We start from the raw sequence: 72089 nt of genomic DNA on the forward strand, positions 1-72089 counted from the left end.
GTTCTGTGCTCCTCACTTTGATAGTACTTAATAAATAATGGCATGCCTGAGTTAGAGCTGCAGTGGGAACCAACACTGAATTTCTCAGCACCGGTGCAGCCACACAGATAATGCTGTCACTTCACACGGAACATGCCAATCCTATTTTATACAATCTTCAGTAGAACTTTACTAATTTTAAATGTACCTGCTGTTGCTTTCAGGAGCAGCATTGGAAAAATGTGCTCCACCCAAAAGAAACACCCAGGAAATGATATGACAGATATATTCTTCGGGCCTCCACAAGTCTCATATCTCAGTACGAGTGTTACACAGAAGGACTGTCAAACTGTTCTCTGTCTGCTCATTTTTCGCTATATGTAGCTGTCAGTTACCTATTTGTAATAAGTGAATGCTGGAACTCACTGTCACTTGTACATCCTCTCCTTGCTTGTTTTGCTGTATTTAACATGTCCTAGACATGACTAGGTATTATATCTTACCAGCACTGAGTGGTCAGACAGCGTCCCTTGACTGGAAGAGCAGTCAGTGGCAAGTGGCAGGCTCCTTCCAGGGGCAAGCTTGGAGCAAGAAACAACTGGCAGGGGCTCGCAACCATCTCCTCCAGCTCCAGAGGGACCCTATTACTCGCCTCCCCGATTGCCTCTTCAATACCAACCAACTAACCAATTCACTCTCATTCATCTGCCTGATCCCCTATTTCCAGTACTGGAGAGGATGAATGGATGCTCTAATGGCTAACCCAAGAGTGGGACCATCTTGCAGCTTTGTTTCATCATGTATTTTCCAGGGAACCCAACACAAGCCTTAGCCTGTCTCCTCCCAGCACCACAGATGGAACAATATTCCCTCCCAGGCCCCCGACATTACAGAGACACGCATTAAAGAGGCAGAGGTGTCCAAAGTCCATACTCATGGGGAACATAAAAGTATAAAGCACGTGAATCTTGGTTCATACATGTGATGCAGAAATTGCATCTGAGAGGCAGCAATGGTGAGAATGCCTCTTGTTGATGCGGAGGCTGATTCGACTTGGCTCAGCCTACAACAAAAGATGATCACTTTGTATTTGTGGGCTTACAGCACCCCAGCTCTGTTTAAGTCCCCAGGTAGGGCTTACAGATACAACTCTTAACAAAATACAGCAGCTTTACTAGACTGATTTTTTTTTTCTCTTTTCAAATTTCTTTCTTAAATTCTAATGTCGCCCAACTGCAATTTGCTATTGCATCAATATTTTCTACTTTCACTTTCCAAACATAAATCTCAAACCCTTTACCACAATAAACAATTCCTTTACCACAATAAACAATTCTGACCCAAACAAAGCATTACATTAGTCTATGTAGGTCTTCTTATGAGCAAAAATCATTAATGGAGTCTCACCTTAAATCTGTATCATCAAACTTCATATGAAAGGATCAGAGCCCTGCACAATGTGTATGAAATTATGTACCTAGGAACTATTAAAAAATATTGTCTTTTTTTTTATCCTGTGCCTGCACAGCCTCCCTCAGTTTCTCCTTCTTCAAGCATCTCAAAAGCTTCAAAGGCATCTGTGTTGCTTTAAACATTTCCCATGCAGCACTGATGTGTGGGCAATTCAGCTTTTAATTAAAAAGTTAAACTCTAAAGCAGCCTGGGACTGTTCAGTGCCAAAACAGGGTTAGGGCAGAACTATCGATTCTCTGCCTTTGATGGCTGACAGGAACCTACTGTGTTCCTCTCACCAGGACACAGGCAGGATTCCCTCACATTTCAGGAGAAAAATATTAGAAGGTGCCCACTTATCTTTAGAACAACCTACTCCTATTAAATCTGAAATCAGATGCACACAACCAACTCGGAAAGTGGTCTGTGTGCGAAACACTAATGAGGTGAAGGACCAGATCTGAACAGCACTAGAATTCACAAGAGCTGATACAGGAGAGACGTACAGGGAAGGGAAGGAAAAAGGAAAAAAAAAACCCAGACTTTTCTTTTGATTCAAATGATTACAAGAAAGGATGAAGAAACACAGTGGTGTCTATCTGACCATTGCTAATAGCAGATGCATGAGTGAAGACAGGTTGGACAGGAACCTCTCCATGTGGGGTTTCTGGATCCTAAACCAGACAAAGAAGTCCATGCCTTACTACACTGGTACTTCCTGAAGGAACAAAGTCACAGTGGACACCAGAAACATTCTCCACCCTTTGGAGTTGCACAGGGTACTGCAAGTTAAACATTGTGTGATGATTTTATTCAAATGTTCACTCACTATTGTAAGGTTACTTTCAGCAGTAGGTGTGGTGATGAATTCAACAGTAAAAGCTGCCATTTGCAATGATCTTGTCCTCGCTTGGTGCACCTTCAGAAAAGGCTGCATGACCTCAGGTATAGTCTGCCAAGCCACAGGTATTCATTCAAATCCTAAAAAGTTTTAGCGCTAAAAATCAAAGTTAAATACACTGTTCTTATCTATTGCTTACTTTTTAAGGTAATCAAGTACAAAAATCTCTCACCAACTCTGGTAACTGTTGCATGCATCAAGTGATTTGCTTTAAAAAAACCAATCTGTGAGAATTTTGAAAGTTTTAAAATCTTTGTATTTGTTTGGAAGATTTTGCAAACTCCATAGCTCTAGGGAGTCCTCCAGCAAACTTGCTGGAAGAAGACAAACAACAAAGCATATTTTAAACATCAAGGACAGCAGTGTAATATGGCTTCTAAGCTGTTAATTCTTTGATCAAAACATTGGTAGATCCCAGGAAGAGCTGAGTGTTCAGGACATTGCATTATACTGATGATGAGCTGAAGGCTCAGATTAAATTTTTTGAAGAAACCTCCCTCTGGTGGTTAAAGAAGGAATTCAAATTTTTTCTAAGCACCTGTAGACTCAGGCAGCCATATTATAACGGGCTGTTCCAAGTCTTAATAAATATTCTCTATAAAAGTCAGATGAGGTGGGGGGAGCCTGGTACTATTGTGTCCATTCTATACCAGCTACCTACAATCTGGAATATAAAAAAAATAAACAACCCAAAAGCCAAACCCAAAGCCTTAGACTTAAGCTCCCCCACACTGCTCACAACTGCTGAGTGCCAGCAAAGAGACAAATGCAGTATTTTTAAAAACCATATGACAGCCATAATCAATTAGAAACATAAGTCTGAAATTACACTGGAATTTTGTCTTGCTGTGCTAGTACTTTAGAAAGTGAATTTGCTTAGCTGGGTTTTAAAGTGTAAGTTATTTAACTCAAAGAAAGGATCATTAAGAATTCATTTTTAGAACAGTAATGCTGAAGATGCAAGTGTAGATTTTAGCAGAAGAGAGACCTTATTCCAACCAGTGAGGGTTTAGTGCCTTCAGACACTTGGCAAGTTTTGCAGAGAACGAGTGTGCACATTCAGAGGAAGATACAATCTTCCCTTTGCATTCTGTAATACATAAACCATGTAAATCATCAACTCTGCTAGGTAAGCGAGGGCTCGGGGTTCTGATTCATAGCAGTATTGGTGGGATATACAGCATTTAAGCTCTAAGTCAAAAGTTCACATGTATTGATGAAACACAAGTTTTTCAATGATTTGCTATTGCTAGCCCAGCTGTGACAAATCACCTCCACACAGCACAAGGCCAGCACACCGCAGTCAGCATCTTACCATAACTGTACGTGCAGTAAAGACGCAGAGCCAAAGGAGGGAGATGCTTCTGTATGCCACTGTTGCCTGCCACAGCACTAACAAATTCAGTTTTCCAGACCTACAAGAGAAAGGGAAAAAGCAAAGCAAACCTAAAAATATCCAAAACTTTAACAAATTCCAACAGCTCCCGTGATTTGCTTCTGAAGATAGTTATCCAGCTTCCCCAACACTCTCTCTGAAATCACTGCAAACAGGTGCTGGTTTAAGTATTAATAGGGACACTCTGGGTCCCACATCAAGCACCAACACTATTTCAATATGAAGTATGACAATTCAAAAAGATGCCAGTGGTGTCAGCATTAGCTCAGTTAGAACATGAATGCTGCACAGCCATGAAATATGCGCTTTCTACAGGCTCTTCTATTCATATGCTCCAAAAACTGTTCAGGAAGAGAAGTCTTAACACAGTTCCATTATCAACAGAAGTCTGCAAACCCATGACCAGAATTTTGCTTCTCAGGTCTGCCCCAGAAAGCCTATGGGAATTATCTGCTGGATTTTTGGACACCACCTATGTTCATCTTGTTATCAAAATCAAACCCAACTGTATTAGAGTCACTTGACTCTGGAATGGAATACAAGACCTTTTTAACCAAACATACAGCATACAGTAGGCAAACGTGTTCTTCCATCATTCATTGAAGAGTACTCACAGCTCCCAGCTACTCAAAGTATTAATACACTTGGCAGAATTTAGGATCCATGTACAATTCAAACAACGGCAATTTCCAGCGATCCAGGTTTGCCGTCCTTCAGAAACAGACAAGAAAACCTTCCATCTGTTGAATCAACAATTCCTCTTCATGACTGTGAAATTTTTACAGAGAGATACAAATCCGACCTGACCTTACTGATCTGGACTCTATTTGTAACAGGTTAAAACTGGCATTATTGTAAAGCTGATAGAGAAGGATGGTCAATTTAAGGCAATGGGTATGAAAAATAAACAAACTTAACAATACTAATACAGTGGGGGTTTTTTTAATTAAAAAAGTTCGTCAAATAAGATGAATATGTACAAAACATTGAGCCTTTCCACTGTTACCAAAACCCACTGAACACAGTACACATAAGACTTAAAGTAGAATATAATACAAATCTAAAATATAAGAAGATATCAATAAAATTCATGTGATTGACTTGATAAAAAACTACACCATTTTCCAAACAGGAAAGATAAAATATAAACCAGCACATCTTGAACTGAATATGCAGACTTCCAATAGACTCAATAGAGACAACTTCTGGGTAGCAAACTAAAAGTCTAGTAATTGATGCTAAATCAAACCCCTGGTGCTCACCTGTTAAATGTAAATTGTACATACAAAATTTACAGGTATTTTCAAAAGCTCATTCTCAGTCTTTGGGAAGATGTCATAATTAACTGAATACAATGATGCAATCTCTGCCTAGGAGCATTTCTGTATAAGTGCTTAACTTGTCTGCTGAAAAGACGAAAAGAATTTAAATTCTTCTGCTGGACAAAAACAATAGAAATTTTCAATAAGGCGGAACCCAAATTTTAAAAGGCTATTTTCTACCAGGCTACATATATTGAGTGTCCTTTCGTATCACAGACAGAAAGAAAGGAAAAATCCAGATGACTCAAACCAGGATTGGGAGTGGGATGTTGTAAACACTTCAGAAATTCATGTATTTGCTTGCAGAGTCTACTTGGTGCTTTCGGAGAAAGGCCACATATCCCTCATCTAGTGTCTGATATAAACACGTAAGAAAACTGGCATGCACAGAGTTACATAACTTCATTATGCAAAAGAAAACGAAGCAGAAACTTGGATGTGGTTCTCTTTCCTTTTATACAGCAGACCAGATTTCAGATCAGCTGATGTTTCACCTGGATCAGCACCAGAAAGAAGCTGTCACAACGAGGCCAGCAGAACCCTCCACTTCACTGTGTTACCGGCAATGCAACATTGACAGGCACTTGGCTGGGCTGCTGTGCTGGCGACCCATTATTGACAGGTTGTTGCTGAACAGCAGCTTGTTCCATTTTGCTGATGTGTGTTATGAAGCGTAACCGAAGTTTCAAAGCTGGTCTTAAATTACAAATTATTTTCTCAACCTGTTTAAAAAAAAAGAAATGCATTTGGTAAAACAGGAGTATTTTGACATATGCCACTTCTGTACACAAACACCACATTAGCACAACGAAAAAAGGAAAAACATACAGTAAATAATGCTATTTATGTTAATATTTTATTCACCATGTTAACTTTTGGATCTCTCCTGATAACTAACCTTAAAAAACACCCTCTCTGGTATAACAGTTTTATACCAAAGCTTTGCAAAACAATTCACACGTGACAATTTAAAAATGCATACTGCTATAAACCAAACAGACTGAACGATTTTTCACTGAACATGGATGCATTCTTGCTTTTGTCACATGTCAAATTATATCAATGAATCAGAATTAGACAAAAAATTAAAAGGTCTAGATTGAAATGAGGAAAAGTTACAAAACATCCAACAGCTTTATTTTCAGTGATTGCTTTCATAGTAGTACTTAAAGCACCCTCAAGCTATATCTTAAATTTCAGACTACTGAAATTAATTTTGAAATTTGAGGTACCCAGTCTACTGTATCTAAAGCTTTAGAATCTGTAGAGGTGAACCACCTTCCTAATTTGCATGTAGAGACTGGTCAGCTGTTAAGCATTTTGTTATACTGCTACCTCTAAAAACAACTCATAGAATGATTAACTTGCTATATAGGAAGAAAGATAATTAAAATGTAACTATCTGCTGTTTACTTACTTGGTCTTTCACACTGTCACCTGTAAACATATACTTCATATGATACAAGAAGTCACATATAGGATCCATGTAGTTCAGGTGTGAGCTGTACCGATCCGCATTCAGGAGCATTTCATAAAATGCCACTCCAATCTGTTTCCACAGACACAAAGACCACCCCAAATGAAAACAGTTTTTAAAATGCTTTAGAGTAGAAATAAATAGTGTAATAAATATAGATCTTGCTTTTTAAGTATCTGTGATTCCTGACTATCTACTTTCTTGCCAGGACAAATGGGCAGGTCTAACTCATCCATTATGCATAATTAAACGATGCCATTTTCGCAAGTTAACTTCCTCTAAGTGCAATAATGGTATTTTGGTACATGCTACATAATCAGTGCTTGAACGTCATTGACTGGAAGATGGTTTGAGTAAGTGTTTACAAAATTTGAAAAATTAGACCTTAGTAAAAAAACTAGGAAAGTTTAGCACAAGATTTGAGTCTTCTAGAAATAAGACATTACAGTTCACTGCATTCAGCTTCTATCTAGACTTCAGCAAGGTCTTCAAGAAATGCATGCATTTTGTATATACTGTAGGAAGTAGAGCAAGAGCTAGATGTTACCTCTATCATGCACCGTGTCCTCTCCTGCTGGAACCGTTGTAGGAAAGGCCCAACAAGGTGGTAAACGTAGAGTAACTGGAATTCCGTTTTCACTATGGGTATCAATAGTTCTGTGAGGAACCTGTTCAGGATTGAGATGAATATGTCATAGCACCTTCATTTTTGTCCAATATTTTAAGACTTAGTTAAGTGAAGTCTGTTAGTTCTCTCACTAGCATGGTACTGGGGAAAGTCTAATCAACCTCTTAACACAGTGGTACTTTTTACTTGCTTTAATGATTAAGTGGACCACTACCATATCCTTCAGTCAGCAAAGCATCTCAACTTGCAGCTGGAGTGTACTTGCTAGAATTAAGGACACACTTACAGATTACAGTGGATGCTTTAGGAATATGCTACAGCAGTCTTTTAAGAAAAAATTAAATTAATAAAAGCATAAAAGCTAATCAAGATTAAAAAAAAGTAATTAAAAGAAGTCACTCTCTTAGACAAAAGCCCTGAAGCTTACAGATAACAAGGATACAAGATAACAAGGTTGGTGGAAGAGGGAGCTGGATAAAAACCCTGTGATCTATCTGGCGAGTTTTGGAGCTCCCCTGGACATATTTGCAGGTATTAGTGCTACAGGTACAGCTTTGTTATCTACAATATGCTTGGAACTTAGAAGACAAATTAAATCATCAAATATCATTACACCTACTTAGGAATGAGAGAAAGCTGTCCAATGCTAGAATGATGCCAGACAGCATGTGCCAAAGCCAAAGTGTAGCTACAACTCATCTCGGAGTAAGACTGGTGACACGCTGTGAAGTCAAACAGCTGGAACGGGTAACCAACCCACTCTGTCTCTGACGTCAAGCTGGGACTGTTGATAACGCTCACAATGCGATCATGGAGAACAATCCAGTATGGCTCCTGGGGAAAAAGAAAGTCAGAATTGCTTCTGAAAGGACACCATCTAAGACAATGCTTCCTCAACTCTTTCTACGATTACTGCATTTCTAAAATGTTTTCAACTACATGGTAGTTTATTACCCTGTCTGACAAATATGAAAATTGAGAAGCACAATACAGAAAGCGTCCATGTTAGTGGATGTAGCACACTCAAGGCTGTGGTATCAAGACATACTTCATGAACTTATTTATTTAGCTAGCTAATATAAATGCCCCCAAAAGAAGCAGAGCAGAGGAAAAAGCCTTAATGGAAGAAGACTGAGAATTTTCTGATTTTTCTGAGTACAGCTACAAACAGACCAAAAATCCAAGAAGGAAATAGGAAACAAAAAAAAAAGTAGAGAAGTCAAAGAATATAGATGAAAATGCAAGGAGAGGGAACAGTAAGAGTAATAAGAAAGTATAAAAATAATAAGGATTAAATCCATGTTTGCTTTCTTACAGAATCATTGAGTCTTCCAAGGAAAGGAACCATTTTGTTGGGGAAGTTGTAAGGAAAGGGTAACTGTTGCACATATAAGCAACAGGTAAGGAAGACCAAAATTATTCAGGCAGTCCTGGTCAGGTACTAAGAGTCATTATGTTCAGAAGATCAAAGTTTCTACAGATACACAAACTCTAATACTGCATACATTTGCTTTTGCTGTTGTAGGCACATATCACTTACATGGTTTAACCCATACAGGATAACCAAGTGCAAACATTAATAGAAAATTAGCTTTGCATCAGAACCCCCTACGGATGATCTTATTTCATAGTTTCAGTTCTCAATTAATACACACGTGGCATTTAACTATGTTTTTAAATAGAAGTGATTTACTTCTTTTAACCCTAACCTCAAAGCATAATAGAAAACCAGAAAACCTGGTCAATTTTTCCATGCTGGAGTAGGTGTTTCTCAAACATGCAAGTAGCCTTCTGAATAGCTATCTGTGGAATCTACAAATGTTGGCTACCACATTGCAAACTGCAGAAATTTTTACAGCTTACTATAGAAAGATGATAATCCTTACAGGGAAGAAGAAATTTTTTTGTTTTAAAATACAACATATTGACTCACTGGTAAGGCTGTGATAATTAGTCCAATTGCATTCATCCAAGCTGTGATATTTTCTCTTGGCACCAGGGGCTGACTAGAGACAGAGAAAAAGAAAACTGAAGCTCAAAATTCACTATTGCAATTTGTGCTTCTCACAAACCTAAAGACAAGGTATACTTATGCAACCAATATTTCTCAAGCTGAGAGAACTATACACATAGAGGTATTTAGGAGAGCCAACAGACGGTATAAACACCAATGTGATGTTGCTTGCAAAACTTTGTTCAGGCATGATTTTGCGTTTCTAGCTTCAAAGCCTGTTATCACACTGTTCTTCCTACTGAAGAGGTTTTATTGATTCCCCAAATAGAGCTAAGAATAATAATAGAGTACTAAGCTGAATGAGGCTGAAAACAGATCATTTCAGTTTGTTATTGCTCAGAGATGGCACCTGAATCACAACAAGAATACTAGGCCCTTTCTTTTCCTTTAGTTCTTTCCACAGTGGCTGAGCAAGAAACAGATCTGTGGGTCAAACTTAATGCATCGAGACAAAAAGCCAGCCTTGGCACACCACTCTGTTTCAAAGCACTTCTGATTTTACATCAGAAGAACGCAGTGTCCTGCCAGTGACTCTGTCCCCTTTCTTTGTGTTCAAAGATGCTGTAATATTAACTGAAGAAATGTTCTCCTTCCAGCACAGCTGAAAAGAGAAAAAGCTTTTTCCAGCCTTTTTGCCACCAGACAAGTTCTTTGCATGTGTGAGGTCTTCTTCTGTCTTTAAAGGAGATCATGCCCAATCATCTGTTCTTGAGGCACACACAATCCATTACAGCACAGAAATCCAACACGATTTTTCTGCTTGATCCCTATAGCCTTGTTAGTCCTCCAAAAATACTTTACACATAAAACTGAAAGTATTTAACTAAAAACGTATAAAACCTAAAGTAAATTAGTATCACAGACTACCTTAGGAATCTCTAACAATGTATTATATATTGCAGAAAACAGCTTCAGAGAGCCAACATACCTCTTCAGCACAACATTCAGTAGCGCGTTGCCCACATCCTTCCCTGGAACAGCCAGAGCCATGAGCTCCACGCAGGTGACATGGAGAGCGTGGGCAGCGGGGTTGGGAAACTCATTGAACCTCCAGTCACAATTCGGAAATGGCCCAGGTGATTTGCCTGCCATAGGTGACAAGGATTAAGGAAAAAAAGCTGCCCCAACAAGGGCCAGTGTAAGCAGCAGGCTACTTAAAAATGTTTATGTGTATACTGCACATACTAAGTTGAACTGAAATGAAAAGTTACTGAGAACAATTAAAACAACTGCACTTCACAAAAATAGGGTATATGGACAAAAGTATGAATATATGGCAACGATACTCAGTCACTGAAGGATTGTGTGAATACATAGCTATGCATACACTACACACACAAGGTCATACAGAGGATAAATTTCCCTGACTAAGAGGTGGAAAAAACAACACCAACCATCTCATTCACCATCTGCTTATAAGGCAAGACAACAAAAATAACAGGAATTTTCTACTCTGCATAATCTGAAGCCACTACTTCTGCATAAGATATTCTAGCAGACTTTGGGGGTGACAGTTTATGCAAAATTAGCACCTGCTTAGTCTCTGAAAATATTCCACTTTCCAAATCAAGAGTAACTGATTTGAGCTACAGATAGAAAAGACCTTCAAACACACTGTTAACTTCTACATAAAAGCAGGGGGTTATGCAATTTTAGCTTTCTTTAGAGAGATATAATAAACTTCTTTCAAGTTACACATAAAAGAAAGGCAAGTTGGGGAAGAGGACTGAAGGACGACACAAAACATCCAGAAAATTTGTCAACTCCTGTAAATCTGACCCAGAAAGAAGACAACATCCAGGAAGGTTTCACCAGCGCTATTCTCTAGAACACAGCTGCAGGAGTTTACCAGCTGTTTCCACAGAAATTTAGATCAGCTGTAGTCACAACTGTAAAAGCTAATAAAAGACAGCAATTAAGAAAATGTAGGTTTGTGTTAAAACCATAGCTTCTGGTTTTACCCTCCTAAAAAACAGATTCTCCGCAGATGCTAACAGCACATATACTGATCTTCAATTACACACAGCCAGTTATACATTGTATTAAATGCGGCACTGCTTGCAAATAATCTCATTTTCTACATTTTTTAAAAATATTCATGCCTTGTATCAAGCTGATTTTATGCAGCAATCAGAATTCAATTTGGAATGTATAAACATCAGTATCTGTATTAAGTGATGCATTAAATAGTTAAATATTTATATAGCTGTACTGTATTTTCACCATATCTTTCAACATATTTTTACTAGTGTAGCTCAGTCCCTGTGGAGAACAGAAAAAAATGTACACTGAAGTAAACTAACATGATTTTAGACTGCTATTTGCGGCTAAATAAAGACTAAGCTTTATTTCATATTTGTATAAATGGAAATTGAACTTTATATTTTGATGAAACAAAGCTAAAAGACACAGGCAGAGTTTACTTAATACAAACTTTAAGAAGGATATTGTCTACTAGTCTTCCAATGAGCTTGCAATAGTAAATGTCATCAGGAATCCACGGATTCTCTTCTCGGGCATTCATAGCACATTTGAGGTAAGTATCACTCAGACACCAGCCTAGTGGGCGATTATCTTTGAGAGAGCCAATTATGGCATGGACAAGTTTTCTCTTGAGGTTTGGGCGCTCTCTGAGATGCAGCTCGTAATAGTGAAGAGTGTTGTACAGGTAAGTCACTGGACGGTCTGCCAAGAAGAAAAAACAACACCCAGAAGTAACTTCGAGCATTCACTTAAGCTTGTGGTGGCAAACATAAAAGCAAAATCAAGAGCTCTACAAGAGTAAAGTGTATATATTTTAAAATGGCACATATGGAATTGACTCTCATTCTCTATTTCACTATACAAAACTGATTTTCAATCAAAATAAACTTGTACATATACTTTAGTGTGTGTGCAGAAGAGCAGAAGTCAAGCAAAGAAAGTCAGTATTACTAACAGTTCGTATCTTAATGATAATACTAATATATTTTTAGGTAAATCATTTAAATCACCTGTTTGTATAAAATATACTAAATAGGAAGAATCCAGGTATGAAGACTCAGTAAAGAAAGAATATTCTAAAATGTCTGAGCATAACATAGCAATGTAATCTATACAAAAACATATGATAAAAGTCCAGTAATAAAAGTGTGAAAAGAAGAAACAGGTAAATTATTTGAATCTTAAACAAGGACAGATGGAGGAATTGCTTTTTAGCTGTTTTAGTCTTGGTAACAGAAAGTTTGTTGGGACATTGGTCCAAGTACTTACTACTAGAAGGCAATAAAAGGGAAAGGTGTGAAGGAAGCATGAATTAGCAAGAACTACCTGAATAAAAGCAAGTTCACTGTTAGTGGGTTAAAATTCACTGAACTTACCATGAAATTTGTATAAACCTCCCAGATGATCCAATAATGTTTCTAGTGATTTGGACACTGGAAGCAATTCCAGAAATCTATGGATTACAATATCAAACACTGGCAGAAAGCGCAGGCATACATTTCCAAAATAAATTGGTAGGTACTGGGGCTGGATCTGAACTGGGGGATTGACTTGCTCTGCCAAGCCTTCAAAATACAGCTTTTCGGGATATTTCTGGAGGGAAAGAAATCCAACAAAATTGAAAGCTATTTCCTTAAAAGCAGCTCATCAAACATTCAGCATCTACGTTGCTTTAAGTAGACGCTTCATATCCCTCCTTATCACACATAAATGCAGTGAGGTGATTTCACTGTAAAGCTTACTAAATAAAATTCAACTCTGAGGGAAACAAGTACTAGGTAACAACTTCTTCAGAAAAAAACAAAACAAAACAAAACAAAGTTTCACCACCGCTCGAAGTGGGCAAAGAGACCATTAAGCATACCAAGGCAAAGCTGAAAGCAGCCAGCACTTCTGTACTCCTTGTCAAGCATTTTAATAGAAAACCTAGGGAAAATCAGCACTATTGAATGCTTCTGCATCATATACTGAACCAGAACAGTAGAAATACTATAATATGCATGTAATAAGTCCATGGCAAAGAACTGGAGTGTACCCACACACCCAATGAGCATAGGCGAAGGCTGAGCTTGTAGTGTTTTACCTGTGACTGAAATTTCTACATGCCAGGTTGGCTCTAGTAACTGTCCAGCCACGTCAGAGCACTTCCCAGGCTAATACCATTTCCTTCCTTGCCACCCTCACACTTTTGGACACTGTTAAGACACTATAAGGCTAATACAGACCAAATAGCTTCTGGATCAGAACTAGATTGCATGTGTTCAGCTACACGAGAGTTTATTTGTATCTGTTTCATCTCAGTGTTGTTTTATCTTTTGACAGAAGCTTCCATTGGTACGTCTTTTTCTAGGCATCAGAAGCCATTGTATTTACAGCAGCATTAAAATCTCAGCAATCCCCTTCCCTAACATTTCACGATATCATGTTCTTGCCACATAGGAGATGGAAGAAGCTTTAACAATTAGGAGAAAATGCAGGTTTAACTATTGTTATAGTCATAAAACAACAGAAGGAAACACCTTCTCCCTCATGTACAAAAACTCTTCTAAATGAATTTCAGTAAACACAAGATTTTAAAATGATTGGATTTACATGAGCAAGAAAGAATGAATCTCCAACCAACTCTTTAGCTGCTTCCATCTTTGAATATCACTGCATTATAATTTTAGCGTTATTACACAAACATAGTGATTATTTGGTTTTAATACTATCCCAAATAAATTACTACTTACTAAGTAACTCCAAAAATTGACAGAGCTGTCCTGTCATTTACCAGACAAAGACTCTTTGCTTGATCTCATCTCCACAGAAAGTATTACAATAAAAGCATTTTATTAGCTTTGATACCTTGTGATAACTCATATGCTTAGTATGCCAGTCATTCTGCAGCCAGTGCTCCGGAGAATTCTCCTTCACAAAATCACTCACTCTGTTTCTGAAATCGTTGGGCTTCAATAAGAGTAACTGAATTATGAAGTAACAGACTTGAGCTTCATTTCCTTCATGACTACGCATAGCCTTAAACAAAATGGATCAGAAAACATGGAATTAGAGTTGGCGCTGCTGTTTGCTTTATAACACCTAAACACTAGCTAGAAAATTTGGCTGCATATTTGGTGTATCTGCAGACAAATTCACACTGAACATATAGACCCTCAACTGTATTTTTCAAGTGAAGAGACAGAACAGACGCAGGTTCCATCACCTTCTGAGAAAAGTACCCATCACATTTTTTATTCCATGGGCAGAAAGTCTTACAAACTCACCAGTGACAGCATGTTCTCCAAGAACTGTAGTTCTCTTTTGGCTGTCAGTTCTTTTATTGAAAACAACCAATTAATGAAGTTAAGATTGCTTCAAAGTTCTGGCCCTTCTGACATGTTTGGACTTCAGTTTGAAAACCAAACTAAAATTCAAACAGCCAGCTTTACATTAACATGAGATTTTAAAATGGAAGTAAAGGATAACTACTGAAAGAAAATTTCATTCTCTCCAAGTAAACTCTACTTCACTTTGTAGGATAACTTAGAAAGACAGAGAATGCCAAACACTATTTCTCTCCTACTTTTCTGACGAAACAGGCTGATTCTAAGCCAAGATTGTATACTCTAATGGGTACAAGATTTTGCATTTGCTTCTGAATCACGGAATGCCATACCCCTTCTACCTTTTCAAGCTGCAGAAATAACTGTATAGCCCTGAGGTCAGAAACCCAAAGCACTAATAACAACATTTAATAATATCAATTCAATGGTTACCATAAGATAACTGAGAAAAGAAAAATGTAAAATGTCAAGTTTTATGTTGCTTATAGAAGTAATCTATTATTTTACTTGATTATTGGGTTAGCAAATAGTGACTATTTAAAACTACTGCATGTTTAAAAAGATTGCTCCTACAAAAGTGACTCAAAAAACAGAATCTGCATGAAGAACCGGCATCTTATCTCCTAAGGCCATACCTACCAAGCACAGTATCAGCCTATCCAGTGTTACAATGTTGTATTTCCACACCATGTCATTGAGAATCTCAATACATTTATTGAGCTGCTGGCCTCCTGCAGAGGTAGAGAATTCATACACCAAGAAATCTGCAAATGTCCTGACATGTGCCACCAGAGCTCTGGCCCCAATTCTTTCTAACACTCTGGCAGGGAAGAAGGAAAAAAAAAAAGAAGGCAACAAGTAACTGTTACTGTTCTCAATACATTTTTGACGGGTGTATAAGAGTTAGTGGGTTTTAATACATTTATCTGAAAAAAAAAAAATTTAAAAAAGACAAAAAAAATCTCCTGTTATTAAATGAAGAAGGCCCCAAAGCAAAGCAAAAAAACCCCAAAAAAACAAACCCCACCTTTAAAGCAACAGAATTCCTAAGTCTGGATAATAATCAGAATAAATGTTGCAAGTCCACCAGTTCTTACGTATAGAATTCTGTCAAGAACCCATGCTTTAGTTACGCATTTTTATTTAGCACAATCTTCTGTAACTCAGCATCATTTTGCTGCAGTATGCATTCTAATATAACCATAGCATTAAAACACGGGCATTTCCTCATTGCACCAAAGAGTAACACATGCTATCATAAATATTAATTATTTCAACAGACCTAACAAGGCCTGAAAAGAATTTATTTTTCACAGCTAGAGCTGATGCTGTTACTACTGTGAACAAGTAAAAATGTAGGACTACTTCTGTATAAATTTTCATCTTAATCCAACATTTGGTTTTTTTATAAAAATATTTGGCCTTTATTGATGTATAAAGGCTAGGTAAATAAATGCTTTATATTTCTGTTTATTGTTTCAGATTGCCTAAAACACTCCCATTACAAATAAGCTGCTTAACCCAACACCTCCTCATATCCTTGTCCTTACCAGGAAGACTCTGTGTGGTATCAACAATCTTAAACACTGCACAATTATGATGATATGCTTGCTAATACCAAGCTCCACTCCTTTTTTCCATGCTGTGCATTCTTTGAATTAATAAAAAAAGTACTAATGAAGCAGTTAATGCACAAGGCCTATGTTCTCAGAACTGAGAATGTTGTTGCAGTAACTCTGAGCAAGCACATATTTTAAGCTCACCTGTAGCCAATTTGATTAATGTGATCAGTCTCTAACAACATCTTCCATAGGAGACAAAGGAAAAGTGGGGATGAACCTTGTGCAGAGAAGTGTGAGATTATTTCATTCTCGGTGTTCATAGACTTCCATTTGCGGTATTCTTCTTCCACATTCTTCTTCAAGTTAAACCGGCTTTCCTGAGGTACATTATTCTGTTTGAAGAATACCTGAAATCAAGTAGGCTTTGCTGTGACTGAGCCTAGAATAAAACACTGCAACAGGCAAACCTGTGCCTGACTTAGTATCTTATGAGTTCCTACTTCCTTGCGCAATACAAACCTACAAGGTAGGGCTGTTGCTCCACCGTGACACGACAGTGACTTTTTCGTCACTAACAAAGCTACATGACAAATTACCACAAGAAAAAAAGGCTTCTCTAACTTTTTTTTATTATTTTATTTTTTAATTTTTAAAAGATCATACTTCCGATGGAAGTATGTTGGGCCAAACCTGGCCTTAGAATACTCCAGGGTAAGCTAATGCGTTTCTGAATGAATAGCAATGTTACAATCACACTGCATTCTATAGGGACTTGAGATTACTGTAGTCTGGATAGGGAAAGAATCTCACCAACCAGCAAAAGGCAAAGGATCTTATTAGGAGAGTAAATTCTCCGTATTTGCAATTATAAAATCATCAGTTTGAAACTATTACCTGCAGAGGAGCTGGAAAACAGCTTAGTGTATGTGATGCCCAGTTATGTGGTGTAAAACTCATGATAGTCTGCAATATATCCTTGCACCAAGTTCCCTGAATTGAATCAGAGCCTGTGAAAAAGTCTGGAAAACAGATTGATGATATTAGTATTTCACACAAAAAAACATTTCCTATTGGTATTCCTATTGTAGTTACATGCATCAAGGCTTTGTTAGTTCAACAGGGTTTCCTTTTTGGCCAACTTCTCCCTTCCTTCCCCTTTCTTTGAATCTCCAGTACTTTATAGAATAAGCTGGATATTATCATTTTTATGCTATCAGCAATAACAAAATTCTTTTTGGGTTTTGAGTTAGAAATAAAGCAATCATAATTTTAAGATTTTCTATTTAATTTCCTGTAATGACAGTAAGACCAGCTTTTGCTGATTAACTGATCAGACTTTAAAAAAAAAATCTGAGCAAGATGATGATGAAATTGTCATTTTATACTGCTTTAAAAAGGCTGCTCAGCAGTACCTTTCCCAATTAAGCTATAGAAATAAAAAACCCTGATTCATGTCTCTGTACACTGTTAAAACACCAAAACACACAACAAAAGCTTCCCCAAGAAAGTAAACCAAAACCATGCACTACTTTTTCTTAAAGGTGAGCTGTCAAGGGAGTGGCTTCCACATGAGCAACATACTTGTTGTGAACATTTCATGGGTTTGTATCAGTAATCAATCCAAACATTTAAATTTACAATAATGAAATGGAAAATAAGAGAGTAGAAAACCTAGTCACACTGTACTTCTGTACAAAAATGAACTTTTAAACAATGGCTGATTTACTACCGTTTTAATACAGCTTTTTGGCTAAAAACATGTAGTTGGAAATTAAAACTCTACTTTTTTCAAAACCAAAATTGTATAGGCTATTTCCAGGATATTCTATTAAACAGTAGTTTAGAGAAATGGCTTGACTGCAGCTTTCACTTCGATGTTATCATCTCACAGTACTGCTATTACCTGTCACATGTGTTGCTCTTGCTAGAGTTAAGATCAAAGCCCTGTTGAGTTCTTCTGATTCTGCTGACAGAACTGTTTTGGGATCGCTGAGGAATCTTGTAAACTGTGGTTGGACTTCTGAGCTGCCCAAAGCTGTGATTAGCCTTAGAGCAGTACTCTCGACACTGAAAGAAGGAACAGTCCAGTTGGCAAATAATGCTTTCACTGCTAAGATTCCAAAAATACCTATTTTTCCTCCATTTTCTGCTTCAGATAACATGACAACATTTGTTTTGAAAGCGATGTTCTTAACCTTTTGGAAAATCTTGCTTTTTCCACTATTTAATAAACTCGTTAACAACAGTTAAGTACTTTATTTTCAAATAAAGTTCTCAAATATTATTTAGCGAAAATTCCAGGTGCACAGCCCTTGAAAAAGTCTGAAATCTCTCCAATTTAGAGACCCCTCTGCTTTTGTTATCTTTTGAACGTTTTTACTAAACATGCATATGTAGATAAATGTATACAAAAAAGGAATAAAAAGGCATAAATAGTGCATGGGGAAGTTTAAAACTGACTATCACCTTGAAGCAGACAGCAATAAATTGTCCTTATTAAAGAGATGGGGAAGCACTGCTTTTTAATCAAAAGCACTATTTTCCAGTGTTCTAGTGCTTTTCACACCAAGTAGTTTGAAGTAATTTAAGATAATTTTATAACATTGTGTCTTTGAAATGCCAAAGCCAGTTTATGCCATTCTAGCTGCATACAGTACTTACCAAAAGTGACTGATTAACATCCACATTTCACAGACTAAGACAACAAAACAAGAATTAAGTGAATAAAAAAACCAAGACCTTGAATTTAAGGAGAAACTTGTCTTCACTTGTTCTCTTTATTCTTGATAAAGCATATGCAACTGAGCAATTTGAATTTTGACTAAGAAATTACTGTGTAATTAGACTTCCTTGATATGAACTGATAATAACAAGTTTGTTCTCTCTCCGTCACATACTCACAACAAGTATTCTACTCTAGGAGTGAATGGACACTCTTTTCCCCAACTTTTCTGTAACAAATCCCATGTTCTAAATACAAACTCAATCTCATATATCCTTTAATTTTTTAACAGTAAGTTAAACTCAAAGCTGTTCCTTAGAATTACTTGCCTATCAGCTCTAGAGGTTCTTTAACCAGCTTTTCCATCTTTCTTGTATCCAAATTAGCCACTGTTTTATGCATATTTTACACTGGCACACACCATACAATGAAGTGGAACTTTTTCCTCCACTCAGGTTCACATACAGCCACCATAGCTTTGCATCAACTCCTTTACAGCTGCAGGATGAATCAGATTATTTTGCTGATCTGACTGAAAATTAACTTTGCTCAAGAATTACACTTCCTAACACAACGGTTCTGGTGCACTTTGCTGTGTTCTGGCCTGTAACACTGCTGCCATGCCTGTGCAAGCGGCTGCCTCAAGCAACTCTGCAGGGTACTACTGCTAACATCTTACTCTATTTCTGAAACGCGACCTGCTGAGATACCACAACACAACTTAGCCACAGAACTAAGACTGGGACATACTCATGTCCCTTTTAAAACACAGTTCTTGCACAGCTTTCAGCACATGATGAAGGAGGAATCTGAGATTATGGCTAAATACTCACCACAGATGAAGCTGGTTCTGATTAGTCTGTGGCACAGCGGCCAAGGAATGAAGATTGCTGAGCAGCTGGACTCTGTAATGAGGCTGAATGTGATGCATCCGATAGCTAAACATTTCTAGCAGAGTGTGCAGAATTCCCCATGCATGAGATTTGAACACTGTTGGCAGGAGCTGACCTTATGAAAGAGAGTTTGTAATGTAAGTTTTCCAAGTAGTTACACTTTAAAATACAACTACAGGCACCACTGCTGATAGATGTTTAGCTGCAAGTCAGATACTTGATTTCAAAATTGTATTACCTCTAAAAGAGCATGTGTGCAAGTGCTGTCTGAAGATACTGTAAATGTGTAGAGCTCAGTCTTTTGAATGAACATATATAGCAGACATGCAAACTATTTTAACGAATACCATTAAATATAATTTGCATCTAATTAACTAACTTTGCTTATGATTTTCCATTAAGCATATTTTTGCACCAAGCAGCATAACCAGGAAGGTTGTGACCACACACACGGTGGCACAGAGGGACAGCAGCACACTCATCTGAGATTTACAGCAGCATTAGGATAACTATTACAATTTCTTTTATATTAAAATAATTTATACATGTATTCAACATGCTGCATCATTAGATTTTCATTTTTACTATGGTCTTTGATTGCTGTTAAAAGCAAATGCTACTGAACAAAAGAAAGGGGGAAAAAATTGTTTTCTTACTGATAAAGCCTTTGATGCCCAAGGACTCTATTTCCATATAAACCAACAGGCGACTATAGGTTTCCACAAGAGCAGGAGCCAAGGCCACACTAGATTTTGCATGAGCCAACTTAATTACCCTTGTAGCTATGCTATGAATCAGACTGAGGAAAAAAAGAGAGAAAGTATTTTTCAATCAAAAACAAGGACTTGGGAGTTAAGAAATTTATGAAGTAAATCAACAGTTCTGTGCATTACATGTCCAGACACAGGAAAGCTTCCCTGATGATAATTATTTACACAGAGGTTTACAAGTTAAATAAAAAAGCTAGCTGCATACTGTACCTCATTTTGGCATGAACTGTGAGTGAGTCCAAGAGGTTCATTGGCAAAGGGGTAATAGACCCTGATGCCATGCAATTAGTGCCTGGAAGAGAGATCCCCATGTTGCCATTTCCATAAATAGTCTCTACTAGTACACCCATTGGCAAAGTGAAACACTCTGAATTGGTTGAATAAGCATTGCACAATAAGGCAATCTTGTAGTCATTCATCTGCAAGCTTTTGTTTCTTAAACTCTGTTGCAAAAACCTGCGTGACAAAGAAATTAAACATCAAGTAGAAGGAAACAAGCATTTCAAGATTACAGCCACAATAACCCCAGTCAAAAATCCATTGTAAAATAGTAGGAAAAAAAACCCCAAAACATCAGAAAATCAAAAAGACAACACAGTGAAACCATGGCATAACATGTAATAGTTTTCCTCTATCAGAGAAACACCCCAGAAGAATAATACACTTTAAAAGTCACCTTTCTGGACAAAACCCAATTTTACTGCTTATCCACACATTCCAAACCACAGCATGATTTTAAAAGTTAGTCAATTTGCCTTCAGATTCTCCATTGGTAAAAAAAGTTTGATTAATCTTAGATGTAATATATTATTTCTTAGCTGTATGATAACAGTATATTTTGACTGAGCTCGTTCTTACTCCTCCTTCATTACTGTGATAACCCTTATACTGCATCCCATCACACAATACATTCTGAATACAGACTTGGAGCTTCCCATTTCATTATGTCTAGAAACAAATCAAAACACAACAAAACCCCAAAAACTCACTCATGGTGAAGTTTAAGAGAATGAGGAATGGGAATCTGTAACTTGGAGTTGTCACTATGGGCCTTCCGATTCAGATGAATCCAAATACAGGTCATTGCAAAAGCATGAGTTGACTGGGGTTTGTTAATATCAGGTACAGGAATACACTAAGGAAAGAACACATGAATGTGACATGTTGCATGTATTAATGTATAGAAAACCAACTTAGCCAGCATTCTCAAGGTCAAGCTTTTATTTTTCTGACTTGCAGCACCATAAGCAACTTTTTTAAAGAACAGATTCTATCGTCATCTGTGAATGTAATTTTAAATCAAGAGGTCTGGAAGAAACCTGGACCTCAGAAAATACCCTGAGAAAAACTCAAAACAAATCCTCTTAAGACCTCAGCAAATTGAAGCTCATGTTCAGAATATACAAATTCAAGACTTATATAGTTACAAAGCATATACTTTTACTCTCAGCCTCACACACATTATTTAGAAATCAGTTATGGTACGTGCTTCCATAATAGTTCACAAAATTTTCTGAAAAACCTAACTTGTCTCTCATCACCACTATACTTACAGATTAATACACTTTCTACGAAAAGGAACAGATATGCTTCAAAATTCAGAAGGTTTTGGCTACAGGCTCAGATATACTATAGCTACTGGAAAAGGCACTTTGGCTCTCTCCTTTTGCCAACATCTGCATTTTTTCCCTTCGGTACAGTTACCACTGCACAGGTACCACCAATAGCACAAGTGAGACAGCAGCAACACAAAATCAAGGGCAGACAAAGACATTCTCTTTAGAGCAACAGCCATAGATAACTTTAAAACTGCTTGTGAAACTGAATCCTCAGAAATGCCGTAGTCCCACAAACACCTTCAAATGAGTGTAAGCCAGGCCCCATCACCAGAGATAAACAGTCCTGTGCCTCTTCCCATATTTTGTGCTGACAAAAGCAATTGCGAGCTTGTGAAAGAAACTGTACTGAAGAATTTCTGTGGATCAAAAATAACTTAAGAGGGGGGAAAATTGCTACATATCAGTTTGGTACAGCACACATTTGTGTTAACATATCTACTGACCCAAAATGGAAGGTAGTATGATAACAGCAATCAGTAAGGACTTCATGCTGACAACACTGTCATGATGGAAGCTTACGAACTTCCCCTAACTCCCCCTTCCTCAGGAACCTTCATTCTAGAGGAATGTACAAAGCATGACTAGGATTTGATTTACTACTGCCCAATGAATTTTAAGTAACCATTAACAAAAAACAAATTTAAAGTGCCTTGTTCAGTTCTTCGCACCCAAAAGCGTCTCTCAGTGTAAAATTCCACATTATTCCTTAATAGTATCCTCAGCGCTTTAACAAACTCCTCAAAACCTTAGTCAAATCAAAGTGAAGGAGGACATGGGTTAACATAAGTCTTTTTTGCCCCTAAAACCGTGGCACAAATGTGGTTACTAGAAAAACATATCTAGGAAATCCTGAAAAAAGAATCATTTAATTATGATACATCTCTCTCCAACTATGGAGCACGCTGCTGTAACAGTGACTTAAGACTGATACTAATATAGACATAGAAAGGTCTCAGGTTGAATTAAAAATAGAACTTTTAATTTCAGATAAAAGACTTACTTCTTTCTCAGGATATAGGAGATCAAAAAGCTTCATAACTGGGAGGAAGTCAGCCAGCGCATTCTTCTGGATGCTGCCAGAGATGAACTGGAGAAGCACCCACATCAGATGGTCTCTTCCTTTAATGAGACCACGGCCTGCCAACTGCAAAAACACTCAATAACAGACAAATACTGTATGCTGAAGAAAAATCACTGCAAAGATTCCTATAAAAGCAGAAGGGCAGACTAAAACAGTTCCAGCAGAGATTACTGGCAATTTTATCGCAGGGCTGAGGCAGAAATGTACATCATGTTCCATCTGAACAGGAGAAGCTTCCATACTTTGAGGGTGCCAGAGCACTGGAACAGGCTGCCCAGAGAGGCTGTGGAGTCTCCTTCTCTGGAGACATTCAAAACCTGCCTGGACACATTCCTGTGCGATCTGCTCTGGTGAACCTGCTTTAGAGGGTGGGTTGGACTAGATATCTCCAGAGGTCCCTTCCAACCCCAACCATTCTGTGATTCTGTCTTCAGAAAGATGGCAAATGGGTGCATTGGTTGTAACACAGACACAAACTCTGGGAGGGCCACAAAAGTTAATGGCAAAATTTAAAATGTACTTAGGTCTTGAGGATTACTGTTTTGAAAAATCAGCAACTCCTAAATATTGGACTTAAAACATCAGGTTGTAGCCCTGTAGTCAAATACAGTATTGCCATAGCAGGCCACAGGTTTTTTATATCAGCCCTACCTATAAAGTAAAATCTCTGAACCAGAACAACCTGCGCTTGAGTCATCTGGATGTGGTAGGGTATTTTTTTGCCTTTTAGCTTTATCTGTAACAGTTATTCCCTAGTAACCAGTACTCTACTCTTAACCCCTAGTCTTATGTAGCTTGCTTTAGTTTTAGATTAGATTTGTGCAATCGTGTTGTGTAGTGCTTATTGTCTCAATTGGTCATTAACAGTAATGAAAGGAATGCAGCCCTGGTAAAACTTATTTCAGGGCTATCAAAGAGATATCAAAGAGAACTAGAATCCATCACAAGTAAAACATAATATACATAGTATATTTTGATGAAACACAAAACTGTGGACAAACAAAGATGAAGTAATACATAGTGTATGTTAGAAACTGTAAATACTGGAAGAGGTGAATACTGGAAAGTGTACCGGTTCTAATGGAATTATTTTTAGCAATTAACAATAATTTCAGACTGTGATTGCCAATATCACTGTAATTGGACAAATGATCTTCTATTAGATTGCTTTGATTATATTGATTAGACAACCAAACTATAAGCTTTTGCATCCATTTACACGGATGTTTCTTTAGCTCACAAACTGAACAGGGAGTCTGCTCTATTTGAAGCTTAGTTGTAAACTGGACTCAACAGCAGAGTGCTCAGATCTTCTGAATCATGCCAGCTTATCTCCTTATTCTAGCACATATACTAGCACATTTTGAATCCAAATGTAACTGAATACACTGGAAACAGACCTAGATCACAGCGATGTAACTTGAGAATTTGACTTACTTTTACAGAGCAAATGATAAAAAATTTGTTACGCACAAGGTACTTCTTGCATGGATGAGTGACCTTTTTTTACAATCTCTTTTTTTTAAAATCTCTCTTACCAACTGTGTGTGATACAAACAATTTACCTTTTGATGGAGTGACAGGACCATATGAGGAAAACTTGCAAACTGAAAGAGCACAAAGAAAATGAGCTGGCTGGAGAGATGCTGCCACAGAAGCTGACTGGTTCCACCATCATCAAACTTCTCTTCAGTCTCAGACCGTTCCATGGCATACACCACAAGATCCACCAGTTGGTCCTCCAGCACAGGGCAGCGCTGCTTGTGCTGTAAGGCAGAGATCAGATACAGTATTCCAAAAGCCTTGCCATTAACTTCACAACTTGTACAGTTGCAGTTACAGTACAGTATTTTGACAGAAGGCTGGGAAGCATGAAATGAAGTCTGAACTTAAGTTAAGGATAAGCCAGGGTATTAAAGCTGCACTATGTTACAGGTCTCAATGATTTTTACATATTTTCACACATTTACATAATTTCCTACTCAGTTCCAAAACACAAACCATCAATGCACAACTAACATCTGGTGGTTTAGTTTGTTATTTTTAATAAATTAATGCAGAATGCTATTTCTCTGATCTTGCATTCATGGAAAAAGAAGTCCATTCCTTCAACAAGCTGGTGAGGGCTCTTTTGTTTGTGTGGGTTTGTTTGTTTGCTTGGGTTTGGGTTTGTTTGTGGGTTTGTCTTTTTTCATCTTCCCTTTTTTCTCCTTTAAAGTACATTTCAAAGGTAGGGATCACCATAATGAAAAAGATATATCAATTATACTGCCAAACCCAGAGGAAATATCCCAATATAGGATACAGGTGTTTAATAACTATTCATAGTGGCTATTTTTCACTCTCATTTTGGGCTCACCTACAATTAGCAGCAGAATTAAAATCTGGTTAATACCCCTACAATTAGGTGCTGTCCTACTGACACAGCACCACTTGGTGCAAGACAAGATCAAAGAGATTTGAAAATTAATCTGATAAAAACAACTTATGTTCTACATATGGTGAATAGAACAGAAACTGCATACCATAGCAATGAGCTCTTTAGATATCCAATTTAGACCACCACAATCTCTGCAGTGAGCCAGGCAAACACAGAAATTATTTAAAATACACACCTTCCCTGATTACTTTTAATAATGATCAAGTAAGGAATGCATTATATATTCAGATACATATGTTAGTACAGATGTATGTAAAGCACACCCATTAACCAGTGGCTTGGAACTCAGATTATTAATCTTCAATTTACGATCATCAAGTATAATGTCGCATATCGCATGTTCTTTAGTGCAACCACCTTTTATTACTCTGCACTTGTATAGTTATACTGGTACAAAGTACTAAGGACAAAAAGCTGTGTCAAATTTAACTTATTTCAGACAGTGCTAGCACTTCAGAAATAATCTAAAATAGTCGAACCCCTGTTTGTTTCTTTACAATCCCTATTCAAGAATGGTCACGTTTATTTATTTAGTTGTTTGTTTATTCTTTACACCTCATGCCTGTAACATAATGCAGCCTTAAAGAAAACATTATTACTTCAATGATACAAAAGAAAAGGAACTGAGCTGCTCAAACACTAATAATGAAAATGCAGTATCCCTTTCTAGAGGCAAAAAGCTGTATGTAAAAAATTGTTTTCAAAATTCACCCAAATACTCAAAAAAACCTTTGAGGGATGCCTTAGATTAGTTCTTTGGCTTACTAGTCAGGCAGCCTAAAAAACCCCTTTTAATTAATAAAGAAATAATAAAAGGAAAGAGAGATGCTGAAAGGAGATGCTTGTTCTACCTTCATCGATGGTAGTCTTTTCCATGAAAAAAGAGATTCTCTTCAATTCAAAATAAAATGCAAGAACAGGAAAAGTTGACAAAATACAGTGAACAGCATCCCCTGTTGCATGCTCTTCGCCAGCTCAAAACTGCAAAAAACTACAATTCTAGCTGTGCTTTCTTGAAGCATGCTTAACACAAACCTCTCACTAAACCAGAAAGCATCAATTACAGTTTCACCTCTTCCTCCAGGACGCAATGCTATTATCATGGATTAACCACGTTACAGGTTTACACAGAGCAGTAATAACATCACCAGTTGAGAGTATTTTGGTTTTTATTTGTGTTTTTTTCCCCCTCCCAAAGCAACTAATTATGAAGCAGAGCAGGGTGCAACAGACAACACTACAGACTAGTTTATAATCCAGCATGCAAAACTACTATGTACAGGGCTTGAAATTTAATAGTGTGCTAAGCACTGGGTTAATGTCCAAAAGCCTAATCATGTCAGGCTATATTAATTTAGAATAAGGTTATTCAACGAATACAACAGGAAAATATTGCTGTTAAAAAGAAAGCCAGAATTTCCAGTAGGAATTTTCACTGTTCTGAATAATTCTAAGATTCGAAAAGTCTAGGAGCCAGGAGATTAAAAAAAAAGAATTAACTCTTTTATTCTGAAAATCATGCTTTTATTGTTTTAAGAACAATTTTAAATGAGAAATATAGCAATACTTCACATTCTATCTTAATTAATTTAATTTTCTGGGATTTTTTTTTTTTCTCTATTTTCAGTGAATATATATTCTTGCATAATTCTTTTTCTATAGTTTTGAAACACTCAAAATACTAAGCTGCACAAGAATTTGCAGGATTGGGGCCTTGTGTTATCAGTTACTCAAACTGAAAGAACATCTTGGTATATACTGAGATGAATAAAAATGTTGGTGAGAACTGATTCTCCTCACAAATAAGCAGGAATTCATGTTTTGGCATGGCTTACACAAAACAACAACAAAAAAGTTTAGGATAATATATGGAAAAATATAGCATTAAAAACCACTATGCTTTTTTCCTAAAGAGAACATTATTCAAACTATTGTGATTTGGTGATATAAATATATATTCGTCTTTTTGCCCTGAAAATTATATTTTACAAATTGACAAATACATAATCTTGTTGAAAACATCATTAAATCATAAAGAAATAAGGAAGGGGGAAAAGCGCTCCCTTGATAACTTGATACTAAAACTTCTCTCGAGATCAGCCCTCTGATGGACTAGTGGTACTTTTTTCAGCGGATTAAAGCATTCCCTGGGTTTGTGGTGGGGGGGTGGGGTGTGGTGGTTTTTTTGGTTGGTTGGTTTGTTGTTTTGGTTTTGCTGTTGTTAGTTTTGTTTGTTTGTTGTTTTGTTTTGTTTGGGTGGTTTTGGTGGATTGGACAGTGGGGTGGGTAGTTAAGTGTTCCCTGAAAGAAAACTATTTTAAGAAGTCAGTATGGCTAGCTGGAAGCTATTATAGTTTTTTAATATTTTAAGTAAACAACATTTAGCTCAAAAATATTTAATAAATATCTACACTTAAGAAACTGAAGACCAAACCACAGAGCCTAAGATGCCTGCAGGAGTAAATGGCACTTCCTTAAGTCCAATTCCAAATGTGTAAGCTAAATGCCTGAAGTAGTTAATACAAGACAGAACTCTGGGCCTCCTCTCACCTCCTTTTTCCAAAAGCTGTATACTCCCCAGACACAAAACCTTAAAGTTCATTCTTTATATTGCACCTGACTATTTCTACCACGTTTAGTGGAAACTCTCAACTTTTCCTCATTAAGAACCAAAGTTTTAACAGGGAAGTTGCACTCAAGTGTTCTCAACACACACTCTTACAATCAGAAATATATAAAAAATAATCATACCCATGAATTACTTTGCCATGTTAATACTAATAATATTGGACAGCAAGTTCCAAGCATAAAGCTAGAATATTTTAAAAATAAATGGGAAAAGAAAGTGAATTTTTTAATATTGCATTATGTCACTCCTTTCACTTAATGAATCTGCTTACACAGTTCATGGACAGACATGAAATAAACATCATCTTCCCCAAGCAAACTACCCTGCTTTGTAGCTAGAATAGCATACAAATACATATTCACTTGAACAGCGTATGGTATAGGTAATTTCCTACTCAAAGATGCAGATCACCACTGCTGGTTTAAAAGGTGACCAGTTAAATACACTGTGTAAAGAGCAAAAACATTAATACAATAGCTGCTAATTAAAAGTTTGTTTACATTATAGGAACAAGACACCTGAAAATTACCTCCCCTCTCTCAAACATCTCCCAACACAGAGAAATCAAAGTTTAACACACTTTTTCATTGTTTAGAGGACTGCAATTATGCAAGTGAACATGCCATATTAAGTCTGTACATATAGAGAAGGTAAAGATACAAACCAAAATGTTCAAAATTATTTCACATCCTAGACTTAACTAAAGCTCAATCTTAAGAATCAACTGAGAAGATCTATAAACTGAACCTTAATTTGGCGTCAGTGTATTAAGATACTTTGAACTGTTCATCATTTTCCAAAAAACAGATTGTTACATACTTCAACAAATTATTTAAAAGATAATGAAGTACTGGGAGTATCACCACAGCTAACAGCAGAATATAAATTGACATAGAACCACAGAATCATTTTGGTTGGGAAAGACCCTTAAGATCACCAAATCCAATCATAAACCATGATAACATACATGATAAAACACAATTCAAATATCTACTTCTTATAGACCAGTTCCAACAGGTATACGAGAGAAGGTAACTATTCCACACAGAAGTACACCATAGCAAAAAATAAAAATCCCCAGACTCCGACAGAAAGAACATTTTGAAGCCCATATTACTACATCTAGACTCAACACCATATACTTGATCAAGGTATTAGAAAACCTCAACCCACAACAAAACTTCAAATCCTGAAAGGAACACATGAATCTATAAACATACCAAATTTTACCTTCATTTTTCACTCTGCAAGGTTAACAGGACAGTTGGATTTGTACTTTTTTTTTTTCATACAACTCAAAGATGGTTTGAGTGAGCCGTTTTCTAACACAGATCTGCTTGGTTAAGATTGAACCAGAACGTTTCACTGCTCCTCTTCAAGAATATTTGAGAACTGGGACAAATATGGCTGAACCATACCTAGTTTGTGATGTCAAAAGATTCAAATGAAGGCTCCAATCCTGCAACTGGATCTGTGTTAATAGTTGATAGGGCATACAAGCAGCTTCATATAAATAATTAATGATCATAAATAAATAATGATCACTGCTTTAAGGTGTTTCTGTATTTATTTTGAAACAAACTTAGCACTATTTGCATTTCTAAGTGTCTTCTATTATACTGACAACTCAAAATTATCAGTCATTTTACTGAAAGCATTGATACAGTTACCTAACTTCTGAAAATCACGCTACTATTTTTTGTCAGGAAGCTATATTAACAAATTCAACTATAACAGGAAGTTAATTTGTACCTAAAAGCAAGTAAAACGTTTATGTTTTCCACAGTTTTAAACAGAGTATATTAATGTTTAAATGGAACATTACTTTCTGTTCTATAACACTACACCACCCTACTCTATATTCCTAACTCACAAGTTTTCAACAGCCCAAACATCTTTATGCTGGTGTAACTGCAGTCATACAGCTATAGTTCATGTTCTGTCAGCATTTCCTTTACAAGCTACGTTCTTCAAATTTGTTCCTTGGCCATTAAAATTCACATCAGGTTGAAACTTTGTGTGGGAATTCCTATACTAGCAAACAAATTTTAAGAAGTATAGTTCAACGTATTTCATCACTTCATTTAAATTTTCTTTGCTTACTTTAAGAGGACAGTAAAGTAGTTCAAAACTAGCATTTTTAGCATCAGTGGTTTTTGACCTGAAGGCACAGACCACCCATAGTTAGAAGAATAAAATGGGTTCAATATATTTTTTTGTCTATATCTTGTATTATTTACCAGCTACAAGATGCATAGAGGAATTCGTTAACTGAATGTAGACACAGAAGTAGACACAGAATACAAATACTACTCATTTCAACACTAAACCTAGCAGCTCTTTCCCGAAGGTTTAACATTTCAGCTGCCTTAAGTCTCAAATACAGGACTGTCATATACAATACAGAGTACTGTTTGCCAAGATGTAGGAATCTGCACATTCAGTAATCTTGTCCCAATCCAGAAAAAGCACTGGTGTATTTCATTTACAGTGGGAAATGTACACAAGGTTTCAGGATCATGTAAATTTTATAGTCAAGTTACAAATCTGAAAAAAGTTTCTTAAATGGAAACACTGACACAACCTTCACTATAGTATTGCAAACAGCAACGCTATTTTATAAATCTTACGCAATGTTTTTTAAAGTAGGTGTGGAATTGATTATTGTAGCAAGAGATCAACTAAATTTATACTCATAATTTCAAATTTCAAGCAGAAGTCCACTTGATTAATTTGCTTAGGTGACTTTATTTAAACAAGTAATCAAATTTTAAGGAACTGCTTTTCACACAGCATCCTGCACCACCTTTCTTTTACCTAGCTTGGAGAATATTATAATTGTCTGTTTGGAAGGTTTTTACAGAGGCTTCCTAATGATAAGAAAATTCCACTAGTAAAGCTGCTGTTTTTTTGACTTTTTTTATTTTAGACAATGATGTATTTACAGCTTTGTAATTTTACAATCAAGTGCAGCAGATATTTTTTCACCCGCATAAGGAAAGAAATTTTGAACTAAGAATCTCTCCTCATCTGAAAATTCCAGCAGACAAAGTAAAAGTTCTTATGACTAGTAAGGGAAATGGTAGCAGTCCATTACAACCAAAATTTTAGGATGAAAGGACCACTGACTGTCAGCATTATGCTACATCTCTCATATCTCTGGAGGTATGTAGTAAGAATTTGCCCTTGAGTCATGGTCCTGCCAATTTCAAGCCCTGACTGTACATATATTCTCTAACTGGAATCAGTGGCTACAAAGCGGCCAGCGTATCGTTAGTCACAATACAACAGTAAGGTTGTGAACATACCTGAGCAATGTTCAAGGTCTAGAGCATTGGAGGATGGGCAGGACAAGACAGGACAGAACAAAAATAAAGGAAGAAAAAAAGAAAAGACAAAACAGTGACTATGAGGCCAGCCTCAAGGATCCCCAAGTCAGACTAAGCCCTCCCAACCTAACATATAAAAAGAAAAAATGTAACAAAACAAATCCCAGCTTTTCACTATTCTACTACTATAACATGCCAATATAACAAAGAACAACAGTGCCTTAAAAACTAATAACATGAACAATAACCACTTTTATTGTTTGAACTAGCAGTCTCTTACTGTCTGTCAAAGGTGTACTTGAGGCTGGCCTTATAGGAAAAAAAAGCAATGCAAAAAAAAAATCATATTTTAAATCTCTACTTTTCAATTTAACATTCGTAAAGCAATATACAAATGATAGGAACAACAGTGTCCAATTAACCTAATATGATCTCATAAAAAAAAAAAATCACCACTCTTTGGACCTTAACTGTTTTGCTTAGTTAGCTATAGCAAAGAAAAGAGAAAAAGAATAGTGCAGATTCTATGCAGAATTAAATCACATGTTACAGCACAGTACAGTACCTGCTTATTCAGACCTAGCATATTGCAGACCATATCCCTTGAATACGGTTGTTCCAGCACATATCTCAACAAAGCAGTCTGTGGCTCAAACAGATCCTTTTAAAAAAAAAAACAAAAAAACAAGGGCAATCACATACAAACATATATTGCCTCAAGATTATGCTTAACACTCAGTTTATGCTTAATGAAGTTAACGTAAGAGTGAATACTTAATTTATGTTGATACATATTATCTGGCACATCTTTTTGCTCTCTGATGCCCAAAAGAAAGGAGGAAACAATCACAGTTCTTCCGAAGTGGCAGATTTCATGGGAACTGAGTAGAAGAACATTCTTTATCAAATAAAAGGATGGCACACTTTTTGAAACAGCCTTAAAATACTGGAAGACCACCAAGAACTCAGGGGAAGCCAGGTAAGACGACTGATGAAGCACACGACCAAGATGCATAAAAATCATGAGCAGTATGAAGAAAGTAGATACGGAACAAATGCTCACTGTATCTTCTAACAGCTGAGGCACTTTAAAGAAAAACATTATCTGAAGCTACGTTCTAAACAAACAGAAGCAGCTGATTCCTCACACAACATGAGGTTGAAATGTGGAAGTCCTTATCAAAGGGATGTTGAGGATGCTAAAAGCTTACATAGGCTCAAGAAGAGACCAAACAAATATTTGAAAGAGGAAGGGTTAGAGAATATATAGAAACTAAATCTGCCTCAGGAAACATTCAAAATGTAAACGGCTGTAGAGTGTGAACACTACATTTGCCATTAGATATAATATCTTTATATCCTTCCTTGGAAACCTAGAATAGGAAAATGGGAATGCTGGGGAATGTGAATTTTTGTCCTGATCTTTTAGAGTTCTTAAATTATTTCAGTAGATCACTATTTCACATTCGGAGTTTTAACTTTAAATAATTTAACTATTATTTAAGTTTGAACTGTAAAATTATCTTTCCTATAGAACAACAATGAGCACAGAAAAGAAGAAATTACCTTCCCATTCTCTTCCATCTCTCCAGTGCTGAACTAATTTTCCAATGAATTCTCTACTCTCACTTGCTTCTTCACACACACACCCCCACAAAGCACATTAAACATCTCTTCAACATCCTTGGAAGCAGGTATACCACACACTACTCTAATGGTCCTTTGCATATAGCTTGAAAACATTGAAATATATAATAAAGTGAAAACATCTACGTCTTCAGTGTTAGCCTAGCTGGAATAATAGGATATTCACAGTTGAATTTCCTTCCCCAATTATATAAAATATTCATATTCATTGAATATAACATGTTTAAGAAGCTTAATAAGGCATACCTTATCATATGGTAAGAGACCTTTCAAAGGAAAACGAAGGGTTGTAGGATCCAGCTTCCACGAGTTACACATGGCACCTGAGTTATTTACCACAGGAAGAAGACTACAGCGACCTACATGCAATGAAACATCATAAATTCTAAAAGAGTGAACCTGGCCTATTGTTTAAACATTCTGATGCAAAAACTGGCCTTAGCCACTTTCATGCTCTCCTTAAATTTCCACTCTCTAAAGCTTTTTACCATAGGATTGCTTCAGGATCGTATTATTTTTCTAACTAACCTTCAACTAATAAAATATCTAAGGAGTAAAATCCCCGTATATTCAGACTGGGTACACAGAAAATAAAAATATTTGCAAATATTAATCTAAAAGTAACTAACCTTTTAGGATACCAGAAGACTATTCCATTGCTACTGCTTGACCTATGGATTTGATTTTGGTACACTGACCCTTTCCACAAAGAAAAGAGTATTACTAATCTAGGTATATAATCGAGTCTTTCAATTTTCCTTCATTCATCCTGCAAGAAAACCATGGGCAGGATTCTGTTCATTAAACTAGTCAAATACAAGCATCTGTATTCCAGTAACAGTCAGTGGGGATCTAGTCAATTTAATCAGTGTAGGCCAATGTGATTCAGCTGATCACACATGAGAAGTTTTTTGTAGGGTAAATTTAGACTTGCTAGTCAGCACAGATTAGACACACAGGACTTATTTCAGTTGCTTAAACAGGTATCTGAACTGAGCTCCTAGTGCACCTGTATATCAGCATCTAAATTTAGGTGCCTCAACTTTGACCTAAATCTCACTGTGAGTTCAAATTCCATGACTTCTATTCTCTAGACTGGCCATATTACTATCAGATAAAACAAGCAGTAAATAAATATTTCTTTGTTCCCTGCAACCATATCTATACAGATAATTTACACAACCAAACTTGTAAAAATTTGTGTATGATCCCTGCAAGTCATATGCATAAAACCTATATCACACTTTTGACAGAAGAATAACTACACGTTTCTGAAACAGAAACATTACAGATGAATTTACATTCTCAACCTCTGCACTGAGGAAGCACAGTTGAATTAAACCTTCCTCAGATCAAAGACATAAAGCAGCTGTTATTAAGCTACTTAATTCTCAAAGTAAACAGAAGACATTTTTATCCTTTTCAAGAAAAAATGCAGCAAGAATCACAATTAATACAGCCATATTTTAGTTTTCAGGTTTCTAGCAATAAGCAACAGTGAGTTTTTCCTTCACAGAAGAGGAGTGGCAGTACTCATCTGAGCTAGGAAATGTTCACACAGAAGCCTGCAACAATGGGGATAAGGCTGAGCAGCTACAAAAGCTGCAATGGAAATAAGTCAGAAAATACCCTATGACTAACATGCCAGTGGATCTATATTAACTCAAAATCTTTGAGCACAGATTTTCTTAATGTCTACTGTAGTTAGAAACTATATGGCCATGTAACAAGTAGTACACTTCCACTACCAGCTTACATTAATACATGCCCCAAAACACTCTCATACATAAAAAGGTTAAACATAAATTAATTTATTTTGAAGTAATTAATGAAATCATTCTCTTACCACAAATGGAATTTATTCTTGCTGTAGGTCTGAAAGTATCCACAAAATCCGATACCAAATTACCTAGTAACTGGGTGAGAAGAGGAGAAAAAAAGATCAGTTAAAGGTTTAAGTCAGAGATACCAACAAGGAATATTTAAGACTTAAAACCAGTTTATACGTTTCAATAAAATACACAGGAATCTACTAAAATAAATAGCTTCCTTCAAATTTCAACAAGTCAGAAAAATCATCCAGAACCTCAAACTACAAAACCAAAAATGTGACCTTAATAAAGAAGGGGTAGGATGTACTTCTCAGTTTGCACTCGAAAGAGAGTTTATATAGTAACTGTTTCTCTTATATGTACTGTATTATTTCAGTGCACACCATACGTGTACCGTATTATTTCAGTGCACACCATTTAGTAACAGATGACTTAAGACAAGCTTTAGAATTTCTGTTCATAACAAATCTGTTTGCCTCTGGATAACAATTCCACAAAGACAAAGCACCCAGATTAGTACACCCTGGATTAAATATTGGCTCAAAAGTCAGTAAGAGTTTTCCCATTAATTCAAGAGAGTAAAGATTTTATCCTTTTCCAAAAACCTACTTATTTTAACAGAATATAAAATTAAAAACTGAATCAACATTACATTCTTGTTGGAAACAATGACCACTTTCATTGCACCAGAGCCCGAAATTATTTTGTATAACTGACTTTAAAAAAAAAAACACTGGTCAGCTATTTAAAGCCATTTTTCTTATCTTGAAGCCACAGAGAAAGCACAAACTTTAAAAAAAAAATCATTTTGTTTTGCATGGAACAATACTCCATATTATATGATTTGATATTTTATCATTACCCAATGGGGAAGTTTTCCTTCAGGATATAGTTTTCTGATTTCTGTAACTGCAAAGTAGGCAGGTAGCAAACATGCATTTCTTTCCAAAATGTAGGCTACCACCTATAAATAAAAACATGCATCAGTGTAAAGGACTTTGGATATGGTAAACAAAGGTATCATCTGTCTACTAGTCTGAGGCAGCCCATGAAAATCACAGAATGGTTTGGGTTGGAAGGGACCTTAAAGATCATCTAATTCCAACCCCCCTGCCATGGGCAGGGACATCTTCCACTAGACCAAGTTGCTCAAAGCGCCATCAAATCTGGCCTTGAATGTCTCCAGAGATGGGGCATCCACAGCTTCTCTGGGCAGCCTGTTCCAGTGCCTCACCACCCTCATGGTGAAGAATTTTTTTCTTATATCTCATCTAAATCTACCCTCTTTCAGTTTAAAGCCATCACCCCTTGTCATATCACTACATGCTCTTGTAAAAAGTCCCTCTCCAGCTTTTTTGTAGACCTCCTTTAGGTACTGGAAGGCTGCTATAAGGTGTCCCCAGAGCCCTCTCTAGGCTGGACAACCCCAGTTCTCTCAGCCTGTCCTCCTCTGGACCCACTCCAACAGGTCCATGTCCTTCTTATATTGGGGGTCCCAGAGCTGGATGCAGTACTCCAGGTGGGGTCTCCTGAGAGTGGAGCAGAGGGACACAATCATCTCCCCTGACCTGCTGGTCCCTTCTTTTGATGCAGCCCAGGATACGATTTGGTCATACTGAGCCTCTCATTAACCAGCACCCCAAGTCTCATACACTTTACCTTACGGGCAAGTCAAACATTGGGCCTGACTCTCCTTTTAGGGATTTTAGGGCTTATCTACAACATCCCCCAAAAGCTCTTTGTTTACTGTATAAAATAGAATCACAGAAAAGAATTAGAGCATAAAGAATAAGTCTCTGCAGTTGAACTGTACCAACTCTCAAACAGAGCCATCCCAGCGATCAGAAATTCATAGATGACAAAGGAATGAGGTCTGTCTTCCTCTATAGTGATAAGACAGAAAATTCAGGTAGGTACCTCTCTTGCTGCTAAAAGCTGCTGTACAACAGCTGAGCTCACAGTGTTTGGAATTGTCAAGATTTTCTCTAGGATCACTTTCAACAGATCACGCACACCCTAAAAGCAAGCACATAAAATTAACCTTCACAGACATTTCTGGCAGAAAGATTATGCAATCAATATGGTCAGGCAATATTTTGAAAGACAGATTAGATGTTTGTTGCTAAGTGTCAGAAGACAGAATGCTACTGAGAATGTGAACACTAATCACATTAAACTCTGTACGGAACTTCTCAACCTTAGCATACCCTAGATGAGAAAATACCTTGAAATTTTGATGTGCATCCAGAGACATCCACCCTGTGATGACTTGTACAGACTGACCAAAGTTCAATGTTGTATGTTTTTTTGCTCTAACCCACTCACCAATGCTGGTGAAATTGTTCTCTGCAAGAGATACACGGTTTCCTACTCCTGTCAGAGTTGTACCCTGTCAAAGACACAGCTTGCAGGATCATTGTCCTGTGAACAACAGGAGTCAGTGCAGATGCAGTAACTTCAGCCTTAATGCTTAATAGTATTACTTTTCCATGTGTACCATTTCTGTACCTGCATTAGAGTTACTTAACTTTTAACTGAGAGAGGGATGAAAGATGACTGTGTGGTAGAGAAAGGAAGAGTTACATTGTCCATGCAGAATTATCTATTAAACTATGAAAAAGCATTAAAAGTAGTCTCATGGAATCATTTTTTTCTTCCATAATCAAAGCACACTTTGAAACACTGGATGTCTCTGACATAAAATCATAAAAACAAAGCCAGGAATAGTGTGTCTTATCAGGAGGAAAGGAATGGGAGGACGATACCTTATAGTCTACACCTCCAATAATCTTCCGGATCAATTTAAATGTTAATGCCCACAACTGTGTCCTTTCCCATTCAAGTGTATCGGAGTTTATCAGAGATTCACAAACCATCCTAGCAGAAGGAGACAATGCAAGAAAGAATGACAGATGACAAGCACATGCTTTTCAGCAATAATTTTTATAATGTCAACTTAAAATACCCTCCCATATTACAACTTACATGTGTCCTATTTATCAATTTATTCTGACATAGCTTACCTGGGTGGCAAAAGTCCAGTTTCTACTGCCATTGCTAAGCAGTCATAAAGAAAAGAAATTCTTTTAGGGCTATGTTGGCTATGAATGAATCTTACAATCCACTGGACGCACTGTTCATGGGATTCCTGAAAAAGCAGTAGAAGGGAGAAAGAATGTATGCACAAGTAGTGAAACAAACTGTAAAATTCATATAGTATCCAACCAGGAATAACAGAAGAACAACGGTATAAATGGTAGAAGCTGTCCATTATTTCAACAGTTTTCCTTACAAGTCTTCTGATCTTATTTTGAAGAAGTTCAGTTCTCCAACAAAAATTATCCAGTTGTCCAGTACTGGAAACATCTCCTAGCCGAAACATTGATTTCTATACTCAACTTTTTTTTTCACATATAAGTTAGCACAGAATAGAATAAAATAGAACTGTTCTATATTATTCTTTATTTTTTGCAGTTACAATCAAATTCAGTGAAAACAAAGATAACCAGGTCTCCAATTACAGAAGAGTGCCTCGTGGTATCTAACTATTGGAAGGTAATTTTTGAACATCAACATACTTTTGCTTTTTCCCACCCCCCTACTTTTCACTTCTACCAGAAATTCTGTAACAAACTAGCTTTATCTATTTCTTTAGTGTTATACTTGCATTTGTTTATCTTTATTTGCATTGCACACCAACCTCTGCTGAACAAATACATAATCTTATAAATGTCAAAACTAATACTTTTTTCTTGCAAAGTCATCCGATATTCTTTACTGTGCCATATCTGAAACCACATTCTGAATGATCGGACACAGACCTTATAGCTCAAGTGTGTGTCTACCAGACAAGGTTTCACCATATTAAAAAAAGTATATAAAGTACATATAAGCAACAAATTAAATGTTAACCTGGGAAAGACTGCTCCAGAACTGTCTAAAAGCGCCCAGGCAGCTGATCAGTTTGGTTCTCTCATCTTCAGGAGTGTCCATAAACATACTAATGTAAACAAGAACATTAGTTATTAGCAATACTCAATGAAAGAGCACAAGCAGAAAACCCATGTATACAGTAACTCTTGCACAAATAAAATAACATTACACTCACCCAGGGAAAGCCTCTTCAATTACTTCTGTTTTCTGTAAGATAAAAACCCCAAGTGAGCTATTGTGAAAACGTTTTCTACAAGTATCACATCACCAGGACGCAGCAGAAAAGAGTAACAGTGATACTGTTATGGGCCTGTATCAGAGACAGATGTATTTTTTCAGCTACACTAGACATGTACAAAGTTGAGATCATGTTGTTTTCATATAAACAACATACCCTGTGAATCCAGATTAAGGCTCTTTGGTTTTGTTGTGGGTTTTTTTTGTTGTTTGCTTGTTTTTATATATTCATTTATATATTCATTTATCTATATATTTATTTAATTAATTCTAAGCACCTAAAGATGAATTTACTTCCCAAAGTTGGAGAGTTGTTTGATTCTGTTATTGCAGCTCTTTTCTCACACTTTGAAAAAATAAATATTTTTGAATCCCATTAGGATTTTGTGCCACTTATGTTCCATGACACTCAGTTACACAAATCAGTTCCATAATTATTTTCTCATCTGAGCTTAGATCCATTGTGTTTAAATTCCATTGAACAATTATATGTTCTTGTATTAGGTGAAAGACTATACTTTAATGTCCAATTTATCTCCCTTAAAACATTCCCCTTTTTTTCATTTTTTCTTTAAACTCCATTTCACTCAAAGGCTTCTGCATCACTAAAGAGGTTCTGGAAAATACTATCCTACAACTTATTTTAACTTCTATAAGAATTTCATACTATAGTCAGATGTGATCTATAACTGACCACTACGTATTTTCATTTTTATATTGTAGAAATAAGAGCATCTAATAAAATAATATTTCTGGTGACCCTTTTCAATCATACAGGCTAGAACTGTCTGTCACCGCTACTCATAGCTTTCTTAAGAAGCAAAAGAGAAACCAATACTCATTTGTTCTGCACAGAAACATAAGTAAGTTTTGCTGCTGTCCACCAAGTCAGTTACAACAGCAGTGAAGGTAATAACTTGCTTTTTCTCATTTATGGCTTCCCTCTACTGAAATTCATCACATGGACAATGTTTTCAACTACAAGACCTACATATTCTTTCCAGTTCAGATGGTTTGAGCAGCCTCTTCTGTCTGAAATGTCAGTCAGGCTCCTCTTTAGGATCTTATCAGCTACTGTCACCTCAGTATTTCCAACCATGAAGTGCCCATATCTACCAAGAAACTCATTCATTTGTGCTCTACAAAACAATAACTTAAAGTCCCAATGACCTGGTTTCAAAAACGGAGAGCCCTGTTTAACTAATTTGACACCACAGGTGGTGGATGTAGGTTTTGTGGGTTTTAGTGATGCTTTTGATACTGTCCCTCACAGCACCTTTCTGGACAAGTTGTCCAGCTGCAGGACAACCAGGTTCATAGAGAACTGTGTGAACAAGAGGTTAAAAGGGTTGTAGTGAATGGGGCTATGTCTGGCTGGCAACAAGTCACCAGTGGTGTCCTCAGGGCACACTTCTATGGCCAGTTCTGTTCAGTATTTTTACCAGTGATCTGGATGTCGGAGTTAATTGCACCATCACCAAGTTTGCTGATGATACCAAACTGGGACATATTATTGACTCTCTTGAGGGAAAAGAAGCCTTGCAAAGGGATCTAGATAGATTGGAGTACTGGGCAATGATTAATGGGATGAAATTTAAGGTCAAATGCCATATTCTCCACCAGAGATGGAGTAATGCAGAGCACAAGTACAAGCTGGGAGAGGAGCAGCTGGAGAGCAGCCCTGCAGAAAGGGATTTGGGGGCGCTGGTGGCAGCAGCTCAGTGTGAGTCAGCAGGTATTCCCTGGCAGCCCAAAGGACAACCCATGTTCTGGGGTGCATCAAACACAGCATCACCAACCACTCAAAAGAGTATCCCACGGTATTTAGTGTTGGTGCAGCCTCACCTGGAGTACTGTGTGCAGTTCTGGGCCCCACAATTTAAGAAGGATGTGAAGGTCCTTGGATGCGTCCAGAGGAGGGCAAAGCTGGTGATGGGGCTGGAAGGGATGTCCTATGAGGAGTGGCTGAGGACTCTGGGTTTGTCTAGTTTGGAAAGAAGGAGGCTGAGGAACAACCTCATTACTCACTACACCTTCCTGAGGAAAGGACATGAAGGCGCTGATCTCTTCTCCCAGGGATCCAATGATAGAACATGTGGGAATGGTTCAAAGCTGTGCCAGAGGTGGTTCAGACTGGACATTAGGAAGCATTTATTTACTGAGAGGGTAGTCAAACCCTGGAACAGGATTCCTAGAGAGGTGGCTGATCCCCAAGTCTGTCACTGTTTAGGAGGCATTTGGACAATATCACTAATAACATGCTTTAACTTTTGGTCAGCCCTGAATTGGTCAGGTAGTCTGACTAGATGACCATTGTAGGCTACCTACAACTGAAATATTCTATTCCAATGACATACCAAACTATGCTTTATTTTGCAAGTACCACTGTGCGGGTGTATTTCCACAATTCACTCATGTCATTTTGTTGGCTGAAGAAAAATGCCTCCTCGACACATTCATTTACTGTGTTCGGTTTTGGGCCCCTCATCACAAGAAAGACATTGAGGTACTACAGAGAGTGCAGAGGAGGTGACGAAGCTGGTGAGGGGCCAGGAGCACAAGTCTGATGAGGAGCAACTGAGGGATCTGGGGTTGTTTAGCCTGGAGAAAAGGAGGCTGAGGGGAGACCTTATTGCTGTCTACAGCTACCTGAAAGGAGATTGTAGCATGGAGGGGGTTGGTCTCTTCTCCCAAGTAGCAAGTGATAGGACAAGAGGAAATGGCCTCAAGTTGTACTAGAGGAGGTTTAGATTGGATATTAGGAAAACATTCTTCATGAAATGGGTTGTCAGGCATTAAAACAGGCTGCCCAAAGAAGTGGTGCAGTCACCATCCCTGGAGGTGTTTAAAAGGCGTTTAGACGAGGTTCTTAGGGACATGGTTTAGTGCTAGTTAGGTTATGGTTGGACTCGATGATCTTGAGGGTCTTTCCCAACCAAAGCGATTCTACGATTTTCTTACAGCCTCTTTTGAAATGCCTTCTCAAGCTGCTTATTCCACAGTAAACTCAGCGCACTATAATTTGGTTTTGGCTAAGCGAGCTGCTTCCCCCGTGTCACGCCCAGCCCTGCTGTGCCTCAGCCTCCTTACAAACACTCGGCAGAGGGAAGATTTCAGACGGGAGAAGCCGCTTCCCCTCCGCTGGTCTCCGGGCGGCTGCCAACAGCACCAACTACCGCCGAGGAGAGCGGCGGCGTTTCACACCCCCGGAGTTTCCACGCACGAAGTAGGCCAGAAAAATAAAAAACCTCTTTCCTCCCTGTTTTCATCTTCTCCATCATCCCGCTCCCGGCCCCGCGGGGAGAGTATGGCGGCCCGCGGGGCCTTGGACAAGCCCCCGGTCCGGTCCGGTCCGGCCCGACCTGCCCACAGCACTCCCCCCGCACTCCGGGGCCGGACTCACCACCACCTCCTCGAAGATGCTCTGTAGCTGCGTCTCCATGGGCACCATGGGGATAGCCATGGCGCCGGGACGGGCCCCGCTCGGCCCCCGCCTGCCCCTTTCTCAGGCGCAGCCGGCGCCGCGGCGCCCGCTCCCTCGCCGGAAGCACCGTCCCTGATCCCGCCCCCCCGGAAGCGGCTGCTCGGCCCGGCCGTTCCGGCCGCCGCAGCGTTCCGGGCGGCGCCGCTCGCAGTTCCCGGCCCGGTGCGGGGTCCGGCGGTGGGCGCTGCCCCGCTCCCCGCCACCGCCCGCCCGCAGCGCTTCCTGCGGGGGAGGAAGCGGGAACCAGGGGGATAACCAGCAGACATTTTAATTTTTTGAATGTTTTTGTTTCGGTTTGGTTTGGTTGGTTTTTTTTTTGTTTTGGGGGGGGGAGGGTTTGTTCTTTGGGTTGTTTTTTTTTTTTGTTTTACGAAAATATTTGCTTAGGCTTCTTCGTTTTTTGAATAATTTGGTTGTAGAATAGCTTGACAAAATACATGTCTAAGGAGCCATTGAAGCAGGAATGCTGCTTTGGCAACTGATGTGGCACCTGACCCCAGCGCGGGGGAAGGACTGAGAGACATCAGACCATGAAGCATTAATGTAAAACAAAGTATCTTTGAACTAATCCCGGAGTGCAAGCTGATTACTGTATTTTAAAAGTTAAGCCAGGAATCCATATTTTTAATAAATCAATAAGGGGTGGGGGTTGTTAGAATTAGTTGAATGAGACAGGTAAACTGAGGCAGGCGGGTGGTCTGTAAACCCTGCAGTACCAACCAATGGGGAATAGGGGAGGGAAATTGCTGCCGGGATTTGGGGGGGGGTGGGGGGGATATAAGCAGGAGCTTTTTGCCCTATTGTGTGTGCCTACCTTTAGGTAGAACACCTGGTCTTGCAAAATTGTTAATAAAACATGCTTTGCTTAGAGAGCCTGCCTGGACCTATTGGCAAGGTGTGAAAAATGCAGTTGTGATTCGTGCTAAGATGTTTAATGTTTACAGGTATAACCAAATGAGGCACGGACTCTGAACTTGGAAAAAGGAAAGGTGGTTAAGTTCTATGTAAAAAGTTACGAAACTTGTTTAGGAAGTTATATTGATAGAGGGAAGTAACACTTTAAGGGTTAAGCAACTATATAATAAGGGCCTACTAACAAGCTAACATTTTAAACCACATTATTAATATCTAGTTTAGAGCTGTATGTAACTAATTGTGCTAAAAAAAGCAGGACTTCATTAAATGCCGAGATAAGAAGTTCTACAGCACCAGCTGCAACCTTGAGGAGACAAGATAGCCAAGATTTACAGCAAGAAGGGGGCGCCAGTCTGGTTTCAGTCGGTTTGGTAGCTTGGGTTCCAGCCAGTTCCTCCTAATGAGCCAAAGGTAAAAAGTCCACTGTGACGAAGCTGAAGGAGCCTTCATCCAAAGACCCCTAAAGACCCTTCCTCAAATTCACCAAGTGACACTGCGCAGGCGCAACAGGAGAGGGTCAAGGAGGGAAATATGTAAATGGTTATCTGAGACTCATTTTAATAAAAAGCGGGAAAGGTCATGAATATGTATAGGCGTTTCTGGGGTCATTATGAATATGTAATACCATACTGTATTTAAGCACACTTCTTATTGTTAAAGGTGCGCGTGTTGGGCGGAGTGAATCCCCCGCGCACCCAGCGCTGTTTTGCTTATGCTCTAATGAACACGTTTTTACGGAACACAAGGAAATGGATTAAACGTTGTTTATCCATAGAAAAAGCGTAAGTTATTTATTTCAAAGGTAATAGTTTCCTACACACATCCTGGTTCTTACAGTAACGATTCCTTACACTGTTATAGGACTATAATTTGCTGTAATTACTATAAAGTTAGAATTATTCTTTCCCATCAAAAGTGGTAATATCAGACTAAACGGAAAATGTATTTATGTGAAAACATCTCAGGATACATTCTACATGTGCAGTGGGTTTTAGATTAAAAATAAAGTGAAAATGCCGAATTAAGGCAGTTTTAAAATTTTGTGGCTCTTTGGCACTGTGTTTTCTGAGCTTTCTGTTGCTGGCCATGAAACTCGATTCGGCTGGTGCTGGTAACCAGATACAAAGTTATGTCTACAGCAGAAAAATAAAGCTGAGCATCCCAAATTCTAGCGAGTAGATGAAGGCCTCAGAGAAGTGAGAGATTAGCATTTCCAGGCTTGAGTGGAAAATAACAGGTTGTACCCATAGGGAAAAGCTAAAGGATAAAGGATTATTTGTTGTAAATGTAAACAGCTTTTGTGTAAACAAGCCGAGAAGAATAGGTAATTTAAGCAACGAGAAACGCTATAAATATATTTTAAAACTACTCCAGAAAATAATGTTATGTGAGGCGTCAGAACTTGTACAGCCAGTCAAGATACTTGCTGTTGCCAATGGGCAGGTAGTACACATGACTGAAATCAGTGCATTCTGGTCAGTAATGGGAAATACCTGCTTGGGAAACAAATCATGCTTACCCGATCACTGGGAAGAGAGAAGATATAATATAGAGAAAGGTCCATTTGAGCTTGCTTGAGTTGCTATTATAATTGTGTTACCTCAGTCTTAATGCTGTTTCTTCTTTAAGAAGTGTTCATAATGCTCCTCACTGTGTGCTCATTTATAGTGTGTTGCAGTACGACCTGGCATGCCCTTGGACATCCCACCAACACCTAGTGTCAGTACTTGCCCACCCAGGGCAGGTATCTACTCTAATTCTATGCCAAGCTCCTAATCTATTCCCATAGTGACTCGAAGAGGTTGTTTTTCTCATGATGATGTCTTATTCTTGAGGACCAGTCTACTATTCTTTTATCTGATTTAGTTCTTGGTCACACTCGCAGGCTGACTGCCAATTCCTAACTGTGTCTTGGGCTCCAGATCTTGATCCAACCTTAAATGTACCAAGCCACAATCTGTCCACAACTTTGGCCTAATATGACTTTATCTTGACTGTAGGTCATTAACCAACATTCAGTCTAAACTGTACTTGCCATGCCACCCTCAATTTAACTGGTTACCTTTATTCGACAGACTTGGACTAACCTTAACTAGAGTCCTAGTCCACAACTTGGCCCAAATAATATACCCAGTTTTGAATTCTGAAGCTGGACTGTGTGATAGCCTTGAACAACCCAAGAGGTCCCAATGGTGATTTATGTCCTAAGCTAACCCCTCATTTAACCAGATCTCATTTTAACAAAACTGAACTACCAATGACCTGCCTTTGGTAGAGATTCTGGTCATTGGGTTGGAGCTGAGGGTCAGGGGTGGCACAGCAGGTCAGACCTAAGTGATGGTCATCCTGCTTTGCCTGAGGGAACCAAATGTCCAAGTGGAGGAACAGTACAGATCTTGCACGCTGAGATTGCACCTAGGTGTGTCTGCCAGGTCACAAAGCCCTGCCAAACTCTGTGGATTAGGTAACACAAAACCATAAGCATCATGTAACAAGGAAGAAAACCAGCATTTGCATGAGGAAGAAATGACCCTCTTCATCCAGAGACAAAAAAGGAAATGCACTTTTCAAAATTACTGTAAATGTCATGTTACTCTGTTGAAAAACCTTCACTGAAATGACCATTTGTTTAAGGATGATAAACATTTATGAGAAAAAATGGTTAAGCTTTGAGGTTTTTTTCCTGAGTGCCATTCATCTTAGAAGATGTATGGCAAATGAGTACAAAGGTGTCTTTTAACTGATGGTATGTTAAGGCCTGTCTAGTTCTTGATGGCCTTAGAAAACTTTCAGCAGCTTTTTACTAGTAGCTTAAAACGACAGGAACTGACTATTCAGAAATGTCTCTTCCTATTTCCCCAAGTGCTTTCTAACATGTATATGGCAGAAATGCCCTGCCTGTGTTCTTAAAAACCATCTTCCCACTTCTGGAAGTGCCAGATGGACTGAGGACTGCAATTTGACTACAGGCGAATGGGTTTGTCTGTACCCTAGCCCTGCATTTGTATAGTGTCAGACTATACACAGAGCGATCACTTAAATTTACCATGCAGTAAGAACAGAAAGGATAATTGATAGTTATTTCCTTCTTCCCTGTTGTTTTCTTTACTCTTAGGTATTGATCATATGGATTGCTTTTTTTTTTGTGGAAATTGTCTTTTGGTAGGGATGAAAAAAGGTATTTTTAAATGCCCTCAAAAAGGGCATTTAAAAATCTTGGTTCTTGGTCAGTGTTCACGAAGTTCTATATATTTTTTTTTTTCAGTCAGATATTTCATAGAAATTAATCATATGGGCAGTAGTGTTTGTGAGATTAGAGCAATGATTAGGAAAAAGTAGCAAAATCAAATAAATAAGATCACATACGGTTCCATTTGCTATATTATTTTCTTTTATATCAATAGGAGCAAAAATTCACGTTGAGTGCCTACACTAAGTGCCTGCACTCCCAAAGGTCAAATTTGCTACTTCTGTAAATTTATGTATTGGTTTTGCCTGGGATAGAATTAGTTTTCTTCACAGTAACTAGTATGGGGCGGTGGTTTTGATTTGTACTGAAAACTGTTCATAACACCCCCCTGGTTTAGCTATCGCTGAGCAGTGCTTGCACAGCCTCATGGCCTTCTGTGCGAGCAGGCTGGGGCTGCACAAGGGGTTGGAATGGGGCACATCTGGGACAGCTGACTCCAACTGCCCCAAGGGATACCCCACATCATATGGCATTGTGCTCAGCAATAAAACCTTGGAGGAAAATAGGAGGAAGGGCGTGACGTTCAGAGTGATGGTGTTTGTCTCCCAAGTACCAGTTACACGTGATGGAGCCCAGCTTTCCTGGAAGTGACTGAAAAACTGCCTGCCCATGGGAAGTACTGAATGAATTTGTGGTTTTGTTTTGCTTATGCACATGGCTTTTGCTTTACCTATAAAACTGCCTTTATCTCAACCTATGAGTTTTCTCTCCCTTGGGTCAATGGGGCTGTGTGGAGCTGAGCTGCCTACCAGGGTTAACCCACACCAGTGATTTTTGGCACCCACTACAGTGCCAGGGGTGTTCAAGATAACGACAGATTTGATTGGAATGTGCCAGGCCGGATTTATAGCTGCAACAGCTGTTTAGGTATTAACAGGCAGGCTCCTACACTTGCCATGGGACTTGCTTGCTTTGTTGCATGTTAGAGTGTAGTGATTTTTGCTGTTTGCTGTTTGCTGTCATGCTTATCATCTTGCTTTGCTGTGCCTGGTAACTTTTTGATAACAGCACTGGCCACGTGCCTGGGCTGGTGTATGGCTAGGGTGTTGCTTCTGTTCCTGTACTGCTGAAGTGGACATGCTGTTCAGCTGAAGGGACTGTGACCTGCAAGTCCATGCTGGATGGAGCAGATACACCCCAAAGTGTCTGTGTCTGTGGACAGGTCCACACTGGAGCCGGTGCTCCCCTGAAGGATGGGAGCCGATGTGTAAGTTTGTGCTGGAGCATGGGCAAGGGAAAGAGTTCATTGCAATATTAAACTATATAGCCTGGTTCAAAGGGACGAGACTTGGAGATTGTAATGGATATAATTTTAAATTGTTGTAGCCTGTTGTTTGAGTTAAGTGTTATAGGAAGTGCTATAGCATAGTTATAGGAACCATCAGAACAGAGAACAAGCCTTGCAAGAAGCCCTGCAAGTGGGACACAACCTGAATAGGTTTTGGTAGTGAATAACTCCACACAACACACTGTCTCTCTTGTCCTGAGCAACCACTGTAACAGATGGAACCCAGATTTTGGAAGAAGTGAACCCATCAGACATGTTAAGGGGTGGCCCATAGATTAAAGGAATGATGTCTTCCTGTATATCAAAAGATGTTTGGGGTGAGTGGTTGATAAATGGGGATGTATTGGATAACGTGGGACATGAGCATGACACAAATGGTATAGAATAAGGTGTAGAGATTGTACTGTTTTGGGCTGCAGTGTAGTTAATTTTATTCATACCAGCTTTGGCTTTTAAAAAATAATAATTAATATTATGAATATATGTATTATAAATTACAGCTGATGGGGTGCTCAACTTTAGAATCGGATCAACGTTTGAACAGCCTTAGTAGGCTCTGAAAGTACATTTTCCTAACAAACAACCCTTTACATTAACCACCAAATTGAAAACCAAATAGATTTCAAATTGCACTTGAACAAAACTTTTTTATGTTTTTACTGATTTTTTTTTGGCTGTATACCTTTTGTTTCTAATGAGTACATCTATCACTACTGAAAAAAATGTAACAAGCTGAAAGAAGTATGTGAGAAAGGTGCATTGAAACGAAATGTGAGGAATCCTTTGGTGCTTAAAAAGGGAGGGGACCTGTAAACATAGGCATGACACAAAGCAGGAGTTAAGAAACTGTCTACTTTCATATTCATTGTATTTAACATATTTAACACTTTCTTTGAAGATAACAAATACTCTGGATGACAAGCTTTTAACCAAATAGCTGAGTACTTGAATTTGTGTCATTTTTGCATTTTATTGCTTAGCAACGTATTACTCCTAATCTCCCGTTAAGAGTTTATCTAATGCCATCCTTATCTTGAAATGTGAGAGAAAGGTTCTCTGTACACAGATAATGTTTATCAGCCTTTGACCTTTTCGTGTCAGTTTCCTGCTTACTTTGGCATCCTGCAAACCTATTACTGATGCAAAAGCTGAGATCTCATAAAACCCCTATGAACAAAGTACGTATACACGTGGAGGCAGGAGTAGTGTCTTAGTTGCAGCTAACTCGGCTGAGGAACGCAGCGTATGCACAGCCAAGAGGCAGATCTTGGCAAAATGGAGCTTCAGGACGATATCATCAACCATGAAAAAGGATATTTGGATGAGGCGTCTTTAAAACCAACAGATTTTGTGAAGAAAAAAACACTCCTGAAATACAAAGCTATCTGTGCTGTAAGTAGGTGCTGTTCTTCAGGGCTGCTGGTTTAACAACTCTCAAATCTGCAAAAGTTTTAGAAGCTTCGTTGCATTAATATAATCCTTCGGGGTAGCTTGGTAACTAGTGCTTAAGTTTTACAGCATGAATGCACTAACTTCACTGGCAGATTTCTAAAGTTCGCGTGGTACTTATCAAGCAAAGTCGCTTTTTTTTCCGACAGTTGACTGCACTTTTTGCTTTACAATGATACCTCATAGTTCTTTTGCACAGCTAAGACAAAGCTTCAACGCTTTATTTTATACATTTGTTTGAAACGGATGTGTTTGTAGCCAAAGCAGCCGCAGTTACTTTTTGCTTACTTTTTTATCTTTGCACTTGTCATTAACAAAACAGAGCAGGTAGGCAAGGTGTTGGTGACAAATACTCCGGAAGCAAGGCATGGGAAAAGACTAACGAACCGTTTCCTACAATATTGTCAGTACCACGTATCAAATGTGTCAATTCTTTTCCTTTTGCCCAGGGCTTTAAGAGTCATGCAGCTGCCTTTTAAATACTATTGCTTAAGGGTTTTGTTAAGTTTTAAAAATCTTTTATTGTAGACAATATAGAGTTTTAAGCTTATGTTTGTGACCACAAAAGCAACTTTATATGAGTGTATATATATGTAAGTGTAAATGCTTGCACAAGCTCTTGCATCTGTAAATAGGAATTTGGAGAAAATGACAGGTACTGATTTTTGAAAAACTCAAAACTTAATTTTGAGAACGGCCCTATGAAAAAAATAATCAAATTATGATACTCCTCAGCTCTATGTCATCAGAACAATGCACATAATACAACTTACTCCTTAATGCTGCATAATCAAATTATGATACTCTTCAGCTCTATGTCATCAGAACAATGCACATAATACAACTTACTACTTAATGCTGCATTGTGCAAAGGTTGCATAAAATATGAGGGAAATATTGGAAATTGAGGGAAAAAAAAAAGAAGAGAAGACAAGAGAACAGGCATTTTTTACTTAAGGCTTCAGTAAAAATAAATGAATCAGAAACAATGTGGGAAAAATACTTAACTATGAAGGAAGGAAAATTATACTTTCCAGACATGTTTGGAAGAATAAAGTGAGAAATTTAAGTATCCTTAAACAACTATTATAATTATTCCAAATGTGCTTGTCTTCAAATGCTCACCCATATGAAACAAACAAACAAACAAACAAAACCAAAATCTAAGTTTTGAAGGTGTAAACTGTTAATATTCTACACCATTTCTATATGTCTTTGATAAACTATATGCATGAAGTACTTCCTTGGCAACGTTTTCTGAAAACTTAGGCAGAGAATTGCGTACTCATGAATAGTAGTCACACGGTCCAGTAAGTCCTCCAGAGAACAGAGTATATGCATCAGGAACAACTTTTTTTATGGATAAGTAGCCATAGTCCTGAATTTAGACATAGAAGTTAGCTGTGGAAAGTCTGACGGTTTGAATAGATGCTACCAATGTTATTTCACCCTAAGGATGAATGCCACAAAATGAAGGGTCTTTGTGTAAATGCTATAATAAATGCAGCATCTCATCTGTACGCCTGCTATGGGTTTTGCGTTTTACTTCAGCTCTCATTGCTTGCAGCAGTGGGAATGTTTGCTGCTGTAAGAGGTGTAATTTCAATTTAGTATCATCTATTTATTTCAGTTACAAATATGAGTTTTAACGAAAATGGAGAGTAAAACCATAGTGAACTTTAAGGTGAAAAGTGCATGCCCTAGTGATCGGGTTGATCTGTACTCAGGGAAACCTGTGATGTTACCCTGGCAGCATTATCCTCCCTGCCCAGCAAGAGCGGCCTCTGTTCTAGCCCAAATCCACCTCTGACTCTCAGTCCTTGCTGGCTGGATGTAAGAGTAAATTTCTGCCTTCACATCTGGGATGTATTTTCGAGGATCTTTACCATTTCTGCCACTTTTGGCAATATTTCTAAACACACCTATCCCATCTGTCTGTCTCTCTTAGCCAGCTCGTTCACGAATTCCATTTCCATTCCCGCTTCTGGGGTATTTCTGCTGCACAAAACCCAGGGAGTGAGCAGCAGAAAGAAAATAAAGTGTGAAGAGAGTAGCTTTGGTGTTGCTGGTTTTTGGTGTTGCTTAAGAAAAAAATCATTGACGTGAGGCTGGAGAGGGTGGGCAGCCAGGGATAAAGAGCACACTTGAGTGCAGTTGCACGGAGGATAACAGTAGGAGGACAAAGTGTGCGGTGTGGAGGGAGCCCCTCCGACTGTCTGTGTCCAGAGGAAGAGATATGTGCCGTGCCAGACCCACAGTTCAGTCTTCTGGTTGTCCCTGTCAGAGGGCTGGTTGGAGTGTGCCATGCTCCTGACTTCCTGGCTTGTGCGCCTGGATCTTCGTGGTGTATGATAGGAAGAAATAATGTGTGCTTAGAATGTGTCCCCGTGTGGAGCTGCTGCATGGCCAAATTGTGCACCCATGCCTGAGAACCGGGCAGCGCATGGAAATAACAAAGAGAGTGGGGTGTTTTTGTGAGCAGGGATGAGTGAAGAGTAACAAGATGGCTTATGTGCACTTGGTTATATCCTACTCACATGTACAGTTTTTCTCAGCTTATTATTGCTGTAGTCTCAGTTAAGAGGCTCCATTACAGTAATACTTAGTATGAGCATAAGTGTCTCTTCTTTCTACTTTATTTTGAATCTTAGTATATGTTAGTGTCTGGTGGGTTCTGGAGATGGTAGGAGACAAGAGAAGGCTCTGAGGCAAAGATGGGAAGTAAACTGGGCTGGTTTATGGTGATTTTTCTGTGATATGCACTTTATTTCCCATCATTGCCTTAGTGAAGAGGAAAGCACATACACGATGAAATACTCTGAGAGGGCTGTTCACTTTTCACTCTGCCTTTCAGTCAGTGTACATTGGCATTCATCTCAAGTGTCTGTTAAACTGATAGAGGCCCCCTCAGCGCTTCCCCATCTCCCAAACATTATGCTGCTTTCTGTTATGAGGTTTCCTTGGGCTGGTTGTCTCTTTTCAATTTCTCTAACCTCGTTACTGGGGAGACTTGTTATGAGAAACTGGCATGTGGATGAAAATGTGGCACTTGCAGCCTCCATTCAGCTGAGGCTCTTAAGAAATCTCTGTGAGCATTTCAGAAAGAAGCTGGTTTTTTTTTTTCCATTACAGAAGCTAAATAAAAATAATTTCCTTTTCTTTACACAGATTAAGAATTTGCAAAATAGGTAAATATGTTGATTATAATAATTCCTACTGTCTTTTCCCCAGCAAAGACTTTCCTGATTACAACATGGGACGGGCCATAGGTTAAAAGTGTGGTATTAAGGTGTTGGCTTGTAAGCAGTTCACAAGATTATCATTCTTGTGCCTCTCCTATCTTCAGGTTCAGCATGTGTCCAATTTTTTTATAAACAAGTCCAGATAAATGATTAGTTCACAAGAAGCAGAAATAATAATCACACTGTTCATTTCCAAGAAACATAACAGTTTATCACAATTGTGAACTTTAATTTTCCTGTGTCTATGTGACAGGTTCTGCTGTGTGCTTTGGTGATTGTATCCCTGGGACTAGGTTTAGGACTAGGACTGAAGCGTGGAAACCAGGAGCAAGGTATGTTTATGATACTTCCAGCATAATTACCACTGAAGCAAAATCTGGTAGAGGCCTTCAGCAGGGGCTCTTTTATAGCATAATGTAAATGCTCTGTGAAAACTTAACACCTGTGAAAATAAAGTTTTCAAGTTGGATTGTATTAAAACCGTACACTGACAATCTATACTTGAAAAACTTTGCTTCTCTTTCCAGAGTGTTAAACCTAGTTCACAAGAAGTTTGGATTTTTTTTTTTTTGTTTAATATTACTTTAATAATACTTAGGACTTATCTTTTACATATAATACCCTTCAATTATCTAAGCACTATGTTTTGTAGAAGAGATATTGGACCATCTTCAGGACTTACGCTTTGGGTACATTTGGCATAATTCAGGTGCCTAATGTTAAAACTGATCATGATTGTCTCTGAAAACGTCAATTTCTGTAAAGCTATGGTAGAAAGGAGATAATGCTTTGATTTGGTGGGATGTTGTTTTTTAGTTAGAGAAACAAAGCAGCATTCTGTGATCATGGAGTCAAGCCAGATGAGAACAAACATACCACATAGTAAATTAAATAAAACCCTTCCTGTAGAATCAAGACAATAGTAATCTCATACTGGATGAGTTCAAGGAAGTACAGTTTATTTCTTCCTAGTCAACACATATTGAACTTGTTTCTCTACTTATCAAGTCTTAGCTCCTTCTGAGATCTTTCAATACTCTGAGCCTAGCAAATAGGATAAGATGTAACTATAACTGCTTTTTGATGATGTCCATGATGTATTGCAACTTTCTGTGTAAAATATCTAGATACCTACAACTTTAGTTTTCACTGACATTCACCTGAGGAACTTGGTTGTAGTTGTGATAAGTGAAAAATGGCACCCAATGAGCATTTTAGCATTTTGGTGCCTCTGACTGCAGGTGTTACAGAGCAACCCTAATGAAGGACTGCCTAACTTTATTTACTACTTTAATAACCAGACCTGATTGGGACAGATGAGTTCACGACACATGGTATTACATTGTGGAGTGGGCGGGGAAGCCTCAGCCTGGAGCAGGACGCAACTTTGTGCAGTTGCATTTGCTATGACGGCAATGGGCAAGGGTGTTGCTGTTCAGGAGCAAAAGGAGTTGTGGTCAAGATGGGTGATATGGGCTGTGGTGTCTGGAGAAGGGGCCTGGAAAGGAGTCAGGAGGAGCTGCCATTCTGTATGTTTAAAAATCAGCACAGACTTTCCATCTGGTAATAGTGCGATTGAATCTGTTTATACACTCAAGGTAAATTTCCTTATAGCTCCTGTAATTGTAGTGACTATTCAAAAGAAATGTTAATGAAATACTAAATTCCTGACCTTACACAGTTACATAAATATTGTAAAGAAAATAGAAACATGGACTGCATATTATGAAGGGTATGAACAATTCCATTACAGACAGAGGAAAAGGTTTATAATTGTTTTGACTTAGGCTCACCATGCTATATTCTGTATCATTTTAAATCAGGTAGATCATCTGAACAACTTTGAGTTGTTCAAAAGCAAATGGATAGAGGAAAAATTAAATTAAATACTATAAACCAGTTGAAAAAGCACAGAAAAACTGTTCAAATGTTTATGTACAATTGTGAAAAATCATAGGTCTTTCTTGACAGAACAGACTCCAGTCATAAAACACTTAACCCTCAATTACTTCTTTCCATCTGTACTTTTGACAGATCCATTTATGGTCATTGAATATATTGCTTGCTATTCTAATTACTTGCAAAGCTTTCTTGCATTGAACAATAGTTGTTGATGTAAGTACTTAAAGCTCAAGGTGCAACATGAGAACTTTCTACATGTGAAACAAACTGGCTAGCTTGAAAAAATAAGTTTAACTCTACATAATTTCTGTACAGTGTATATTAAAGCCTGAATTTTGTAGGCAGTGCATCCTGCAAAAGCATGAACTTTTTGGCAACTGTAACAAAATGCACCAGCAAATCTGAGTAGTTATACCTGTTCTAGTCATAACAGTGTGAGTGGACAAGAAAGCTGGAAATGTAGGTGCTCAGAGTGGTTCAAGCAGTATTTCTGCCGTACAGAGAATGCAGACACAAGGCTCATCCTGGCTAGTGTGGAGCTGTGGGTGATGTTTGGAGATTTGGGATTGTCCCAGGGTGTCCTCAGGTATCCTTGGGAGAGCCAAGGCTCTCCCTTCTCCTTGCACTAAGGTGTCAGAACTGTGGTGAAGAACTGAGTGTCTCCATTTCCAACACGAGACCTGCTGCAGAAACAGCCCTGACACAGGGTCTGAGCAAGCACAGCCCAGTCAACCACCAGGACCTTCAACGTCCAGAGGAGTTCCTGTGGTTTTTGTTTCACCTTGCTGACCCTTGTGCTAGTGAGCGCATTGGAAAATGACTCAGGAAACAGATTTTAGAAATTATTCTGCACATTTCTCCCTGCAGCTTGTGTCCATGATCCATTTAACTGGCCTCTTTTCAAGCACTCAGACTGGCTCCCTTCTCTTTTCAGTCAGCTGCAGGCACAAATGCAACGAGCAGTTCAGGAAAGAGGTGCCCGGCTGCCGGTGCGACAGTGGCTGCGCTGAGCGGCAGGACTGCTGCTGGGACTACGAGGACACCTGCCTGGAGCCAAGTATGTTCCCATACAGGCAATGATTGCTGGTTTTCCGTTTGGGCTTGGGTTTATTTTTCACATGATATTAATAGGAAAAGGATAAATTATTGTATTTACGCATATATATGGAAGTTATGTCCCCTCAGCGAGGGAAGGATGTGGTGGTGTGGAGTTGCTGAGGCACCCATGCATAACCAAAGCCTTTGCCATGCGTATTTCCTGGTCCAGATAAAGCTGTGGATGAGCGTGAGCAAAAGTTGTAGGTTATCTGTGACCAGGGCCCTGAAACACTGCCGCTGTGCCAGCACCTCTTCTGCTTTTGAAAATGAGGGGGTGGCTCCGGCCAGGGCACTCTCAGCCCCACGCAGCACTCAGCGGGGTCTGGAGCTGGAGGGGGGGACCCGTCTGCCAGGGGACCCAGCTGGCCCGACGCCGAGGCCACACTCCTCACTGGTTCCTCTCTCTGCTCTTCTGGCAGCTGCTCGGATTTTTCTCCATCCTTATCACTTTTTCTTCCCTGTCTGCTGAGAATCGTGTACAAGAGCAAGAAAAGGATCCTTTTTCTTCTCTTTCTCTTACAGAAGACAAAGAGAAGAAAATGGATCCTTTTCTTGCTCTTCTGTAAGAGAAAGAGGTTTTGTTTGTTTGTTTGTTTGTGGATGTTTGTTTGTTTTGTTTTGTTTTGTTTTGCTTTCCAGATCTTCAGGAAGTGTGGAAAGCATTGAACAAGGTGACTTTGGGAACACCTTTTTAAAATAAATAATTCTATGACTCCATTATCATTCAGTGGCCGCAGAAATAGGCGTTACGTGTTAAATAAAATCTTGAGTTTTCCTTTCAGATAAAAGTTCTAAAGCCAGTGAAGCAGGACATTTAAATTATAGTTTAACAAAACCCATTTGTTTTTTTTTTTTTATAACCCATTTGGGGGATTTCCACACAAAGTTTACACAAGGTTCTGTGATGCGAATCACAATATTTTTCTTCCAATTTTCAGCCCGATCTTGGAGGTGCACTAATTTCCGTTGTGGTGAAACACGGATACCTGGAAGTTACTGCTCTTGTTCTGATGACTGCTTACAGGAGAAAGACTGCTGTGTAAACTACAACAGTGTTTGCAAAGGTAAATCAAAAGTCAAAAAGATTTATATATATATTGTAATGTGAAATAAATAGATGGGCAAATGTGGCAAATATAGAAGTAGATGCACTTGTTTATCAAGATGAAGTCTTACAGTGACGTTTTGGAAAAAATTAAGATTTCTGAAGTGAAGCTTTTGGTATTTTTGACTGGAGATCAGTATGAATGTGTGTCATTTATAAGAAAGACAGAAGGTTTTGAACATTGCAGTAGTACATTCAATGTGGGGTTTTTGTGGTTTTGTTTTTGTTTTTTTTCAAAAATAGATGGAGACATGTTACCTGCTTCAAATTTCATGCAACCCAAAGTACATATTGTAGTAATCACCCCCTGATTTAAATTTTCCCATCCTTTTTATTAGAAATTAATTTTCAGATTGAATTTCTTATTTTTTTACTTATTTCTGAATATTTTTGTTCATGGCTGATTGTTTCATACAGATTTTGGCTAAACACATAAAGAATAGCATTGGTAAAACTGAGGGTGGTAAAACACTGGCACAGGTTGCCCAGTGAGGTGGCAGATGCTCCATCCCCAGAGACATTCAAGGCCAGGCTGGACAGGTCTCTGAGCAACCTGATCTAGTTGAAGATGTCCCTGATCATTGCAGGTGGTTGGACTAGATGACCTTTGAAGGTGCCTTCCAACCCAAATTATTCTATGATTCTATGAAAACTGGATTACAGGAATGAGACTTGAGGAGTATACCAAGGGCATAAAACATGGTATGTGTTATCGGAGTTCCTTTATGTTGTGAGGTGACAGAGATTTAAGGCAACTCCTGCAAAATTGTATTTGTCACCTAAATGTAATTAAAGCTAAAAGCGATTAGGAGTTTGACTAGGTGCTAAATTGATTGAGCTGACCTAGTTGAGGTCACTGTACATCCTTGCCTTTGGCTTGTTGCTGGGATAGAAGCTTTCTGTGGTGAGCTGTGAACTTCAAGAGCTACTGTCTTCTCTTTTCTTTATATTTTTTCCCTTGGATGCTTTCCTTCTTTCTTCTCTCATTGACCTCCCTTATTTCTTCCAAAGAGATGGGCAAATTTCATCATAAATGAGTATAGCTATGAAACAGGTGGAGAATATTCAAAAGGAGAACAGAAAGAATCTATTGAAATTTGGAAGCCATGGTCAACAAGGAAAGATTGAAGCAGTTTTGGCTCTTTTCACTTAAAAAACCACCACCACCACCACCACCAACAACAACACCAACAAAAAACTAAAGGGAGCCCTGGCAATCATGTCTAAATGTGTAAATGGTATCTGCAAAAAAAGAAGACAGTAATCCAGTGTGGACAGGGTACAGTTTAAATGTTTTCCATTTAAAACCAGATACAACTTGGGCTAAGATTTCACAGGGATTTCGTACTCATTTTGTTTGTTTCCTTGTCTGTGTAGTACACGTGCTTTATTTATCACTTACATGTTTAACCATTATACTTTCCAGGGTTTGAGGGCCTAATAGCTTGCACTAAATGATTTCTGAAGGTCTCTTTAACCATACCTTTCTATAATTCTGTATTGAAGCAGAAAAAGTACCAGGAAGAGCTCCAGAAAGATCAACCAGGAAGCTCCTTTGTTATTTGTGTGGGGTTTTTAAATGCTGACTCAGTATTTCCTTTTGTCCTTTTAGGTGAAATACCTTGGGTAGAAGAACCATGTGTATCACTTGAAACTCCTCAGTGTCCAGCTGGGTAGGATAAAATAATTTTGTCTTCTTAGCAAATAAAATGGTGATGGTCAGAAATACCCCAGTGGCCTGAAGTAGGTCTTCATGAGGTTTTCATATTTACTGAGAATAAAGTTCCTGCCCTAAGGAATATTCTACAGAAGCAGTTTGTGGATAGCGATGTTTTTGCTTTCTGAAACCTTTGTCATTTTGTTGCACATTCATTTATCATTTACAGATTAGAGCAGAGTACAGGAGTTCAGATTGAAAGTCAGTATGCAAAGACCTGGAAAAATTGTTAGAGTTATCTCAAGGTTCATGTGTCACAAATTGTTCATAGTCTACTTTCTATTATCTGTGACAATTCAGGGAAATCGTCCTATGCAAGCTATAATAACTGTTAGAATCTGTGATTGCAGTTCTTTATCTAAGTAACAGGGGTTTTTTACTTGAATCATCTGTGGGAAGAAAGGTGTGATAAAAAGGAAGCTATGAAAGTAGCCGTATATCTGCAAATGATAGAACATGGTCATTGCAATGCCGACCACTAGATATTTTGCTATTTGAGCAGTATTGCAGAATCACAGGTAGAGGCTAGGCAGAAACACAGTTTTAAAAGTTGTTCTCAAAGAAAAATTGATTATTTTCTAGTTCAATTATGGTATTTGTGATGTTATCCATTTTTTCTATCTATTGTACTGCCAATTTAGTTTAGTTATAATCATAATAATACCTTTACTATTGTGGCCTCTTCAGGGGTCCCTGCTTGCATCTCCCAACATAGGTATAACAATATATTTTTTCAGTTAACAAATAACTTGCTGAGTTAACACAGTTTCATAGGCTAAAGCTCAGAAACTAGTGGAGATGGGCTTCTTTAATTGCTGTTAACTGCATTGCTATATAAAGCTCTGTTTAATTTCAGATTCCAATCAGGAAGCTGTTTTATACAAACTAGTTTTATACAAAGTGCCAGTATACTTCCATGCTTTGGAAAGACCACTGTGAATGAGAAAAGAATGGGGGTGGTGATTACTTTTTTATGTGGATACATACATTTTTTTTAATAGTTATCACTCTAAGTATTCAAGAAGTGGTTTGGAGTCAGTTATCAGAAAATGAGTTTTATTAATTATTTTCTCTCCCAATATTTTCCAGACTTATTTAGCAAACCATTCCTATAAATTACACATATTTGGGTTTATTATAGATACTGCGTGTAGTGAAGCCTACTTCAAGCTACATTTTTAATTTGATGGCATGTTTACAATTTTTATGTTTCTTTATATGTTTCTGAGAAGACTGAAGAATCTATAAAGGTGTTTAACAAAAAGACTAAATTTGTAGAACTAGATGCCTTAATCCTACTGATTTTGTCACTTGATGTTATGAAAAAAGATGCTATAGCACCAGCACTTTATAACTGCTAATGCATTTTTCTTTAGGAGTCCTTTTAGGTTGGTTAATAGAAAGGATATTTAATAACTTCAAGGTTTATTTTCACAGCTAGCACCTCCTAGTTAGAATTTTTATAACAAGTATTTCGACACTGTTCTGGAGATCAGCTGCAGTTTGTGCCTGTTTACTCATAGCTACAGTAGGAACTCAGATCTGAGGCTTTTATCCTTGTTTCTGTATGTGAAGTCTCACCCTCAGCACATCAGTAGATGCTGTGTTTCTTTTGTAGCTTTGAGTTCAGTCTGTCAGGGGCCTTGAGGCAAAGAACTTTTCTCCAGCACCATAAGAGCTGGGAAACTCGAAAGATATAATCTACAAAGAACATGGACTGCTTAGTGATGTGGTAAGGTACGGGCTCAGCACGAACCTGGTGTTGCAAAGACATTGAGTTTCTCAGCACTGAGGCCAAGTGACCCAAACCACTTGCTGGGTGATTGCTCTAATTTTACAGTCCTTGTGCAGCTGCCTTGAGAGGTTTTTTAAGATGCACTGAGAGACGAAAGACAGAGTTCAAACTGTTACTATGTACAGAGGTACTTTGGCTGTTCTGTACTCTGGGATTGTATTTGGATGCTAGTCGGCAGCATAGGTATTTATTTGTATTTGTAATAAAAATATTAACAAAATCCAATTTGTTTTCCTAGTTTCTATATATACTGCATTTTGTTCTACAAAAATATATTCTATATGTTTCCTAGGTTCAATATATAGTGTGGTTTATTCTGCAAATACTACTGCTATATTCTATATATGCCGTGTTACTGTGTTTACTTGTGTTTTATTTGTCCATGATTTTTTTTCAGGAGGACTATGTATTTGCTCTCAAAATTGAACTATTTATTTATCTCACACAGAATTTATGGTGTTATTAAAGATCTTAACAAGTCACCAACTCTCCAAACTCCTTTACAATGACAAACTCATATTTTCCTGTAGGTTTGATCTGCCACCACTTATCCTGTTTTCAATGGATGGGTTTAGAGCAGAATACTTGCAAACTTGGAGTTCTTTGCTGCCAAATATTGAAAAACTCCGTAAGTTACCAAGACTGCTTTGACTATTTTCTTTAAAAGTCTACATGAAACCTATCCAGTCCCTTTTGCTCCTGTCATGCGTATGTGTTAGTCAGCAATAAGAAAATCACAAACCAAGTCTCCCTCATCAGTTGTATATTTTCTTTATATGTTCTATATTAATCCTTGTATTTGAGGGCACAGGAAACATGACTTTTTTTAACAAGGCCTCTAATACTGGTCAGCAGCTTTTTATTAAATAGTTTAAAATATACATTCAAATACAGTTTAAGACTGAAAAAAACTGCCAGAGAAGGATTTCCTGCATTCTCTTTACTCCATTGAAAAATTCTAGCTGATAAGAAGATCATCGCTAATGTATAATATGAAGAGAAAATGCATTAGGTTATTGGAAAATTTCCTCAAATATACACTTTTTCAAGTCAGATATTTTAAGTTATTAAAGACAAGTTTCATACTTAAAAGTATATTGGTGAATATTACTATATTAGATTTAAATGCAATGTAATTTACATATAGGTATAATTTAATATATTGATGTGATTGCAGTAAGGTTCAAGTAGCTGTGTCCCAATATTTCTGAATATTGAGAGAAAGAGTAAGTTGAAGGTATTTAGCTTGTGCTGTAAAGGGCTCTAAAAAGAGAGACCCATTAGTGCACACTTAGTTAAAATTTCCTTATTGTTTCAGAGCTCAGCTCTTGATACACTTTGTACCTGGACAAAATGTCTGTATGTTTATTCATTTCTTCTCAGCAGTAATTGACAGTGTTCATATCTGTTCTGAATTTATCATATTCTGTTTCTATTGTGGTCGTTTGAAAACTTCACATGAATGCTACAAAGTACTACATTTTACTGAATACTTTAAAATCTTATTTGTGAATAATGAGGGTATGCAGAGGTCTGAACTTGAAGCAGTGTGCAAACCTGACTTCTTCTGCAAATATTTTATGCTTTGATGCCACTCTGACATTGGAAGGAACTTGAATCAGTGAAAAAATCATGCAACCAGAAGTCAGTGCTCATTTGTAGCATAAAATATTTCTTCTCTATCAACTCCATTAATCAAGGACTTTCAGTAGAGCTGATCAAGCTAGTTTTTATAGAATATATGCACTATGAATGTAGTTCCTTTGCCATTCAAGAGATATCAATTGAAAAATATGCCGAGTCTCTCATGTGTTTGTCAATTTTTCAGACCTTCTTTAAACAATCTTTAAGCCTTTTTTTTTTTTTTTCTGTACTGCACCAGAACAGTTTGGTAAAATAATTTCAGGCCTTCATTGTTTAGTTGAAGTTGTTTAGTTAAAATCAGTTTCTGTTCTTTGACTGAAACACTGTACATCAAATAATAAAGTGTGTTTGAGTGTGAATCAAATAATCATCTGACCTACAGCTTAATAAAGAACTGTTTCTCTACCTGAGTTAGATTAAAAAATGGCAGTAAGGCTTCTTTGTTCTGTGTGTAAGTAAGTTGGATACTACAGTGGATTAGAGATGTTCAGGTGTGGTAAGTGCCTTGGATTGCTGAAAAGTGATGGAGATAAAGGTAGGTCACCTGGGGTGGGATTCCCTACAGAGCAGGACACCTACATTTAGATATGTGTTCTTGGAGGTGTCTGCATGTGAGATGTCTGCATGCTTATTGTAGTCAGTACATTATTTGTGCTTAGTACAGTCTATACAGCCCAGTGCAAAAGCCTAGAAGCAGGTCAGCTCAACCAACAGAGGGTGCCACAGGACAAATTTTTGCCTTAACCTGGATTTCTAGTATACTTCAGAGTGTGGTAGCCTATCCTAGGTGGCCTTCAGCAGCTGTGTCAGAAACATCAGGTCTCCCAGTGATATTCCATCAAAACTGCCTTCTTTCATGCAGATGTCTTGGATATCTGAGTGTATCTCAAATGCCACCAGACTACAGGGTTTGAGCAACTGAGTCCTTCCCATGCATGTGGTCACCAGACAGCCCTGCAAGATATCTCTGCTGACCTGAGACTTCAGTCTCATTGCATAAACATATACTTCTGGTGCCATTTTGGGTCTCAGAAGTATGTGAGACACTCATTTGGGTTGGCAGACAGGATGTAGGAGCAGCATCTGAAGGCCAGGCAGGTTCAATAAACACATCCCAAATGGCCTGAGGTGTATAGGTTTTAGACAGCTGAATCGAGTGTCCAGAGTCTATTGACTGCAACGGGATGGTAGGCCCAACTTACAAGGAGATACCACAATGTATGCGTCTTAATTTGGAGTCACATTTCCCCTCTAATACCAGAGCAACTGACTTTTTATTTTTTTTGTTGTTTTGATTTGTTTTTTAAGACTGTCAATTAAAAGAAAAATTATATTCATTCCATGATCTGTTGCAGAAACATGTGGCACACATTCAAAATACATGCGAGCTGTTTATCCTACAAAAACCTTTCCAAACCACTATACTATTGTCACAGTAAGTGATAATTTGCTATTTTTCCTTTTCATTATCTGGCTGACATAGAAAAGATATTGTGGTGTCAATCTTTTTGTGGGACATGGGAAACTGAAGCTATAGGAGGAAAAAGAGAGAGATGCTGAGATAAGACCTGTGGGCATGATCTGTGTGGCCATATGTGTATGCTATCTGATTCTGGCCTGTGAATCAGTTACTTCTGATATTTGTCAGGCTAGTTGGATATGGCTGAATATGGATGAGGACAAAGCCCTTTGAGAAGGGCGAGTGTTAGGATGGGTTTTAGCAGCTGAGATACAGCTGCATGACATATATAGTACTTAATCTATAGCATATCAGGTTTTAATTGAGCTGGGGAGGAAACAGGGAAACTCAAGGGAACATGACAGGCACACTGAATTCATCAGCAGAAATCTGATGATCTGTGTGGGTTAGGAGAGTGTGTTCTGTTCCTGTGATAAAACAGCCCCATAAATAATTGCAACACAACAACAGTGTGCATTGCATCATAGTTTAGTCTCCATTTGATTTCAAGATTCAGTGTCTTTTTTGTTTCTTTTCATTTTGCAGGGATTGTATCCAGAATCTCATGGTATTATTGATAACTCCATGTATGATGTAAACTTGAACAAGCATTTCTCACTGTCAGGGACAGAAATGTCCAATCCTTCATGGTGGAAGGGACAGCCAGTAGGTTTCTTTCTCATTGTGGTATTCTTTTATGTCTAAAGTGGTTCATGGGCTAAATTATAAGACAAAACAAGATAATAAAATGCAAATCTGTGTCATATATTTGCAGTACAAGCTAAATATCCTGTAGGCTTTGTGTTACAGACTGTCTACAAAACAGTTCACTTACTATAAAAGTAGAAGAACTCCTAAAATGTTAATTCTGAGAATTAAAAATTTCACTTAATGTGACAGTTAGTAAAAAAGACTTAAATAATTTGCCTGGGATTGGAATAGATCTCTTGCCACTGGAAGCCACAGTAAAATTTTGATACACTTTTATGGTCAGATTTGTTTGTTTTTCGACAACTAGCTACAAAATGAAATCTAAAAATTTACTTCCAAATTGTATCCATTTACAAATACACTTATGAAGTCCCAGGTATATAAAAATAAGAAAGAGAATAGCAAAGAGCTTAATGTCCAGCAAAATGAACACTTATGTATAAGTCATGGCACATTTCATAAAACACCCCATGGTGTACCTAATGGTTATGATTAATATTATTAAGTTACTAGAAATACGAGCTGTAATAACAGTACAAAAATATAAAAAAACCCACATAGTATTAGCATGTCGACTTAATATATATTTATATATTTATTTACAGAATAGAATAGACTATTTCAGTTGGAAGGGATCTACTATTAGGGATATTGTCCAAATGTCTTCTGAACACTGACAGGCTTCCAGTGTTCAACCACCCTCTCGGTAAAGAAAAGACTCCTGATGTCAAATCTGAACATCCTTGATGCAGCTTTGAACCATTCTTGCATCTTCATGATCCATTCCACTGGTGTTTAACACAGGAAAAAAGGTCACTACCTGTTACCAATTACGGAAATACCTGTATGATATTTTTCTATGTGAATACCCAAGAAATGACAACATTCTGGCAACTGTGTGATGTGTGAAAGAATAAAGAGAAATGCATGCTTGCAGCCCATATTTCTAATCCAATTATATATCTTTACTTGGGTGATCTGAGGTGCTCTAGTGGTGTAAATGCCATGAAATCATTTGTTTGTATCTTTACCCATAGGTCTGGCTGACAGCAATGTACCAAAATTTGAAAGCAGGCACCTTGTTTTGGCCAGGCTCTGATGTTCCAATTAATGGAACATACCCCACCTTGTATGAATTATACAATGGGTAAGTTTTTCTAGGGCTCGTAGTAAATTCCTGTAAATTACTCCAGAAATCCAAATTGCCGTATGAAACTTGAATGAAATGATTTTTAAACTACAAGATTTTTAAACAACAGTCTGAGAGATAAGCGCCATGTCACATTCTCCTGGTTTTGCCATGCAGCTACCAGTACTAGTTGAAATTTTCAAAACCATTTAGGGTATTCACAATGAGAAAGTCAAAGGGTACTGTATATTCTCCTCTTCTAGACAGTTTTGAAAGTTTCGGCCAACTGCAAACCACTGACCTCCCACCAGGAAAGCGTCCTGTAGCTGGTTATTAGTCACTGCTACACTATACCAAAGATTACTATATTTCCACCCATAAAATCTCCATACACTATATAGCCCTTTAAAGGTACTTGTATAATAACCTTTCAGATTACTTATAACCTAACATAAGGAACACAAACTTGGAAGCCTTGGGAAGAGGCTATAGAAGGCAGAAAGTAAGTGAAGAGAGGATTCTGGATAGGGAAGCTGCTGAAGGAAGAGGTGCTCTGGATTAATTCCTTCTTGTCTTGCTTGTATGATAATGTGCACGGTGCTGCTGAATCACAGTTCTGTACGTTTTGTCTAGTTAATTCACATGTTATACATGTGAAAATATAGCAATTATCTTAATAGTGTTTTTTTCTTTTTTTCTTTTTTCTTTCTTATGGAAGCCATTGATATCAGTAAATTATTTCTAAATTTCTGTAATTTCAGTGTCTCCCATGATTCTTCATATTTACAAAGATAATCTAAAGCAAGTATATAACTGCAAGTCTCTATAGATAACAAAGGTTTTGCAGTGATGTGTAGGATTGGTACTCAGAAGACACCTGAGTACTGTAGGTAACTAACATAAAGCTTGTGCATAATGTTGGGGAAAGCAAAGCTGTTAATGGGTGAATTCCTTCATAGGAGAGAAAGCATGACCTTACAAAGATTTTGCTGGGGACATTACTTGCTTTTAAAATATGAAAGTTTGAGGTTTATTTATGATGGAAAGAATAAAAGTTATTCTGACTTGTACTTCTGGTTTATGTTCTGAATGTGAAATCTCTGCTTTGCATGTATTTAATTATAAATATATGAGTAGTCCACCAACATCTTGTGTTTCTGTTTGAAAAATCAGGATCTGTCTAATTTACTGTTAAAAGTGAGTTACATTCAATCAAAAATGAGAATAACAAAACTGATAACTAGGACCTTGTTAAGACAAATTATTCTTGATATCTAAATCTGTGACTTTACTATGTGATTAGAGGTTAGACACTTTCTCTGTATCTTAGAATTAGAAGGGCTTATCAGAAAAGCCTTGTTAACATCTTATGTTTTTTTTTTTCAGCTCAATGCCCTATGAACAGAGGATTTCAAAAGTATTGAAATGGCTTGATAATACAAAATCTGAGAGGTAACAGTAATATCTAGCTGGTTCGTGAGAATGTAGCTTAGAAAGGTTTTAATGCTTAGCAGTTGAAATTTCTATTGGTGTTTGTGAAACCTGGAATCCTTCTCCCCATCTCAAATGATAATTTGTTGAACTTAAGCCTATTCTGGAAGTATAGATAATTGTCGGGGTAAGGTAATAGATACAAAAGATTTAAAAGTACACACATATATAAATGGGATGTACTGTTGTATAAGTTTTCTTCTATTGCTGTGTCTTTTTCCATGGTGCATGACCTAGAGGAAACATGGAACATTCAGTTTCTAGTCTAACTGTATGGAGGAACAATTTTATGTGAAAGTTATTGCACAAGAAAAGTTAAATACTGAAAGTAACTGCAGGCAGTAATACAAAATGGAAAGTAGGTGTCAGTACTGACTGTGGTGCTCAACTTTGTGACATATAAGCAAGCAAAACCTTTTGATATGATAATTTGTTAACAAGTTTCTAATATATTTGCAGTTAGGAGATGCTCTCTAGAGCCTCACTGCTTAATCAGGAAGAGAACCTTTAGATGGTAGTTCCACTTATATCTCAAAAAGGAACAGCTCGCTCTGCTGTCTGATATCTTGAAGTTTTTCAGATGGATTTCTGGGTACCAACTAAAGGTGTTGGATCCTGTTTCTGAAATTGTAACTTCAAAGAGTCCATGTTGATTAATTAAAAACCTCAGAGGAAGCTGAGTTATTTCATTTGATGTATGTACTTTTATTAAGGTTTAAGTAAGTTATTTCTAATTCTGTTTTAAGGTTTGTTCGTTTTTGTTTGTTTGTTTGTTTGTGAGGTTTTTTGTGTGCTTTTTTTTTAATGAAAATAAATGTTCTTTTGAAATGCTTTTTCCAAATTTTTGTAATATTCCATTCTTATTTATTTCTAACTCAAGACCTGATTTCTACACTTTATACATTGAAGAACCAGATTCTTCTGGACATTCATTTGGACCAGTTAGTGGTGGTGTAAGTAGTTTTTGTGTTTTTCTTAGACTAAATCACACTAGAAATGGTGCTGTACTAGGAACTTGACCAACTTACAAACTTGGAAAGGACAGTAGCTCAACAATTATTGTGACTGTTTTACGATTTTTTATTAAGAACTCTGGCATGTGGTTGAGCCCACTGTTATGATTCCAACACTGTGTGAATTGAAAGAGCTGTAAACCAAGAAGTCTGGCAGAAAATCATTTCAGCTCATGCTGTTAGAAGTAATTTTAATGGTTGTATTTAGACGAAGCTTTAATTTTATTGCCAAGTGATATTTGGAAGAATATGGCCTGGAAAATTCTCAGAACTGTCTTTTATTTATTCTTAACACTGTAATATAATGGTTGTTAATTTGTAACCCAAAATTTTGCATGCAGGCAAAAAGTTCAGTCTTTAAGGAGCTTAGGACTTAACACTTATCCTAGAATGGTCTTGTTTAATATATTTGAAAATGGTCTTCAGCAAAAGGCCTTGCTGTAGTGGACAGGGACAGAAAAACTCTATGTAGGATAGTTTTAGGCTGCCTAACTGGAAACTCCATTTCTCTTTGTACATAAAGGGCTTGAGACCCCATTACCATATGTGTAATTGTGCATGTGTAATTATATTTGTGTATGTTGCCTGTGTACACAAGACATTCAAGAGAGTGTGGCAGAGTTAGGGGAACAAGAAGGGTGCAAGTGGTCAGATGTGGGGCCGTCACAGTCAGATGTCGTCCATACTGTAGGACTTACAGGAAGACTGTAAGTTAGCAGCACCAAGTGGGGAAGAACCATCCTCTGGGAATGGCTGCAGGGTGGGTTGTGCTGTATTTCTGCCATATTACTTCAGTGGTGGTCGATGGCTTTCTGTAGGAAGCTTAAAGTGACTGTACAGATGAGAGGACACGGTGCCTTCTTGGGTGCTACGCTGGTCCTATAGATAATACATGTGTGTAAATATTTTTGAAATGCTGCTTATTGTTGATACAATGCTATGTTCATACTACAACAAAAATTGTATTTAATGTTATAAATCTGATATTTTATATACATTTTAGAGTAAAAAACAAATTTGATCTGAATGTGTTATTTTTTTCTTTCAATAAACATATTTTAAGGTTCAATTTTTCTGAGGTAGTAGAAAAAAAGGGAGTCTTTTTTAAAGTCACATATTCTGCAGTACAGTAGCAGAATTCTGAACATCTATACTCTAGTAGTGATGGAAAAATAAAAGAAGCTGCAATATTAAGAACCTGAAAACTGACAGAAAAGTTAACTTTTCAGACTTCGATGATTACATTTAAGTGAGAACTTGAAATCAGAAAGAAAAATTCTAATGAAGCTGTTTTATCTCACAGGTAATCAAAGCCTTACAGCTTGCAGATCAAGCACTGGGGATGCTAATGGAAGGACTTAAACAAAGAAACCTGCACAAATGTGTAAACCTCATTGTTTTAGCTGATCATGGTAATGTATATAGTTCTTTTTCAATGTAAATTTTACTGAGTCATTATTTTCTTCCTCCAAGTAATATGTGTGCTTAATAGTTTCAATCTATTTTAAAGTTCACTTTATATTCTTTGCTATACATTGTACATAAAAAATAACTTTTTCTATATTGTTCTTTAGGGATGGACATGACCTACTGCAAACAATTAGAATATATGACTAATTACTTCAAACAGATTGATTTCTATATGTATGCTGGGCCTGCAGCTCGCATTCGAGCAAGGAATGTTCCAGATAACTATTTTACCTGTAAGTGTGGACTAATCCTAGGATTTCACAGTCAATATAGCAGGAAATAAATAAATAAATCAATAGGAAAAATGGATAATCAGTAATAATCAGCAGAGTAACCGGCCTTCTGTTTCACTTAACCTGGCTTAAACATCCATGGAAGTTTGTTGTGTTTTGGTTTTGTTTTTTGCAAGAGCAATGCCTTTAGATGAAATTGAAGGTTGGAAAAGCTTGTTGCAGACTATGATTTGCATTTTCTTGGCATGTGGAAAGATCAAGTAAAGATAGTTTTATTGTTTTGAAGTGGAAGTTCAGGTGTTTCGTAAACGATTGCTCTTCACCGAGTTCTTGTGCAACATTGGCAGAGTCAGCCTTTTTGAAGCAGTGACTATTTATTTCTAGCTGTGTCTACAAAGTTATGGAATCTGAATCTTATTACAGTGGAATTTAAGCCTCAGTTGAGTCCTTTAGCTAGTATCACAAAAGAACACAAAATTGAAACCATGCTAGCTGACTCTGACTTGGAATAGATACTGTGGTACCAGAGAGAAAATCAACAAACAAGAAAAGAAAAAACCTAAAGCTTTCCATATCGAGGAAACAAATTGAGAGAGGTAAAACCATGCAAGTGAATTTATAGAATTAATAAAGTATTCCGAAAGTCATAATTCTGCAGATCTCAAATAAGAGCTGGGATCCCATTGTATTTTTTATTTATCTTTTTTATTTGTACTTATATTTGTAGGCACAATATGGAGCAGATTTATATTTGTAGATTTACAGATTGATATTTGTAGGCACAACATAAAGCAGACTTTCCTTGGTTCAAGTAGAACACAGTCTAAGTCAGATAGGAGGAGAATAATAAGCAGAGGAGAAGAGAGTGATGTCTTGTACGTGTCTTAATCTCAATATAGTTGTTGTCTCATTTCCTCTAATGGTCTTACTTTTTCTGAAGGAATTTTCCTTCTGTAAAGTGCTCAGATTTATTTTTAGAAAGCTAATAACAAAAGGTTAATGTCACTCTTTGAAGAAAGTGAAGTACCAAGACAGACTGGATTTTTCTCTGTGACTGCTGCTGGAAGTGGAATACAAGACATGTGCTCCAGGTCCACTGTAATGTAAAAAAGGTTATACCTCAAACAGAGGTTAGGTGGGAGAAGAAAATTTGGTTTTGATGAGATGTCAGCTTTAGGTGTAGGCAGTCATCCCTACAGCAGTTTTCTACAGTCTGTCTTGATGTACTCAAAGTAGCTTTGGAAACATAAAATTCCTACCTATGGAAGGTTATGGTTACCATAATCTTCCCAGGCTATTGAAGGAATTCAATTTTATAGACAAAAAACATGTTGAAATTTTTCTCATGAGGCTTTGGACCTTCAACTGTTTGAATGTATGTTAATTCATATTTTCTTTTTTTAACAGTTGACTCAGAAGGAATTGTTAAAAACCTCACAGTGAGTAAATATTTTCATAGTTTTTCCTCATAGTTCCTCTTATATAAGAGTCTGATCAAAAAGCACAGCTCATGAAAGACTGAGACTACAGTGCCAGTTTAAATAGTGTGCTGACTCTGGTGTACCATGGGAGGCAGTCCTGTCAGTTGTTGAAAGATGATACGTAAAGGTTTGCCATGAGTGATCTCTGTTCAGAGCAAAATAATTTTCTGAACTTCACTTTGAATGAGAAGTGGCTGACTTCATGAGGAGAAAATAGGGTATACCTTCACTATATAATGTCATACAGCACAGAGATGCTTTTGGTAGTAGGCACCTGTTAGGTCTGGACCACAAATACTGCACCCAGGCTAGGTTAACACAACTTTTCCATGCAACAGATAATGGTATTGTAGACCATATTGACACTGTGTGCTGCGGAGGCTGGAAATATAAATGGAAAGGGAGCATTTTAGACAAACTAATGGAGGACAGGTCTGTAAGGACTATTAAACGTGATCCGCAAGCAAGCTCTAACTTAAGAAATCCCTGAGGCCTAGAGTAAACTGAGCAGGTACAAGAAAGAAGTTTCATTCAATACTTGACTTGTTTTTCCACACTTTCTCTAAGTATCTGATTCTGAACATTTTGGAGATCTGATTGAAAACAGAGTACTAGGCAAGATGGGTCTTTGACATGAGGCAGTGTGACTCTTTTAGGATCTTTTATGATGTATTACTTAGGTGCTTGCAGTGCTGTTAGGTATGCTGCACTACCTCTGGGCCCCATCCTGATAGTTCTGCTGAGGTGTCTGCCATACTGGGTGGATGTAGCACTTCAGGGCAGGTCCAAGCTTGTCTGTGTCTTCCACGTAGACCATTAATCCTTGTGGGTACACTCCTGGCAATTGAGTTCTAAAGCGGATACAAACAAAGGAGTGCAGAACAGAATGCAAAGCTAGGAAGATCAAGCTTTTTTTTTTTTTTTCCTTTCTGTAGTTTGAGATATGCTTTAATACATGTCGGATGAATGTAGTGGACAAGCTAAAATGCTTATAGGAGAGTTGTCTACTTGTATTTCTATGCATTTATAATTTACAGTGAG

General features: G+C 37.8%; 2 protein-coding genes across 6 annotated transcripts in view; one reads left to right on the plus strand and one right to left on the minus strand.

The window, feature by feature from the left end:
• Positions 1–4412: 4412 nt before the first annotated feature.
• On the minus strand, positions 4413–43277 carry MED23 (mediator complex subunit 23). 5 transcript variants are annotated; one of them, XM_080342970.1, is made up of 30 exons: positions 42576–43277; positions 39111–39142; positions 38915–39002; positions 38026–38150; positions 37768–37879; positions 36920–37018; positions 35865–35966; positions 35017–35086; positions 33417–33493; positions 32089–32184; positions 31503–31520; positions 24691–24891; positions 23045–23188; positions 21415–21560; positions 20636–20881; positions 20312–20454; positions 19596–19770; positions 17944–18107; positions 16935–17059; positions 16242–16447; positions 15118–15298; positions 14000–14170; positions 12529–12745; positions 11618–11854; positions 10098–10263; positions 9089–9161; positions 7775–7989; positions 7075–7195; positions 6468–6599; positions 4413–5772 (listed from the first exon to the last, which is right to left on the minus strand). In XM_080342970.1, exons 1-30 carry the CDS (start codon positions 42633–42635, stop codon positions 5599–5601), a joined length of 4116 nt encoding a protein of 1371 aa, XP_080199096.1. In that variant the 5' UTR covers positions 42636–43277; the 3' UTR covers positions 4413–5598. The 5 variants fall into 5 exon arrangements, with proteins under 5 accessions (XP_080199096.1, XP_080199094.1, XP_080199097.1 ...); XM_080342968.1 differs by having other exon boundaries at positions 33417–33529; XM_080342971.1 differs by lacking the exon at positions 42576–43277 and adding an exon at positions 41018–41038 and having other exon boundaries at positions 33417–33529.
• Positions 43278–49384: 6107 nt separating this feature from the next.
• ENPP3 (ectonucleotide pyrophosphatase/phosphodiesterase 3) overlaps positions 49385–72089 on the plus strand; it is a gene marked incomplete at both ends in the record, with an annotated part of 38527 nt that continues 15822 nt past the window's right edge. Inside the window, 14 exons of the mRNA XM_080341425.1 lie at positions 49385–49501; positions 53054–53132; positions 55637–55759; positions 56739–56864; positions 58518–58578; positions 60948–61045; positions 63417–63496; positions 64067–64186; positions 65269–65378; positions 66747–66812; positions 67732–67804; positions 69168–69276; positions 69439–69567; positions 70975–71006. Of these exons, the coding sequence (XP_080197551.1) occupies positions 49385–49501; positions 53054–53132; positions 55637–55759; positions 56739–56864; positions 58518–58578; positions 60948–61045; positions 63417–63496; positions 64067–64186; positions 65269–65378; positions 66747–66812; positions 67732–67804; positions 69168–69276; positions 69439–69567; positions 70975–71006 (1323 nt within the window). The remainder of the gene's footprint in view (positions 49502–53053; positions 53133–55636; positions 55760–56738; positions 56865–58517; positions 58579–60947; positions 61046–63416; positions 63497–64066; positions 64187–65268; positions 65379–66746; positions 66813–67731; positions 67805–69167; positions 69277–69438; positions 69568–70974; positions 71007–72089) is intronic.

Source organism: Nesoenas mayeri (genome assembly GCF_963082525.1).
Source record: "Nesoenas mayeri genome assembly, chromosome: 3".
NCBI lineage: Eukaryota > Metazoa > Chordata > Aves > Columbiformes > Columbidae > Nesoenas > Nesoenas mayeri.

Bases quoted from the DNA above. Each gene is read 5' to 3' on its own strand.
- MED23 (XM_080342968.1), bottom strand. From the start codon at position 42,635: ATGGCTATCCCCATGGTGCCCATGGAGACGCAGCTACAGAGCATCTTC. The intron at 19,771-20,311 runs GTAAGAAAACAA...CTCTTTCATAAG, and splicing joins GGGCATCAAAGGCTTTATCA to GTCAGCTCCTGCCAACAGTG. The intron at 11,855-12,528 runs GTAAGTTCAGTG...TCTTCTTGGCAG, and splicing joins AGGTTTATACAAATTTCATG to ACCGTCCAGTGACTTACCTG.